Consider the following 69,773-nt stretch of genomic DNA (forward strand, 5'->3'; position numbering starts at 1 on the left):
GTTCTGCAAGATGTTAACACTGGGAGAAACTGAGGAAAGGGTGCCAGGGAGCTCTCTGTATTATTCCTTACAACTGCATAATCTACAATTAAACCAATAAAATTTCCATCCAAATAAAGAGAATTAAAAAGGACATATGTAAAATTATACATGTATCTGTTTGGTGCATAGAGAGATGTATGAAAGGATGGTCACCAAATTGTTAGCAGTTGTTAACCCTCAGGTGGTAAGTCTTGGGATAACTTTTCTGAATCATTGTTATTTCAGGGTCCCATCATTACCATGATCCTCTTCACAATTTTTATGGCTACATCCCAGGACTCAAGATTACAACTCTGGACCCTCAGGAGCACTCAGCTGGGACAGATGAAGGAGAGGAGTAAGTCCACTTCATTGCGGATGATGAGCGGCCCCGGGTGGATTTTGTCTGGCAGGGCCAGGCTGGAGGTCATTTCCCAGGCATCCACAAAGGCCACACGGAGGTCAGCAAAGGCAGCTCTCAGGAGCCGGTTCAACTGGAGGGTGAACCAGTCGCTGCCATACACAGACTTGTAGCCAGTGTTGGCCAGTTTGATGACCACAAGAGTGCTGGGTTCCCGGGCCAGCAGGGCGGTCACACCCGCCCGGATCCCTGCCAGTCGTCGCACAAAGATGGACGGAGGGAAGGTGGTGAAGTGAGCTCCAAGGCCCAGCACCACCACGGTGTGGGGGCCCCCAGCCAGGCCCCCCAGCTCCCGGGCCACAGAGTGCAGGGAGGCCACTGGTGTATGGAGGCAGCGCAGGGGCCAGCCGTGGGCTCGCCAGTGCAGCACTATGCCCCGAGAGGTCTCCACCGCCATCAGGGGCCCCGTCTGGTATGTGACATGTAGATCCACTGGCTTCAGAGCTGTTGAGAGGATAGAAGTCAGGAGGGATCAGGGGTTAACATAGGGCTGTACACCATCCTGTTGGACAAATAAAAGTTTTAGTCCCCACTTTGCTTTCCAGGACACCAGCATTCTGTCCCAACATTGGAGCACATAAGTGTTTAAAGCAAATATTCACAGAACTGAAGTGAGAAAATGACAGCACTACAATAATATTTGGGAACTGCAATACCCCACTTTCAATAATACATGGATTATCCAGAGAGAAAATCAATTTGGAAGCACCAGATTTGAATAGCAGCATAGACAAAAGGCACCTAACAGACATACAGAACATTTCATCCAACAGTAGTAGAGCACATATTCTCCTCAAGCACACAAGAACATTCTCCAGGATAGATCATGTGTTGAGTCACAAAACAAGTCTTAACAAATTTAAGAAGATGGAATTATCTCAAGTATCTTTTCTAACCACCATTGGTAAAAAACTAAAAATCAATAATAGGAGAAATTTTGGAAAATTTATAAATATGTGGAAATTAAACAACACATTCCTGAACAACCAGTGGGTAAAAGAAAAAGTCAAAAGAAAATCAAAAAGCATCTTGAAACAAAGGAAAATGGAAACACAACATACCAAAACTTATATGATTCAGCAAAAGCAGTGCTGAGGGAAATTTATGCAGAAAAACACCTACATTAAGAAAAAAGACACATCTCAAATAAACAATCTAATTTCACACCACAAAGAACTAGAAAAAGAAAAAACTAAACTAAACCCAAAGTCAGCAAAGGAAACAAATAATAAAGATTAGAACAGAGATAAATAAAAGAGAGACTAGAAAGGCTGTGAATGGCTCAATGAAACTGAGTGGTTTTTTGCATGATCAACAAAACCGAAAGATCTTTAGCTAGACTAGCCAAGAAAAAAGAGGACTCAAATAAAAAAGTGTAAATTAGAGAGAAAACATTACAACAGATACCACAAAATGCAAAAAGGATCAAGAGACTACTTTGAACAATTACATGCCAACAACTGGAAAACTTAGAAGAAAAAGATAAATTCCTAGAAACAGAAAACCTACCAAGATTGAATGATGAAGAGATACAAACTCTGAACTGACCAATCATGAGTAAAGAGATTGGATCAGCTATCAAAAATTCCCAACACACAAAATCCCAGGACCAGATGGCTTCATGAATGAATTCTACCACACATTTAAAGAAGAATTAATGCCAATATTTTTGAAACTCTTCCAAAAAAATTTAGAAACTTCCAAACTCCTTTTACAAGGCCAGAATTATCCTCATATGAAGACCAGATAAGGTTGCTACCAGAAAAGAAAATTACAGGTCAATAACCCTGATGAACACAGATGCACATATCCTTAACTAAATACTGGCAAACTAAATTCAACGGCACATTAAAAGGATCATACACCATGATCAAGTGGGATTTATCCCTAGGATGCAAGGATGGTCCAACAGGTGCAAATTGATAATCTATGTATCATATTAACAGAATGAAGGGTAAAAAATCATACAATCATCTCAATAAATGCAAAAAAGCATCTGATAGAATTCAATACCCTTTTATGACAAAAATCTTCCGACAAATTCGGTATAGAAGGAATGAGCCTCAACAGAATAATGGTCATGTATGACAAGCCCACACTAACATAATACTCAACCATGAGAAGCTGTAAGCTTTTCTTTTAACAACAGGAACAAGACAAGTGTGCCCACTCTTGCTACTTCTATTCAACATAGTACTGGAAATCCTAGCAAGAGTGATTAAGCAAGAAACAGAAATAAAGGCACCCAAACTGGAAAGGAAGAAGTTAAACTGTCTCTATTTGAAGATGACATAAAAAAAATATATATATATATATATAATAACTAATAAACAAATTCAGAAAAGTTCCAAGAGAAAAAAATCAACATACAAAAGTCAGTTGCATTTCTGTACACTATCTAGAAAATAAATTAAGAAAATGATCCCAGCACACAGCCACAGCAGATGACGAGGTGGGCCAGGACCCGTGAAGTGCCAGGGCTCAGTCTCAGGCCAAGAGGGAAGCACCTACAGTCACAGCAGCTGATGAGGTGAGCCAAAACCAGATCCATGTGGCACCAGGATCCAGTCTGAGGCCCTGGTGGGGTAGAAGGGAGTATACACAGCCCAACAGGCCCTAAGGTGAGCCAAGGCCTGCACAGCACCAGGGGCTCAGTCTACAGCCATGGAAAGCTGGAATAGGAGCCAAGGTGGGGTAATATAGATATTGCCACACCTTTTGTCAGCACAAGGACAGTTCACCACCACAGTAGCAGCAAGGGCCACTCTACAGGCAACTGGCTACTCACGTGACTACACTGATATAAGAAGAGTCACCAGTAGAGCCCACAGATAGAGAAGGAAATCTTTATTCTCATAGCCAGCCCCAGAGTAACAGAAGGAGCAAGTTCTCTACCAGATGACTAAACATCAATGAAAAAATACCAGAACTACAAACAAGCAAGAAGGTACGACACCACCAAAGGAATACAGTAATGCTCAAATTCCAGACCCCATAGAACAGAGAATCCTCAAAATGTCTGAAATGAAATTCTGAGAAACAATCTTAAGAAAGCTTGAGGAAATAAAAGAAGACTCAATTAAAGAACAAAAGGAAACAAGAAAAAATATCCAGAATATGAAGAGGCAAATTTACAAAGAGATTAATACCTTAAAAAAGAGTGCAGCTGAACTCCTAGACATAAAAGATTCATTCAGTGAAACATAAGACACAAGAGAGAGCTTGAGCAGCAGACTAAAGCAAGCAGAAGAAAGAATTACAGATCCCAAAGATGGTCTTTTCAAAATAACCCAGCAGACAAAAAAAAAAAAAAAAAAAAAAAAGGAAAAAAGAATTTAAAATAATGAAGAAAATCTAAGAGAGAGAGCAGATAACCTCGAGTGCTCTAACATTCGAATTGTGGGTATTCCAGAAGGGGAGGAGAAAGGAAAAGGTATTGAAAACCTACTAAAAGAAATAAAAACAGAAAACTTCCTGGGTGTCAGGAGAGATGCAGACCTTCAGATCCAGGAAGCTCAAAGGTCCCCAAACAGATTCAATCCAATAAGATCCTCTCTAAGACACTTTCTAGTCAGATCTGCAAAGCTCAAAGACAAAGACAGAATTCTAAAAGTAGCAAGAAAAAAGTGTCAAGTCACCTATAAGGGAATCTCTATCAGACTAACAGCAGACTTCTCAACTGAAACCCTACAAGCCAGAAGAAAGTGGAATTATATATTCAAAATACTAAAAGAAAATAATTGCCAGCCAAGAATTCTTTACCCAGCAAGCCTCCCCTTCAGAAATGAGGGAGAAATCGTGTATTTCCCAGAAAAACAAAAATTGTGGGAGTTCACCACCACACGACCAGCCCTGCAAGAAATTCTCAAGGAAGTCGTGCATCTGGAATCTGAATAATGATGATCACTATCACAGGTACACAAGAAAGAGCAAAATGTGCCATTGAAACAAAAATGCCAGTGAGAAAGAGTAGGAGGCTAAATCATGCCACCTCAAATTTCCTACTAACATTGAAGAAGAGAAATAAAAGGGGAAGTAATGATCAAAAGATATTTAAAACATCGAAACAAAAAGCAATTAATGACAGGAATTAAGAAATACCTGCCAATAACTACCCTAAATGTGAATGGATTAACCTCCAAATTCAAAAGGCACACGTTGACTGATTGGATTACAAAGCTAGACCCAAGTATATGCTGTCTTCAAGAGATCCATCTCACCTATAGAGACACACACAGACTAAAAGTGAAGGGATGGACAAAGATATGCCATGGAAAGGGAGACCAAAAATGAGCAGGAGTAGTTATTCTTATATCAGATAAAATAGACTTTAAACCAAAAAACTAAAAGAGACTAAGAAGGCCACTCTATAATGATAAAAGGATCTATCCTGCTAGAAGACATAACAATCATAAACATATATGCACCCAATACTGGAGCACCCAGATACGTAAAGCAAACTCTTAGACCTCAAGAAAGAAATACACCATAATATGTTGATAGTGGGTGATCAGAACACCCCTCTCTCAGTATAGGACAGATCTTCCAGGCAACAAATCAACAAAGAGACACAGGATTTAAACTGTACCTTAGACCAGCTGGACCAGGCAGATTTATACAGAACATTTCACCCAACATCTAAAGAATATACTTTCTTTTCATCAGCACATGGAACATTTTCCATGATAGACCACATATTAGGTCACAAATCTAATCTCAGCAAATTTGTAAAACTTGAAATCATTCCAAGTATCTTTTCAGACCACACTGGACTAAAACTGGAAATCAACAACAAGCAAAACCCTGGAAACTCTACATCTACATGGAAACTAAACAATAGGCTCCCGCATGACCTACAGGCCCAAGAAGAAATTAAACAGGTAATCAAAAAAATTCTTGAAACCAATGAAAATAAAGGAACATAATTCTAAAACTAATGGGATACTACAAAAGCAGTACTAAGAGGCAAATTTATCGCAAGAAATGCTTATATCAAAAGAATGGAAAGACTTCAAATAAATGACCTAACACTAAGCCTCAAAAAACTGGAAAAACAACAGCAATCCAATCCTAAAGGTAGGAGATGGGAAGATATGATTAAGATCAGAGCAGAACTAAATGAAATAGAGACCTGAAAAATGACAGAAAAGATCAACAAAACAAAAAGTTGGTTTTTCAAGAAGATGAATAAAAGAGATAAGCCATTAGCTAGGTTAACAAAAAAAATAAGAGAGAAGACCCAAATAACAGAAATCAGAAATGAAAAGGGACACATTACAACCAATACCACAGAAATACAGAAAATCACTAGAGACTATTATAAACAACTGTATGACAACAAATATGAAAACCTGGAAGACATGGATAAGTTTCTAGAAACATAAACTTCCCAGAATGAACCAAGAAGAGATAGAAAATCTGAACAGAACAATAACAAGCAATGAGATTGAAACAGTAATCAGCAATCTTCCAACAAAGAAAAGCCCAGGACCAGATGGCTTTACAGCTGAATTCTACCAAACCTTTAAAGAGGAATGAATACCATTTCTCCTCAAACTATTCCAAAAAATTGAAGTAGAAGCCATTCTCCCAAACTCATTCCATGAGGCCAACATAACTCTGATACCAAAACCAGATAGAGACACAACAAAAAAAGAAAATTACAGGACAATATCCTTGATAGACATAGATGCAAAAATCCTCAACCAAATATTAGCAATCAGAATACAGCAGCACATCAAAAAAGTTATACACCATGATCAAGTAGGATTCATCCCAGGGATGCAAGGATGGTTCAACATATGAAAGTCAATAAATGTGATACACCATGTCAATAAACTCAAAGACAAAGACCATATGATTGTCTCAATAGACACTGAAAAATATTTGACAAAACTCAACATCCCTTTATGATAAAAACTCTCAACTAATTAGGTATAGAAGGAAAGTATATCAACACAATAAAAGCCATCTATTACAAGCACATTGCCAGTATCATTCTGAATAGGAAAAAAAACTGAAAACTTTTCCCTTAAGACCAGGAACAAGACAAGGATGCCAACTCTCACCACTTCTATTTAACATAGTACTGGAGGTACTAGCCAGAGCAATCAGGCAAGAGAAAGAAATAAAGGGCATCCAGATTGGAAAAGGTGAAGTTAAACTGTCCTTCTTTGCAGATGATATGATACTATATATAGAAAAACCTAAAGACTCTATCAAAAAACACCTAGAGCTGGTTAATGATTTCAGTAACATTGCAGCATACGAAATAAATTGCCCCAAATCAGTTGCATTTACATTCTCCAATAATGAGCTAACAGAAAGAGAAAATCAAGGAAGTAAGCCTGTTTACAACAGTCACACACACAGAGAAAATACCTAGGAATCAATTTAACCGAAGAGGTGAAAGATGTCTACAACGAGAACTAGAAGCCACTATTGAAAGAAACTAAAGAAGACACAAAATGATGGAAAGACATTCCAAGCTCTCGGGTTGAAATTACTAACATTGTGAAAATGTCTATACTACCCAAAGCAATTTGCAAATTCAATGCAATCCCCATCAAAATACCAATGACATTCTTCACAGAAATGGAAAAAACAATCTCAACATTCACGTGGAACAACAAAAGACCCCACGAAGCCAAAGCAATAATGAGCAAAAAAAATAAAGCCAGAGGCATAACATTACCTGACTTGAAATTATACTTCAAAGCTATAGTAACCCAAACAGCATGGTACTGGCATAAAATTAGACACACAGACCACTGGAGCAGAATAGAGAACCCAGAAATTACCTCTCAGGCTTACAGTCATCTGATATTTGACAAAGGCAACAAAAACATACATTGGGCAAAAGACTGCCTCTTCAATAAGCAGAGCTGGGAAAATTGGATACCCATATGCAGAAGAATGTGATTAGACATACACCTCTCACCATATGCTAAAATCAACTCAAAATGGATTAAAGATTTAAGTATAAGATCTGAAACTGTAAATTTACTAAGGGAAATTTCCCTTTCTGTCTTTCATATTTACCTAAAGGAGTTTAAAATTTATGTGTGTAAACCTAGGGCTGGGTCTGGAGCTCACAGATGCCTCAAGCCCATTGTCCAGAGTGGGTCACAAACCTTTCATAGGCTGATCTACCAGCTAGGTAACAGGAAAAAGGTCCTAGGAGACTTATGTAAAGAGATAAGAAGCTTTATTCAGCACACACGTGTTTAAGAGCTGAGCAGTCCAAAGAAAAACTGAGCAGCTGCTAGGAAAGTAAACATGTTCTATTTTTAGACACAAGTTCTGCGGACCAGTAGTTCAGAGACACTGCCTCGCACACTGAAGAACACACAAGAATAGCAACAAGCTAAAAATACAGGGCATATATGCCCACTAACTCCACCCCCACACAACTTGTTTACAAAGAATGTGCTGCACCACACCCAATTGGACCTGATGCGAGGGGGCCTGACCAAGCTACTCTATTTTCCTCCCAATGTGCACACAAAAACCTGCACATGGATGTTTATACCTGCTTTATTCATAATTGCCAAAACTTGCAAACAACCAAGATGTCCTTCAATAGGTGAATGGATAAACAAAATGTGGTACGTCCAGACAACATAATATTATTCAGGGCTAAAAACAAATGAGCCACCAACCCATGAAAAAAACATAGAGGAGCATTCGATATATATTATTATGCAAAACAAGTCAATCTGAAAAGGCTGCATATTGTATGATTCCACCTGTATGACATTCTGGAAAAGGCAAAACTATGGAGACAGTAAAAAGATCAGCAATTCCCAGGGGTTGGGGGATAGGGAAGGGACAAGAAGGGGAGCACAGAGGATTTTTAGAGCAGTGAAAATACTTTGTATGATACTGTAATGGCAGATCCATGTCACTATTCATTTATCCAAACCTATAGAGTGCAAAACCGAGAGTGAACCCTAATGGAAACTATGAATTCTGGATGATTATGAAGGCTGATAACAATGTGGCAATGTAAGTTCATCAGTTGTAACAAATATACCACTCTTATGGGGTACGCTTTTAATGCGGGAGGCTATGCATGTGTGGGGCAGGAGGTGTATGGGAAATCTCTGCACTTTCCTCTCAATTTTGCTGTGAACCTAAAGTTGCTCTTAAAAAAAAACTTTTTAAGAATACAATTCTATAGGTTGTTGAGGGACAACTAAGGACATTTGTTTATGAATTGTATATTAGATTTAAGGAATTATTATTCACTTTCTTAGGTATGATCATCTTATTTTGGTTATATGTAAAAAGATATCATTCTTTGAAAAAAATTTGCACAGGAATATTTAGGGAGAAACATCATGATGTCTGTTATTCACTCTCACACACTTAAGCACATGAAAATGAACTAAGAGGCAACATGCTTATATGCTGATTGGAATGGGATGGAAATAACTGTTGAGAGAGAAGATGATTTAGGAAGGAGAGAGGGAAATTGTTAAAGACACGTGCTTGAATAGGTAATAGGGAGTGAGATCTAGTGTCTAAGTGGGAGGGCTGTTTGTAGATAAGAAAATGGAGAGTTCAGTTCCATAAACAGGTGGGAAAACAGAGTATACAACTGGTGCAGATGTTGGTAGGTGAGAAAATGTGGTGGCGAAAGTCTGTGGAATTTCACCTCCAATTCCTTAGTTTGGTTCAAGAAAATAGAGTGGCAAAGTAGGACTAGGATAGTGGCCCTCAGACTTCAGAAGGCAGCAGCATTCCCTGGAGGAGGGCTTGTCAACACAGGCTGCTGGGGAACAGACGGTCTTTTGAATAAAAGGTGCTGGGAAAACTGGATATCCACACGAAAGAGAGTGAAATCGAACCTTTATCTTAAACCATATACAAAAATCAACTCAAAACGGGTTAAAGGCCTAAATGTAAGATCTGAAACCATAAAACTCCTGGAAGAAAACAGGGAAAAAACTCTTTGACAATGATCTCGCCAATGATTTTTTGGATAGGACACAAAAAGCACAGGCAACAAAAGTAAGCATAAAGTGGGACTACCTCAAATAAAAATGCTTCTGCACAACAAAAGAAATAATCAACAAAACAAGAACGTGATCTACAGAATGAGAGAAAATGTTTGCAAACCATACATCTGTTAAGGGGCTAATATCTAAAATATATAAGACTGTTATACAATGCATAGCCCCAAAAATAAAATAAAATAAACCCATTCAGAGATAGACAAAGGACCTGAATTCATACTTCTCCAAAAAAGACACAAAAATGGCCAAAAGGATGTGAAAAGATGCTCAACATCACCAATCATCAGAGATATGAATATCAAAACCATGGGCAAGGTCAACCTCCACGTAGCCGTAGCCGGCCGGCTTTGGCCGCGGGAGGAATAGTCTGAAGGACCCGTGGCAGCGCGGCGCTCTCGGCCTGCTGCGGCTGCGTTTCGAGGCGGAGCCCACCCTTGGTGGGGTCTCCCCAAGCCGGCGTGCCGGGGGCTCTGAGGACCCGGACCGTGTTGTGGAAGACAGTGTTGTAATTCGGACTACACCGCGAAGGCGCGGAGCGAGGAGACCTGGCCGAGGACGTTGTGCTGCGCTGGAAACGGCTTCGGAGAACTCATGGCAAGTTACTGCGTCGATCATCCAACCGCTGAAGGGCTGCTCTGTGCCGGGCGCTAAGATTGGAGATCTACAGAGAAGTTATGTTGCTGCACAGAAGTCTGAAGCAGCATTTCCAGATCATGTGGATACACAACATTTAATGAAGCAATTAAAGCAGCATTTTGCTATGCTTTGATCGTTCCTTAGACCAAATATGTTCCTATGAAAAGGCATTATAGTGGGGGAAAAAAGTTGTGTGTGTGTGTGTGTGTGTGTGTGTGTGTGTGTGTGTGTGTGTGTGTGTGTGTGTGTGTATGTATATACGCAGGATATATCTATGTTATACAAACCTATGCTCAATATTAGCGAAGGTGATACATAAGGGAGTTTAACCAGAATGTATAATGAAAATTTCATAATAATAGTAACTTTGTAAGATAATATTATATAATAAAGGATTTAAGCATTTCTAAGTAGATCATGAAACTTTCTCCCACATTATATGGTAAATGTTTGTATATAATGTTTATAAAACATTTTAATGAATATCTTCAAATTTTTATATATGTACATTTTTTAAGTTCTTAAGCTGACTGTTAGCCATCATGTAGATTAAGAGATCTAAAATCTGCCTTTAAAACTACACTCTTATGGCTAAAATGTGTATTTATCCTAAGTAGAGACTTTATTTAGGGCTTAAAAAATGCATTTAAAGCTATTTTTTATCAAATACTTAGTGATTATACATTATGCTTTAAAATAAATCAGTGTACAAAGCCATTATTCTGTTACTTTTCGTGAGTTTTTATTTTAGTCATCTCAGATGAAACAAGTTTTTCAGAACTCTAGTAATCCTAGAAATCAAGTCAATCTTTCAACTTTATTTCAAGTGATATATCACCAATTTTGTTTTTTCTGAAAAGCTATTTGTCTTAGTCCCTGTTATGTTGCTATAACAGAGTACCACAGACTGGGTAATTTATAAGGAACAGAAATTTATTTGGCTCAGAGATCTAGAGGCTGGGAAGTCCACAGTTGGGGGGCCTGCATCTGGTGAGGGCTTTCTTGCTGTGTCATCCATGGTGGAGGGCAGAAAGGCAAGAAAGATCAAGAGAGCAAGAGAGGACTGAACTTGCGTTTATAACAAGCCCCATTCTCACAATAATTAACCTACTCCTGTGATAACATTAATCTGTTCTCTGCCCTCATGACCCAGTCACCTCTTAAAAGTCCCCCTCTCAACACTGTTGCATTGAGGATCAAGTTTTCAACACTTTGGGGGACACATTCAAATCATAGCACTATTTATGAGATATCACATTACTAATATAAGAATATCAGTATTAGAAATAGTCACAAGCCAAGAGTCCCAGCTGTGGTCAGTCAGCCCCAAGAAAGTTAAGCTCTATCCCAATGACACGGTATTATAAAGTCCTGGAAAGGCTCTCAGACTTTCTCTGCCTTGCTTAGCGGATCTCTCATTAAAATGTTCACACAAGGAAATGTGTTAAAGCGATAGGGCCACTCAAACTCATACTTTGGACTTTGAGATCGGTCCATGTTATTTTTCATTTCTTTAACTTCATGCAAAGCTATCTGATAGATATTTATGTTTTTTCAGATTTGTATAAATAGTACTACTTAGCTGACAAAAAAAATTCAATTCAAAAAACTGAATAAATCATTAGAGCCTAGAATTCACTTTAGACAATATGTAGTCAAATCTCTTTGTGGTACAGATGAAGAAAGCAAGACCCAGAGTCACACAGCTAGTTGGTGGTACAGTCACGACCAGAACCCAAGATCATGTTCCACCACTTCAGACTTAAATCTTTCTATGTTCTCCATGACCTGATAGTGTTTGTTTAGCATTTCCTCGAGCACTATCAAATTTCTTAAAATTATATTCAATATTGAGATTCATATTATCAAATGTGAATTACTTCCTTAGTTAACTTAAAATAAGAGTTAATAATAATGGCTAACATTTACTGAGGGCGTTGAATGTGCCCAGCACTGTTCTAAGCACTTTATGTGAATTAATTCATTTCATTCCCACTGCAGTCCTAGGCAGTGCTGTTGTTATTCCTGTTTTACTTATGAGAAAACTGAGGTAGAGAAAAAGATTGTAAAACCAGTGTCAGAGCGAGATTCAAATGTAGGCAGCATGACCCCTGAGTATGTGCTCTTAGCCACCAAGTTAAAAATAGCCTCTCAGTGTTTCTCCTATAAATAAAGCTAATATCATTTTTTAAAAAAAAAGAAAAAAGAAAATCAAAACCACAATGAGATGTCACCTCACACCTGTTAGGAAGGCACTTATCAAAAAGACAAGAGATAGCAAGTGTGGGCAAGGCTGTGGAGAAGAGGGAACCCAAGTACACTGTTGGTGGGAGTGTAGATTGGTGCAGACTTTATGGGAAACAGTATGGAGATTCTTAAAGAAATTAAAAATAGATCTACCATATGACCCAGCAATCCCTCTTCTGGGTACATATCAAAGAGAAGTGAAGTGACCACTTCCTAAAGATATCTGCACTCCCATTTTTATTATGGCATTATTCACAATAGCCAAGAAACGGAAACAAGGGGCGTGTCCATCAAAAGATGAATGGATAAAGATATATGATGGAATGTTATCCAGCCTTAAAAAAGAAAGAAATCCTGCCTTTTGAGACAACATAGCTGAACCTAGAGGACATTGTGCTAAGTGAAATAATCCAGACATGGAAAGACCAACATTACATTATCTCACCTATATGTGGACATTTAAGATAAAACAAAAAATGAACACATAGAAACAGAGTAGAATGATGGTTGCCATGCGGTGGAAAATGGGAAGATGTAGGTCAAAGGGGACAAAGTTGCAGTTGGGTAAGATGAATAAGTCTAGAGATCTAATGCACAACATGAGGACTATAGTTAAAAATACTGTTTTCTACTGGAAGTTTGCTAAGACAGTAGACTTTAGGTACCCGTATACACACACACAAAAAAGAAAAGCAACTGTGTGACATAATGGATATAATAATTTTCTTGAATGTAATATAATAATAATCAGTTCACTATGTATACCTATATCAAGTGATGTGCTTTAAATATGTATAATAAAAACAAAACAAAAACACACAGACTGCTGGGCCACGCCACCTCATTTCTGATTCAGTAGGTCTAGGGTGGGGCCTGAGACAAGCAACCAGGTGATGCCGATGCTGGGGTCTGGGGACCGCTTTTGAGACCCACTGTGATTACTGAGCCTCATCAAGGCTCCCTTAAGGTTTGAGGTCACGCAGGAAAAGTGAGAGCAGTCAGCATCGTGGAATGTTATTCTCCAGCTGTGTTCAGCTGCTCAGGTGTAGTTCAAAGGAGGCGGGGCCTGAATGAACCAGAGATTACCCACAAGAGTTTCAAATAGCTGAGTCCTTCTTATCATTCTGGACTCATCTCAAATGAAACTGCCTCACAGCACCTTCCCTGAACATTTGATCTAACCATCTGCCTCCTCCTCACCATCATGCACTTTCATTTTTTTTTCATAGAACATTTCAATATCTGAAATTTTTATGAATATCTATTTTGCTAGTTGTTTCTAAGTCATTCCACTTAGAGGTGACAAACAACAAAATAGAAATCTTGAAAATGTTTTTTTCAGTCACTGCTATATTCCTAGAATCTAGAGCAGTACCTACATAACACATGTGCTCAAAAATACTTGCTGATGAAAAACGTGAGAGAGAAGAGGGAATACAAATTCCTGCACAAAAAAACTAAACCATCGTATTGGTCTTGACTATGAAAAGACAAATATTTACATAATTATAAAAATATAAACATAGTTGACTGATATGTCTAAAATGAATGTAAATACATTGGAAAGAAGGGCAGGAGAGATGGTAGTTGAGACTAGCTAGCTGCTCACCTCTAAATTTTCCCTTTCTGAAGACTGTTTACCAGGCTCCTTTGTCTGGGGGCCATGACTCTGTTCTGCCCATTGGAATTTGGAATTTTGGCAAAAAAGATGTCCATACCACTTCCACACCTAGGCACAAAGACACTCATACAATCCACCATTCTCTCTCCCTTCCTCAATCTCTCTCTCTCTGTTCATCAAGAGGCTAGTGCAGAGGATCCCTGTGGCTTCTGGGGATGCCCTAGAGGACAGTGGAGATGTAGGATAAAAGGAGCCTGGGTTCCTGAATCCCAGTTCAGAAGACAGCAAGGCAGAAGGCTGCCTAATGAACACTGACTGGGCTCTGGGTGAGATCAAAATAAACTTTAATTGGTCAAGCCCCTGAAATTCTAGGGCTATATTTATTGCTGAGTGGGAAGAAAGGTCAAGGATTAATTAAGAATTACTAGTGCCATAAAAAAGAATGAAATCCTGTCATTCACAGCACCATGAATACTTCGGAAGATACTATGTTAAGTGAAATAAGCCAGGCACAGAAGGAGAAATACCACGTCCTCACCCATATGTGGAAACTGAAAAACTTGATCTCATAGAAGTAGAAAGTAGAATAGTGGTTTCTAGCTCGGTCTGGGGAGGATGGTGGGGAGGGGCAAATAGAGAGCGGTTGGTCAGCATACACAAAATTACAGCTAGATACGCAGAATAAGTTCTAGTGTTCTATAACAATGCAGGGTGACTATAATTACAGATAGCTGGAAGAGAAAATTTTGAATGTTCCCAACACAAAGAAACGACAAATGTTTGAAGTGATGGATATGCTAATTACTCTGATTTGATTATTTAGCATCATATACATGTATGGAACTACCACACAGTACCAGTAAATATGGACACTAATTATGCGTCAGTTAAAAATAATAATAAAAGCAAAAATCTGATTGAAAAACAAGAGGAAAAAAGGAATTACGAGTGTATCACTCAGGGTCCAATCAGGAGAAAGTCATCACACCTTAATCTGATCAGAAAACATTAACATAAAGAATGATTGACTACAGCAGATTACCTATAATGGGGGAAAGAGGGTTCTAAAGAGTACTATAGGGCTGAGGGATAGGACTTGAACTCTTAAGAATCCTTTGGCTTACTAATTTGCTCTAAAGTGCTATCCATTTTTGCCACTCGTTCCATCTACTGAATGTTTTCAAAGAATATTTCTCTTTGCAAGATACTAATTGGTTCTTTGTAATCTGTAAGAAATTCAAAGTCACACATACATTGGCTCTGGGAGGGACCTGAGCTTCCACCCCAACCTGGCAGCAGCAAGGCAGAAAGAGGCAGGTGAAAAAAAAATTACTAGTTGGCATTACATGCTCTGCCTCTGGTGTCACAGGGTGAACTTCTTTCCTCACTCTGTGGTGACAAGGCAGTGGGCACTGGCACTCTGCTCTCACCAGGGTGGCATCAGCTGGGCCCAAAAGACAGCTGAATGTTCACTCCATCTGACCTGCATGCCACACCTGAACATGGTGTGCCTGCTACAAAAGGAGGTAAAATAAGACCCAGTCTCACAACAAAACACCCAAAATGTCCAGTATACAATGGAAAATCAATCAGCAAACCAAGAACCATTACAATTACAACTTGAATGAGAAAAGACAACCAATAGGTACCAATGCCAAGATGACTCAGATGTGGGAATTATCTGATAAGAATTGTAAAGCAGCCATCATGAAAATGCTTCACTGAGCCATTATGAATACTACGTACCCATTAGTACAGCTAAAACTTAAAAGGCAGAACTTTTTAAGTGTTGGCAAGGACACAGAGCAACAGGTCGTATACACTGATGGTTAGACTATAAAATGGTACAACTAGTGTGGAGAACACTTTGGCAGCTTTTTCAAAAGTAAAACATACACCAATCATATAATCCAGCCATTCCACTTTAAGGTATTTACATAAGAAAAATGAAATCATATGCACATACAAAGACTTGTACACAAATATTCTTAGCAATTGTATTTGTAATAGCTAAATATTGGAAACAGCCCGAATATCCATCAACTGATGGATGGGTAAACAAGTTATGGTATATCCATATAATGGAATACTATTCAGAAATAAGAAAGGAATAAACTATTGCCACACGCAGAAATGTGAATAAATCTCAAAATAATTATGTTGAGTGAAAGGAGCCATGCATAGAAAAGAGTACAGACTGTATGCCTTCATTTATATAAAGTTATAGCATATGCAAACAAAGCCCCAGAGGAAGAAAGCAGAGGGGAAGTAGGAGAGGGGCGTGGGGAGGGCGAGAGGGAAGGATTACAAAGGGGCATGAAGAACCTCTTCTGGGTGATGGACAGCATCTGTTCGGCAGCAATTGGTTCCCAGGTGAATATATTTGTCATAACTTACCAAAATGTATATTTTAAATATGTGACACTTATCGTTTGCCAACTATACCTCAATAAAGAGTTTAAAATAAAGGGGAATCTCAAATTAGGACTAATGACTGATAGTGACAACATAGTAAATTTCTAAATTTGGTGGGAAGACAGGAAAGTACCTGAGCTTCCCATCTAAGAATGGAGATAATATGCTTAGGAGGACTTTCCTCAAAAACATGGTAAGCAAGTGCTACAATTAGCCCGTTGATACTTTATAATTGAGTTTATAGAGATTTTGGTCACTGAACACTGGGCCCAGTCTGACAGGCATTCTGGCTGGCGTCTCTAGTCCATCTTCCCACTTACTCCCCAGGCATCTCCGAGACGTGTAATATCTTTGTACTGGCTACAGGTAGCTTGAGACATAATTTTTCTTAAAATAACTGCTTTCGTATACTGAGTGTTTTGTTTTCCAAATGGGGGTTACTCACAAGTCTTGTGATGGTTATATGTTTTCCATTAATTTTGACTATTTAGAAAACATGGTGCACATGGAAGATTTGGAGTTGGATTAATTTCACTTTGGTGGGGCTCGCTCAGTCTTTCGGGGCTAAGGGAACCACAATCCCTACCAAGCCACTGGCCAAGACCAAAAAAGCAAAAAAATTGAGTGGGGTGAGGGACAAAAGTTTGAACTTTATGTCCTTCACATTTTAATTTTCCTTAAGAGACTAAATGGGGAATTCATTTAGAACCTAAATGGGGACTTTTTGGTAGAGTCACACATTGTATTCTTTGAAAGTTGTTGATGTCATTTGAGCTCGTTACATAACTTCTGATTAGCTAAACTGGAAAGCTAGGTTGATGGTGATAATCCATCCTCCCAGCTCTCACTCACTCGTCCTTTGGAAAGTGCCAGCATCCTGCCCCACCTCTGCACGAACTACAGGAGTCTTGCTCTTCAACGCCCTCCCTGTTCCCCTTGTCCTTCATAAATCTACAGGCTCCTGCCTTCTCCCCTCTCAGTCTCTCACAGGGCACAGTGTCACGCAGATATTCCCACCACTGCCGGAGTGTGGAATCCCCCATCATGTGGACGATGTGGCCAGCCAGGCAGCCCAGGATGCTGTCAACAGTGGGGAAGGAGCGGCCAGAACAGGACAGTGAGTGCCACACATCTTGGTGGTAGAAGCCAGAGGGTTTTAGCGCTGGAAGCCCAGGGTGGCATGGGGGCCGTGGAGACAGTGCTACAAGAAGGAGAAAAACAGAACGGGCTAAATAACAAACAGGCTAATGTTAATATCTTACAATATTAGACTGCCAGGCACTCTTCTATGTACTTTACATGTATTATTTCATTTACTCTTTTACAAAACCCAGAAAGTACTATTCTTACCTCCATTTCAAAGTGGGGACACTGAGTCACTGAAATGTTAAGTGATTTACCCATGATCAAGAATAGTGCCTGGAAGTTCCTCGAAAACTCAAACATAGATCTCCTGTATAGACCAGACTTCTGGGTATATACCCAGAGGAATTGAGAGCAAGATCTCAAAGAGATCTCTGCACTGCCACGTTCATTACAGCATTATTCACAACAGCCAAGAAATGGAAACATCCTTTGATGGATGAATGGGTTTTTAAAATGTGGTACATCCATACAATGGAATATTAGTCATAAAAAAAGAATTCTGCCATTTGACAGCATGGGTGAAACTGGACTGCATCATGCTAAATAAAATAAGCCAGACAGAAAAAGAAAATACTGTATGATCTCACTGATAAGTGGGATCTAAAAAAATTAAACTCATAGAAGCAGAGACGGGGGTTGGAGGAAATGGAGAGAAGTTGGTCAAAGCATACAAACTTTCAGTCAAACTTTTCAGAATAATTTCTGGTGTTCTAATGTGCAACATGGTTCCTCTAGTCAATACTTCTGTATTATATGTACCAGCCAGCTGCCTCCCCCTAAAAATACTGAAATATATGTTTGAAATTTGCTAAGAAAGTAAATGTTGAGTGCTCTTACCATCAAAAAAAAGTACCTATGGGAGGTAAGGGATGTGCTAACTAGCTTGTTTGTGGTAATTGTTTCACAATGTGTATGTATATTTTATCATCGTATTGTACACCTTAAATATACGCAACCTTATTTATCAATTATGCCTTAATAGGAGGGTACTTCAAAACATTCATGGAAAAAATAGAATTAAAAGATAATACGAATCTTTCCATGAACTTTCTGACATACCCTTGAACTCCATGATACCATTTATATGAGGAATCTAAAATAGTCAAACTCACAGAAGCAGAGAGAGACACGGTGGTTGTCAGGGGCTCGAGGGAAGGCAAGATGGTGATGTATTAGTCAAAGGGTACAAAATTTCAGTTACACAGACGAGTAGGTCCTAGAGGTCTACTGTACAGCATAGAGCCTAGAACTAACAATAGTGTGTTATGTATTATTATTGCATAATACATACTACATTTATTATTTTAAATATATAATATATCTTTATTATATATCATGTATTACTATTACATATAGTAGAAGGTTGAACTTACATTAAGCATTTTTATCACACTCAAAAATAATAATCGATAAAGAGGTTGGGACAAAACTTTTGGAAGTAATGGATATGTATATGGAATTGATTGTGATATTTTCACAAGTGTGCACTTATCTTCCAATTCGTCAGGTTGTATATGTTACATTTGTATGGCTTTTAGTATGTCAATCATACCTCCATTTTTTTTTTTTAAATGAATAGTGACTGGCAGAGTTAGCATTTGAATCCAGGAAGTCTGATGTTACAGCCCATACTACTAACCACTATGCATACTGCCCTGGCTGGGAGAAGCTAAACTCCAGTCAAGGAATAAAACCCCTCCAAGTCGATTACCACCATCATCACCCCCCCCCCAGCATATCCCAGATGCACTCACCCAGGATACTGTTCTCTGTGTCTCCCCGTCTGATCTGAATTGGAGAAATGCCATGAGGGAGTAGCTTGTCAGTCACTTTCCTAGAGAAACACCAAGAATGAGCATTAAGGAATGGCGACCAGATGAAAGCTTAAGTCACTGTGGGCATACAAGGGGTCTTCAGAAAGTTCATGGAACGGTTTGTATTATCTGTTAATTCGATTTTTCCACAAACTTTTTGAAGTACCCTAGTATGCTGATTGACTTGTAATTTCTACTCTGCCTAATTCCAAAAAGGTTGTTATAATACAATTAACACATTTATAATTTGGGGCAATTACAATAAAGAGTTAGAAAAAATAATGGAAGAAAGAGAAAATCTAATCGGGAGCCTTGGAGAACGACTTTCTGCAATTAACCCACCCATTTAGCTCTCAGCTTTCTAACAGTCAAGGTGAGAAAAGAATGACTGAGCCAAATCATGTAGTCCACCTGATAAATGGAAATACCCAAGCATGCCAGAAGACACCAACTTTTCCTGACACGAAATTCTGCAAGGAACATAGAGCAGAATCATTTCTTGTTACACAAACACCCGGACAATGGGGAGCGTATGCTCTACTTTTTAAGTTGTGGATTGTGTATAGTGACTACCAAAGACGTGGCATGAAAGAGCGAGGTGGTGTGGGACAGCCCCGTACAGTGGAGAAAACTGCAAACAGCACTTCAGCCAGGTGATCGAGGTTAACACCAACAGGCACAAACCATGTTGATAGTATATACCCTTGACATGATGTGATGATAGTGTCACTTTACCTCTGTGATCTTTCTCCCCAAAACACACAACCTCAGCTCAGTTACAATAAGAGCAGCATACAAATGTCTATAGAAGAGAATCCTGCAATAAGGTTGACTAATACTTCTCAAAACCGTCGAGACCATCAGAGACAGAGAAAGTCTGAGAAACTTGCACAGCCCAGAAAAGCCTAAGGAGACATGACAGCTGACTGTAATGTGGTGACTCGAATGGGATCCTAGAACATCAACAAAAAAGACCTTAGTTAAAAACTAAGTAAATCTAAATAAACGATGGACTGTAATTAATAATAATGTGCCAACATTTGTTCATGAACTGTAACAGATGTACCACACTCATGGAAGATGTTAATACTCAGAGAATCGGGGCGGGGGGAAGGGAAGGAGGGAACTCTGTTCTGTCTGCTCAGTTTCTCTGTAAATTTAAAAGTGTTCTAGGAATTAAAGTCTACTAAATTAAAAATCCCCAGCATTTCCACGCATGGGTGTTTGCCTAAGAGAAATGAAAATATCTGCCTACAAATCTCTCACATCCCATGTTCACAGCAGTTTTATTCCGAATGGCTTAAACCTGAGAAACAACTGGAACGTTCATCGAGACGTGAGTCAATTAACAATCTATGGTGTCCCGATGCAATAGCATTCAGCAATAAAAAGGAAAAAAACCCTACAGATATCAACACTGATGAATTTCAATACATTTTACTGAGCAAAAGAAAGCAGATACAAGAGTGCATACTGTATGATACCGTTTTTATGCAATTCTAGAAAAGGCAAAATTGAAATATACCGTCAGAAAGCAAGTCAGTGTTTGCCTGGTGCTGGACATGGGTGGGGAAAATCGACTCTCAGGGAGCACAAGAGAATTTCCACGGGTGGTGGAATGTTCTGTATCTTGATGTGGTTGGTGCAGGTACACAGGTGTACACATTTATTAAAACCCATTGACCAGGTTTGAAATGAGTATATTTCATTGTATGTAAATTATACCTTAATAAAGTAAATTTTTATTTTTTTTCTTTTTCTTTTTTTTCTTTAATTTTATTTTGTCGATATACAATGTGGTTGATTATTGTGGCCCATTACCAAAACCTACCTCCCTCCTCCCTCTCCCCCCTCCCTCCTAACAATATCCTTTCTGTTTGCTTGTCGTATCAACTTCAAGGAATTATAGTTGTTATGTCTCTCCGCCCCCCCCTTTGTGTGTGTGTGTGTGTGTGTGTGTGTGTGTGAATTTATTTATTTATTTTTAGCTCCCACCAATAAGTAAGAACATGTGGTATTTCTCTTTCTGTGCCTGACTTGTTTGACTTAATATAATTCTCTCAAGGTCCATCCATGTTGTTGCAAATGGCAGTATTTCATTCGTTTTTATAGCTGAGTAGTATTCCATTGTGTAGATATACCACATTTTCCGTATCCACTTATCTGATGATGGACATTTGGGCTGGTTCCAACTCTTGGCTATTGTAAAGAGTGCTGCAATGAACACTGGGGAACAGGTATACCTTCGACTTGATGGTTTCCATTCCTCTGGGTATATTCCCAGCAGTGGGATAGCTGGGTCATATGGTAGATCTATCTGCAATTGTTTGAGGAACCTCCATACCATTTTCCATAGAGGCTGCACCATTTTGCAGTCCCACCAACAATGTATGAGAGTTCCTTTTTCTCCGCAACCTCGCCAGCATTTATCATTCAGGGTCTTTTGGATTTTAGCCATCCTAACTGGGGTGAGATGGTATCTCAGTGTGGTTTTGATTTGCATTTCCCGGATGCTGAGTGATGTTGAGCATTTTTTCATATGTCTGTTGGCCATTCGTATATCTTCCTTAGAGAAATGCCTACTTAGCTCTTTTGCCCATTTTTTAAATGGGTTGCTTGTTTTTTTCTTGTAAAGTTGTTTCAGTTCCTTGTATGTTCTGGATATTAATCCTTTGTCAGATGTATATTTTGCAAATATTTTCTCCCACTCTGTGGGTTGTCTTTTAACTCTGTTAATTGTTTCTTTTGCTGTGCAGAAGCTCTTTAGTTTGATATAATCCCATTTGTTTATTTTTCCTTTGGTTGCCCGTGCTTTTGGGGTCGTATTCATGAAGTCTGTGTCCAGTCCTATTTCCTGAAGTGTTTCTCCTATGTTTTCTTTAAGAAGTTTTATTGTTTCAGGGTGTATATTTAATTCTTTAATCCATTTTGAGTTGACTTTAGTATATGGTGAAAGGTGTGGGTCTAGTTTCATTCTCCTGCATATTGATATCCAGTTCTCCCAGCACCATTTGCTAAAGAGGCAGTCTCTTCCCCAGTGTATAGGCTTGGTGCTTTTGTCAAAGATCAGATGGCTCTAGGTGTGTGGGTTGATTTCTGGTTTCTCTATTCTACTGCATTGATCAGTGTGTCTGTTTTTATGCCAGTACCATACTGTTTTGGTTATTATAGCTTTGTAGTATAGTTTAAAGTCAGGTAGTGTTATGCCTCCGGCTTTTTTTTTTTTTTTTTTTTTTTTTTGCTCTGCGTTGCTTTGGCTATGCGTGGTCTTTTGTTGTTCCTTATAAATGTCTGGATAGTTCTTTCAATTTCTGAGAAAAATGTCATTGGAATTTTGATGGGGATTGCATTGAATTTGTATATCACTTTGGGTAGTATGGACATTTTCACTATGTTGATTCCTCCAATCCAAGAGCAAGGGATATCTTTCCATCTTCTTCTATCCTCTCTAATTTCTCTCAGCAGTGGTTTGTAGTTCTCATTATAGAGATTTTTCACATCCTTGGTTAACTCAATTCCTAAGTATTTTATTTTTTTGGTGGCTATTGTAAATGGGCAGGCTTTCTTGATTTCTCTTTCTGCATGTTCACTATTGGAGAATAGAAATGCTACTGATTTTTGTGTGTTGATTTTGTATCCTGCTACTGTGCTGAAGTCATTTATCTCCTCCAAGAGTTTTTTTGTAGAGGTTTTAGGCTGTTTGATATATAGGATCATGTCATCTGAAAACAGGGACAGTTTGACTTCATCTTTCCAGTTTGGATGCCCTTTATTTCCTTCTCTTCTCTGATTGCTCTGGCTAGTACTTCCAACACTATGTTGAGTAGGAGTGGTGAGAGTGGGCATCCTTGTCTAGTTCCTGTTCTTAAAGGAAAAGCTCTCAGCTTTTCCCCATTCAGGATGATATTGGCAGTGGGTTTGTCATATATGGCTTTAATTATGTTGAGATACTTTCTGTCTATACCTAACTTATAGAGGGTCTTTGTCATGAATGAGTGTTTTATTTTATTAAATGCTTTTTCAGCATCTATAGAGATGATCATATGGTCCTTGTGTTTGATTTTATTAATACGGTGTATCACATTTATTGATTTGCGTATGTTGAGCCAACCTTGCATCCCTGGGATGAATCCCACTTGATCGTGGTGAATAATTTTACGTATGTGTTGCTGTATTCTGTTTGCTAGTATTTTAGTGAGGATTTTTGCATCTATATTCATCAAGGATATCGGCCTGTAGTTTTCTTTTTTGGTTATATCTTTACCTGGTTTTGGCATCAGGATGATGTTTGCTTCATAGAAAGAGTTCAGAAGATTTGCGTCTGTTTCAATCTTTTGGAATAGTTTGTAAAGAATCGGTGTCAATTCCTCTTTAAATGTTTGGTAAAATTCTGCTGTGAATCCATCTGGTCCTGGGCTTTTCTTTGTTGGGAGCTTTATGATAACAGCTTCAATCTCCTTTATTGTTATTGGTCTGTTCAGATTTTCTATATCTTCATGGCTCAGTTTTGGAGCTTGTGTGTGTCCAGAACTTTATCCATTTCCTCCAGATTTTCAAAATTGTTGGCGTACAGTTGTTTATAGTAGTCTCGAATGATTCCTTTTATTTCAGATGAATCAGTTGTAATATCGCCTTTTTCATTTCTAATTTTTGTTATTTGAATTTTCTCTCTTCTTTTTTTTGTTAGTCATGCTAATGGTTTGTCAATTTTATTTATCTTTTCAAAAAACCAACTTTTTGATTCATTGATCTTTTGTATTATCTTTTGGGTTTCAATTTCATTAAGTTCTGCCCTGATCTTAATGATTTCTTTCTGTCTGCTAACTTTAGGTTTGGATTGTTCTTGTTTTTCTAGATCTTTAAGGTGAAGTGTTAGGTTGTTCACTTGCCATCTTTCCTTTCTTCTGAGGTGAGCATTTAATGCAATAAATTTCCCCCTTAATACTGCTTTTGCAGTATCCCACAGGTTTTGGTATGATGTATCATTATTTTCATTAGTTTCAATAAATTTTTTGATTTCTTGCTTGATTTCTTCTTGGACCCATATGTCATTAAGTAGAATGCTGCTTAATTTCCATGTGTTTGTATAGTTTCCAGAATTTCGTTTGTTATTGATTTCTAGTTTTAATCCATTGTGGTCTGAGAAAATACATGGGATAATTCCAATTATTTTGAAGTTGTTGAGACTTGATTTGTGACCTAATATGTGATCTATCCTGGAGAATGATCCATGTGCTGATGAGAAGAATGAATATTCTGAGGTTGTTGGGTGGAATGTTCTGTAGATATCTGCCAAGTCTAATTGGTCTAGAGTATTGTTTAGATCTTGTGTTTCTCTACTGATTCTTTGCCTAGATGATCTATCCAATATTGACAGTGGGGTGTTCAGGCCCCCTGCTATTATGGTATTAGTGTCTATTTCCTTCTTTAGGTCTAATAGAGTTTGTTCTATAAATCTGGCTGCTCCGACATTGGGTGCATACATATTTATGATTTTTATGTCTTCTTGATGGATCAGTCCTTTTATCATTATGTAGTGTCCCTCATTGTCTCTTTTTATGGTTTTTAGTTTAAAGTCTACTTTGTCAGATATAAGAATAGCTACGCCAGCTCATTTTTCTTTTCTGTTTGCATGGTAAATCTTTTTCCATCCTTTCCCTCTTAGTCTATGTGAGTTTTTATGGATGAGGTGGGTCTCTTGAAGGCAGCATATAGTTGGGTCCTCCTTTTTAATCCAGTCAGCCAGTCTGTGTCTTTTGATTGGGGAATTTAAGCCTTTTACATTAAGAGTTGTTATTGAATAGTGTTGATTTATTCCTGGCATTTTGTTGATTATTGTTTGGTTGTCTTAGGTGTCTTTTGTTCCTTGCTTTCTGATTTACTGTTTGTTTTCTGTGTTTGTTGGTTCCTTAGGTTGTAGATAGCGTTTTTGTTTGTTTGTTTTCTCTTCATGAATGCCATTTTTATTATACTAGTGGGTTTTGATTTTTCTTGGGTTTTTATGGCAGTGGTAGTTATTTTTCAGGAACCAAACCCAGTACTCCCTTGAGAATTTCTTGTAAGGGTGGTCGTGTGGTGGTGTACTCACGCAGTTTTTGTTTGTCTGAGAGATATACTATTTGCCCTTCATTTCGGAACAATAGCCTTGCAGGGTAGAGTATTCTTGGCTGACAATCTCTGTCTTTAAGTATTTTGAACATATCATCCCATTCCTTTCTGGCTTTTAGGGTTTGTGATGAAAAGTCTGATGTTAGCCTGATTGGGGCTCCCTTATAGGTGATTTGATGCTTCTCTCTTGCAACTTTTAAGATTTTCTCTTTGTCTTTGAGTTTTGCCAATTTGACTATAACATGTCTTGGAGAAGACCTTTTTGGGTTGAATACGTTTGGGGATCATTGAGCTTCCTGGATCTGAAGATCTGTGATTTTTCCTATACATGGGAAGTTTTCTGCCACCATTTTGTTGAATATGTTTTCAATGCAATCTCCTTTTTCCTCCCCTTCTGGAATACCCATGACTCAGATATTTGAGCGCTTAAGGTTGTCTGACATCTCTCTCAGATTTTCTTCAATGCCTTTGATTCTTTTTTTTTTTTTTTTTTTTTGTCTGCTTGTGTTATTTCAAACAGCCCATCTTCAAGTTCAGAGGTTCTCTCTTCAACTTCCACAAGCCTGCTGGTTAAGCTCTCCGTTGTGTGTTTTATTTCGCTGAATAACTTCTTTAGTTCAGCAAGTTCTGTTACATTTTTCTTCAGGACATTGATTTCCTTGTACATTTCCTCTTTCAGGTCCTGTATACTTTTCCTCATTTCATCATGATGTCTAGCTGAATTTTTTTGTATCTCATTCAGTTTCCTTAGAATTATCACTCGAAATTCCTTGTCAGTCATTTCACGGGCTTCTTGTTCTATAGGATCTAGAGCTTGAGATTTATTATCTTTTGGTGGTGTACTTTCTTGATTTTTCGTATTTCTGGTATCTTTTCTTTGATGTTTATTCATTGTGGCAGGGGGTTTCACAGTCCACAGGTTTGACACTATTGACCCACTAAGATGTTGCTGTGGTTGCCAATTTGGTATCGCTCCCTCAGTGACTCCCTGTTCCATGCGCTCTGGTCTGGGCTGCTGGGATGCGCAGAGGCACCTCAGAGCGTGTGGTCTCTGCAGAGCTTCCCCTTCCCCTGCAGGATGTCTCTGTGCTCTGTGTGCACTAGGCTGGGTTGGGATGGAGCCGGGTGGTGGTAGTGAAGCCTACCTGCTGCTGGATTGCGCAGCAGCAGCATGGACCCTGTGGAGTTCCTGCCTCCCCTGCTGGACATCTCCCCGCTCTGTGTGCACTGGTCTGGGCTGGGAATGAAGCTGGGTGGCGGCAATGAAGCCTACCTGTTGGATCTCACAGTGGCAGCCCTGCAGGGCGTGTGGTCTCTGTGGAGCTTCTGCCTCTCCCGCTGGAAGTCTCCCTGTCTCGGCTGCCACGGTCACCGCTGCAGCCCGGGGTGACACATGCTGGCTCAGGCCTCCATGTTTCTACGTCTGCGCTGCGGCTGCGATGCTGGCTGCGGCACACTGGCGGGTCGCGCGCACGGGTTGGGGGAAGATTCCTGGTTCTAGGCAGGGTAAAGACACCCTTTTGTAGCCGTTCCTTTGCGCCGATTCTGCTACAGCTGCATCTGGCGCGGGCCTCAGGCTGCTTGTACTCGTGGCGGAAAAGCGGCAGGCAGCTCTCCTCTTCCGCCATCTTGACCTTCCAGGGGCTTCCAGACTCCTCCTCGGTCAGTCATATAACGGAGCTTGCTGTGGATTAAGTTTGATGACCCAGGATACCCCCCGGGCCAAGCCGGAGCAGCTCCGCACTTTCGCGGGCGGAGAAAGACAATAGACGACCGCTCCTCCAGTGGCAGCGGCAGTGGTGGCAGCCGCTGAAGCGGCGGTGAAGAGGGATGGGCTCGGCGGTCTCAGGCGCTTTACAGATGCTGCTGCGGCTCCGCCGTTGGCCCACGCAAGATTTTCTCTGGGGAGCGAGCGCGGCGCCGAGGATCCTGCGGTGGGAGGCAGAAGACGGCTCCGGTCGGCAGTCTGCTGAGTTCTTAAGGATAAGAAGGAGTTTTCCAGGTGGAGAGAAGGGAGAAGACTACTGCAGATGACACCAGCCAAAGGGAGTCCGCCCTTTGTCTCAGACTTTTTAAAAAATGTTTAAATCAAAACAAAAACCTCAGACCATAAGATTATGGACTACTGACGAATGCCAGAATTAAACAAATAGCTATTAAACGACTTAGTAAATATTTCTTGCATGCGTGTATGAACTGCTGTCTCTAGAATTGATGGGCTGTAGTTCCAGTTAGGCTGGAAACGCTGTTGGGAAGTTGTTTCATGTGTTTGCGACTAGATGTCTCTCCCATTCCCCAAAGCTAATGCTGAGAGCTCACCTCCTCTTTCTCCCTACGCTTCCTGGGGCAGGGCAGAGAGGGACAGGGACAGCACCTCTTACTTTACAGAGAAGCTCTCTCACCATTAACCCCCTTACTGGAAAATTCGTCTACTTCACGCATTCCCACTTCCTCCTTGCCCTACTCAAGAGAGGAGGCAAAACTGGATCTATGCCCTTCTCCATGTTTTAGATTGTGCCATGTTCATTTTCTGCACCATCTTTAACTTATTCTTCCTTTCAGTTCTTTCTTTCTAGAATATAAGCATCGTCACATCTGCTCCGTTAGGTAAAGCCATTCTTCCATTCTTACCTCCTCCTGTAACTACAACTATCAGGTGCCTTTCCTTCATAGGACAACTTCTTGAAAGACTCATCTGCCCTTGTTATCTGCTTCTTTTCCCACCCCAATACACATATCTTTAAAAAGATATCGCATTGTGTCCTTGACATCCAGCCCTATTGGGTCTTAACATTTTGCCAGATTTGAATCAGATCTTTCTTTAAAAACAAAATGATCAACAGATAAAATAAAAAATAGTGTTAACACCAAATGCTGAGAAGGATGCAGAGAAACTGTGTCTCTCATACATTGCTGGTGGGAGTGTAAAATGATACAGGCACTCTGGCAAACAGTTTGACAATTTCTTATAAAACTAAACATCCACTAATCACACAAACCAGCAATTGCAGTCAGGCATTTATTCCAGACAACTGAAATCTTACGCTCACATAAAAATCTGTACATGAATATTCATAGAAGCTTTATTCATAATAGTCAAAAACTGGAAATAACCCAAATGTCCTTCCATGGGTGAATGGTTAAACAAATTCATATAATGGAAACCAGGCAGCAATAAAAAGGCATAAATTATTGATATACGCAACAACTTGGACAGATCTCAAGGGCATAGGGAGAAAAAGCCAATATCTGAAATGGTTACATACTGTATGATTCCATTTATATGCTATTCTAGAAATGACAAAACTATAGAGATGGAGAACAGATTAGTAGTTGCCAATGTAGGGACAGGGGATGGAGGGTGGGAAGGCCATAAAAGTATAGCACAAGGATTTCCTTTATGGTGATGGGACATTTCTGTACCTTGATTGTGGTGGTGGTGGTTACACAAATCTACACATGGGCTACATTTGCAAAAACTTACACATGTACCCATGAACACACACACAGGTGGATGTGCAAGCTGGTAGGTGAAGACTTAATGAGGCCTGTAATCTTGTTAACATAGAGTAGCAATGTCTATTTTCTTGTTTTGATTGTGCTACAGATACATGAGATGCTGCCATTGGCAGAAACTGGGTGAAGAGGTCAGAAGACTATGGACTATTTTTGCAGCTTCCTGTAGGTCTGTCATTATTTCACAATAAAAAGTTAAATTTAAAAAAGTAATAAATAGATTATTACAGGTACCACATAGGTAACCTCTATACGCTCACCCTTTCCCATTCTGTTCCTCACAAGGATATAGTCCCTATCTTGAATTCAGTGTTTGTGATTCTCATCTACATTTTGTACATTTGATTTATATTTATATTAAATAGCATTGTTTGCAAGTTTTAGAACTTTGCATAAATGGAATGATATGTGTTTATTACTACTCATTATCTTTTCAAGATTTAGAAAGTTTTGAAAGGGAGCTGTTCTTTATTCATTTTTAAATTATAATTGCATTGTTTGAATATACCATAATTTCTTCATCCATTTCTTATCTGTTGTCATTTAGATAGTTTTCAATATTCTCCTATCACAGACAATGTCTGCAATAAATACTATTATACATGTTCCCTGGCTCTCCTGTAAGAAAGAGAAATCTACAGTTTATAACCAGAAGCAAACCTTTGGACTGTAAGTTATATGCATCTTCAACTTTACTAAGTATTGTTAAATTGCTTTTCAAAGTTCTTATAACAATTTACACTCCCAGCAGTGGTATACGATCCTTTTCATCTCTACACATTCACATCACCTGTGTTTTTGTCAGATTCAAAGATTTGTTCATATAAAAATTATTAAATAACATCATATTTTGTTTCTTCAACTTTTTAAAAAAATGTTGAGACAGCTGGCTGGTTTGGGGATCTGAACCCTTCACCTTGGTGTTACAAGGCCACATTGTAACCAGCTGAGCTAACTGGCCAGCCCTAAATAATATATTTCAGTTTCAATTATATTTCCCTGACTACTCATGAGATTAAGTATATTTTCAGATTTTATTCATCATTCAAAATTTTCCTTCTGTGATCTCCTGGTTGTGTCTCTTGCCCATGTTTTCTGTTGGGCTATATAATTTCTCTTATTATTTTGTATAATTTCTTTTCTTTTTTTCTTGGTGTCTGGCTAGTACAGGTATTGAACCCTGGAACTTTGTGTTGTCAGCACCGTGTTCTAAACAACTGAGCTCACCAGGTAGCTCCCTGTACAACTCCTTTATTTCTTCTGAGTACTAATCTTGTATCACTTTTGTCTGTTACAGATATCATATTCCAGTCTATTATAGCTTGACTTAACCTATGTTTATGGGACTTTTTGTAATGAAGAAGTTTTTTATTTATATATAGCCCATCTTAACCAATATTTTCCTTTATGATGTCTGCCTCGTTATGTCTGAGGCAATATTTTCCCAAGCTCAAAGCTTGGGAAAAAAGACATTTGCTGCTATTGTCTTCTTTGGGTTTTATGGTTTGCTTTTCACAGTTAGCTCTTTAATCCTCCTGGCATTGATGTTTATGTATAGTGTGAGGCTGAAATCTAATTATGCTCTTTTCCATTCGTTGACTATTCAATATTTTCCCTGTAGATGTGAATGCCTATCGTGTTTAGATAACGTTAATTATGTTCATGGTTCTAGTTTCTTCCATGATCCATTTAACGATGCCTAAGCAAATGCTACAATGTCATATTGAGACAGCTGCCTAAAACTATTTCACACAGAAACTTTGAAAGATATACCATGAAAATACTAAGAAAATGAAAGATGTTATAGCAATTTTCATATGATAAAATTTAGAATTTAAGGCAAAAATCAAGAAAGGAAAATGCATAATTTACCAATAACATAAAAGAATCACCAGGTTGGATGAGCTGAACAACATTGCCTTGAAATGTATGAAGTTACAACTGCTGAATTACAGAGAGGAATTGTCAAATCTACAAATACAGTGTATTAGTTCATTTCTGTTGCTCATACAGAATATTTGAAATTAGGTACTTTACAAAGAAAATGAAATTTACTTCTTACTGTTTTGTGGGCTGGGAAGTACAAGGTCCAGGGGACACATCTGGTGAGGGCCTCGTTCTGGGTGGGAACTCTCTATAGGGTCCTGTGGCAACACAGGGTATCACATGGTGAAGATGGTAAGAGCAAGAGAGAGCTTATCCTCTCACTCGCCCTCCTTATAAAGCCATCAGAACCACACCCGTTACCCCACGAATGGACCAATCCATCCACAAGGGTGCAGTCCTCACAATCTAGTCACTTCATTAAGGCCCCACCTTCCAAATACCATAATCAGACTTCCCACCCTCTTAGCACTGTTACAATGGGGCTCAGGCTGCAATGAGTTTCGGGGGGCCATTCAATCCACAGCACACAGTATAATATATTTACATCTGAAATAAATAGATTAAGCAGACATAAAACAATTAATGAAGATATAGATGATTGGAATAAAAATGAAGAAGCTAAAACAAATAGGTTCAGAATTCTATTCTGAAGAAATAGAAAATACATATTATTTTCAAGGAAACCCGGTATACAAACAAAAATTTAGTCATTTGCTGGGTCACAAATGAACTCTAAACAAATTTCAAGGAATTGATATCACAAAGACCACATTTCTAGTCATAATGCAAATAAATAAGGGAAAAGCAAGAAGAAAAAGGTAGCAACTTTTAAAGTTCAAAAACTTCAAAAATAATTCCTAAATAATTCACCAGTTAAAGAAGAAATCACTATGGGAATTATAAAACATGTAAAACAGAATAAAAATGATGCTTCCACATATAAAAATTTGGAGAATACAGTTAAAACTGTGCTCACAGGGAAATTCATACCCTTAACCATTTTTATGTCATATAAGGAAGGTAGAAATAGATGAGTAAATTCTCCTGAATCACAAAAGTATAAAAAAGAAAGAAAATCTATGAGAAAGTAAAGGATCAGGCTGGCTGGTTGGCTCAGTTGTTTCCAGCACGGTGTTATAGCACCAAAGTCAAAGGGTTCAGATCCCTGTACTGGCCAGCCACCAAAAAAAAAAAGAAAAAGGAAAGAAAGAACTTGAGGGTATGAATGTTATAGATAGCAGCAGAAACTAATAAAATACAATGGAAAGTTTCTTTCTTGGTACTAGTTTCACCTAGGTATTTTCACCAACTCTCACTGACATCAGGACAAAATATTTTTAAATCAACTTGAATAACTGAAGATCTAACAAAATAATGAGAAATTGTCAGACGAAAATCTAAATGAAGGCAGGAATCCAGATTTTAAAAATGAAGTGCTCAAGCCACGTTTGCCCTGAGATCATTTGCTCCGCTTGTATACTTAGTCTCTTCTCATGCCAGAATCCCGCTTTTTCCTTTAAGCCTAAAATCACTTGTAACCTTCTCTAGACATATAGCCAGACCAGTTTACTGTGCTACGTGTCTGTCCAGCAATGTCTGCCATAGAGCAGGTGCTCAACAAGCATGTGTTGAATGAGAATAGAAATTGGATCACAGACAAGACTTAGGAGGAAGGATGTGACTTAGGGATGGAAAAAGCTTCCCAGATTCTGAATTTCTTACCATGCCAGCAGGGCCTCATCGTGTGCTGTGGTCACATTCAAGTAACTCCCACTCGAGTGACCAACTAAAGAGTTGCAGGGCAGGGTAGGCGGTTGAGCGCAGAACCAGAGCTCACTGGAAACCACGTCCCTGTACTGGCAGGTAGGTCCTTTTGCTCCAGTCGACTGAGGGTCAACATTGCAAATCACAATCTCTTTAGTTCCATTGGGCCCCTGGAAATATCCCCTAAAATCAACTGTGGCCCTTTTCTCTCTCCAGATTCTCCGCAGAACCCCAACTGCCTCGCTGGAGTGGATCAGCCGCACTTGCACCTGGGCCTCCCCAGCCCAGAGCAGGGGGAAGGACAACAGGTATGTGCCGTTCTCCAGATCCTGCACATCCCCAGGGACCCCTGCCTTCAAGTCTGGACCCAACAGCTGTGCCCGAAATAGATCCCCACCATGGGTCTTGGGTCTGCCCCTGTGGTCCCTGGCCACAAGGACAGCCTCTAGGTAGCCTCCCAGAACATAGCTAGCCTGGACAGGATCCTTCAGGTGGTAGGTGGAGGTCTGGGGACTGGTGGAGGCCAAAAAGTCCCCCCTGTCTCCTGGGGTCGGAGGCCAGTACAGAGTACGGGTCAGGTTGGTGAGCTCCTGGGGGAGAGAGTCCAAGAGTGGGAGAGATTCCGTGGAATTGGAGACAGATTTAGAGACAGGACGGGGTCCTGGAGGACGATAGATGGTGCTTTCAGGCCAGGATGTCTTGAAATAGAATATCTGTGGGTAGAGAAGGAGGAATCTATCAGTGGTTAGTGTTTCTTTCATTTTCTTCTGGGAAGGAGATTTCCAATCACCAAACCTAGTCCCCTCTGCCAGGGGTACCCAGGAGTCTTGCTTGCCTGCATCATGCCATCTGTCACCCTTAAGCCTGGTATCTGAGTCACCACCACCTTTATTTGAAAGGAGCATCTCATGTTGTGAAGATGAAGTTGTGTCTCTGGTTTAGCTCAACAATCCCCTTCTCTCAGCCTTCTTATTCCCTCCACTACCAACCCCCAATGTGGCATTCTAAGTGTCCCCTCTTCTCCTGTTCCCTCTCTCCACAACTCCACCCCCACCGTCTCCACACCAATTTTCCAGTTGAGAGTCAGGGGTGGCTGAGACCTTCCTTCGATGCTCCTGAGGGTCATAGAAGAGTGAGACGAGACCATCCCTCAGTGACCTCCCTCTGTAATTGGGCTGAGCTAGGGGTGAGAAGGGATTCAACCACAGAAAGCATTGGGAAAGCAAGAAAATGTAGAAAGGCACAGAACAGGTATGGGTTGGCAAAAGGAGATACAGCACATTCTTTCCAAGGAAAACATGGTGTTTGCTATGACATGGAGTCCTCTCCAGGGGCCCAGATTTTTCTTTTCTCATAGTCTGAGAAACACAAAATCACAAATACAGACCAGAGAAGTAGAAGAATCCAAAAGAGAAGAACACCAGAGAGAGGCCACGTTTTATGTGATGTGGGTTGTAGTGGATGGGAAAGGGAATCTAGGCACCTGGCCTATGGGATACTCACTTATACCCATCAATGGTCCCTTCTTAATCAGACAAGTGTGATTCAGAAAAAAAGCACCCCACTGACACATGTCAAATTCCAATCTGTAGGAAGATGGCCCAAGATCTACCAAGCAAATTTATACTGGAATTAGAAGTTTGAGCTTCAGAGACATCATCTTCTACTTGGAAGGTTGGTAGTGCAGCTATGTCCAATGTCATGAGGCACAGGGATGACAAACCTGCTTTCCCCCTTTAATTGTCTTCTAAACTGACTATTTACCTCCTCTGTTAAATTGTAAACTCTTGGAGTGTTGCATTTTCTCTGGATCTAGCACAATGGATTGTGGAAAATCCTCAGTGGGTGGCTTAGTTATAAAAATGTGGCCTCTAGGCAAAAGCCAACACAGAAGCCTTTGGCATGAGGGTGAGGAGCATAGATAGAGGGAACACTGTTCTAGGGGCAGAAATAGTAAGAGAGGAGTCCAGATTCACAGGTCATAAGTTAACAGGGATTCTGGCTTTGATCACCATGGTACCCTGAATAATGGCCCTTGAAGATATCCGTGTCCTGATTTCTGTCCACTGCGAATATGTCACCCTATGTGACAAAAGGAACTCTGTATATGTGATTAAGTTAAGGGTCATATTAGGGGAAGATTATCCTAAATTATCCAGCTCAAAATGTAATCACAAGTGTCCTTATAAGAGGTAGGAATTTTACTACAGAGGCAGAGATGATGCTATGATGGGAGCAGAGGGGCAGAGGCAGAGAGACTTGAAGATCTGAAGATGCTCCACTGGAGTTTGGATCCTCATACTGGCCAGCCACCAAAAGAAGAAGCAGCTGCTACACTGCTGGCTTTTGACATGGAGGAAGTGACCATGAGCCAATGGATGCAGGCAGCCTCTAGAAATTGAAAGGGGGGGGCAGCTTCCAGTCAAGATGGTTGGATAGACGGTCCCCAGCATCAGTCTCTCCCACAAAGTGACTAATTTACAACTATTAATAGTAATGACAGCCAAGCTGGGGCCACTAAGCTCAGGGGAAGAGGGGAAGACACCTATGGAGTGGATGATGGTCGGAGAAGCTATGAAGAGCGAAAGAAAAATCCTCCCGGCCACTTCCTGGTTGAGGCTGCTGAGCACACAGAGCAGGAGCTGGAAAAAGCCGCAGCTGTGCCCTTCAGATGAAGTTGTTTGCAGGCACCAGGGGAGAAGAGGGCCTTGGTGCTCCCAGGCCATCAATAATTGGGTTCCTGTGGATCCACATTGGACTGAGGAGCCACAACAACTGAAAAAAAGGAGCCACTCAGAGACTGGCAAGTCATTGCAAGGGACAGGAGCATGGCCCGTCCCATGGGAATTGTCTGGAACATAGGTGCTGGGGGAGATGGGCCCACCGGGAGAACACTGGGGCATAGCAAGGACAGCTGATCTGCCTCCCAATCAGCATGGGACCACTCAGAGGACACCGGTCAGGAATATAGAATTGCATGGGGTGTGGTTTGATGAAAAGACTCAGGCCCAGACCAGTGTTTCTACACAAGTCAGGTGCACTGGATTTCACTAGACCCAGAAGTATCTATAAAGTCAACCATAAAAACTGGAGCTGCACAAAAAGCCTTCTCTAGGGAATCAGCAGCCAAGCAGCAATTTAGCTCAACCACACAGCTCAAGTACTGGTCCGCATGGGAAGTTCCCCCACTTCAGAAGTAAGCAAAGGACAACAAATTAGTTCTAACACAGAGTTAAAGTGGTGGGAACAGGAAATAACCCAACACAGAACTGAGAGAAAGGACAAAGTACCCACGACCAGAGACAAAATTTGATATTAACTAGTAAAGGTCTCATTTCACCAAAGAACACCTATAACATGTAGAAGGTCTGGAAGTCCTCTGGGCTACCAAGCCAGAAAGTGGGGAGGGCTGGGGGCTTCAGCCATGCCCCCAGCACTTGCAACCAGGCCCGAGGGTGGTGGCCTCGGGCTTCGGTCACACTCCGACAACACAGGCAACCAGCCCAGTGATGACCACCAAGCCACCACCGGAAGTGCCCCGGGCTCTCCCAAGCCAGGGTTGTAGGGCGCTGAGGGCCTCAGTCACAGCCCCCCCACACAAGCAACCAGCTCAGGGCCGACCACCCAGATGTCAGAAATGAAAAATGATACAACTACAGCTGATGCAGATATGAAAAAGATGATACACTTGTGGAAATAAGTGAAACAAGTCAGGCACAGAAAGATAAATACCACATGTTCTCACTTATTGGTGGGAGCTAAAAATTAATATATAAATTCACACACACACACACACACACACAAAACCGGGGGGGGGGAAGAAGATATAACAACCACAATTACTTGAAGTTGATACGACAAGCAAACAGAAAGGACATTGTTGGGGGGATGGGGGGAGGGAGAAGGGAGGGAGGTTTTGGTGATGGGGAGCAATAATCAGCCACAATGTATATCGAGAAAATAAAATTTTTTAAAAAAATTTTTAAAAAATAGACACATTTCTAGAAAACTGTGCCAAAGCTGACTCATGAGGAGACAGAAAACATCATTAGCGTACCATTTTTGAAAAGGTTTCCTTTCTCACAAGAAAAACTATAGGCTCAGTTAGCTTCACCAGTGAGTGTTATCTAATATGTAACAAACAAATAATTTCAATCTTGCAAACATCTTTCCGAGACTAGAAAGAAAAGGGGGGGCGGGGCGGAATTCCCAATTCCTTCTGCAAGGCTAGCGTCACCCTACTAAAATCTGACAGGACTACTATGAGAAAGGACAATTACAGGCCAGTTTCACTTATGAATATAGATGTACAAATTCTAAACAAAATGTTAGTAAACCAAATCTAGCAATGTATAAAAAAGGTAGTCCATCACAGCGAGGTTGGGTTTATCTCAGATATGCAAGCTTGCTTTTACAGAAATAATTTGTGTTGTTCATATCTTCTATATTTATATGAATTTGGGGGGTCTACTTAATTAGTAATTAAGAGAAGTGTGTTGAAAACTCCCCACTACGATAGTACACTTGCAGATTTTTTCTTTTAGTTCCAACAATTTTTTGCTTAAGTTTAGAGACTATTTTATTAAATGCATTCTTGTTTAGAATTGTAATATATTCTCAGTGAGTTGAATTTTTAATATTATATGGTGATCCACACTATTTCTAATGATGATCTTTGTCTTAAAGTCTATTTTTTTCCTTTATTATTATAATTAAGCCAGCTTTCTTTGGTTAGAATTTACCTCACATATTTTTCTTCTATTTTTAATTTTCAATGTTCTTCTCCAGTCCTTGACCATGTGAATATATGATTTCCATAGAGGTAAAACAATAGGCCATTTATAGTTTTTTATTCTGCTTAAATTTTTTTTCTTACCATTTTAGACAAAGCTAACCTTTTCCTTAAAATATCCTTCAAGGTTCAGCTCAATAGAGATTAGTTAGAAACAACCTAACTGTCAAAGAAATGATGATTACATCATAAATAATGGTAGTTACAAACCAATATAAATGAAAGCTTTGGGTCATCCTACCAAGTAAGCCACCAAGAATTGCAGAGGCGATAGCTAGAGGTGAGGGGAACGTAGAATAAACAGAGAAAGAGGGAGAGGATGACTACCAGTTGCCGCCCTCAGACCCACTGCAGCAAGAGGGGCTGCGGGTCATCGCACTGACCTCCCTCCTGTGAGTCTCCTCTCATGAAGGAAAGCCCCTGGGAACCACAGAGGAGTTGCTCCCTGACCTTGTATGAAAATGTAGCTCTGTGCAGTACGAAGGGGTAGACTGCGGCAGCCATGAGAGTGCATTTTGCAAACCTCTAACAACAGGGACTGTAACTGACTGAGGCACCCACTGCTAGTCAAATCCTGCACAGTGAAGCCCTTTTCCCATGGGATGCTCCCAACCGATGACAGGGCACAGCAGAAATACTAAAGCTGGCCCATCCCTGGGAGATGCAGGACTGCCCTGATGGTCACCTTTGATTCAAGGACTTCCCAACACTCCTGCCAAACTTTCCTTAGACTGGACAGTGGCCTAGCATGCTCCTTCCCATGCTCCTTTACTCAAGGTCAGCCTTGCATCAAGGCTGACAGCTGTCCCAGCCTCACCTGCTACCTCCACATTATCTCTCACAGGTGTTTCTTCTGCAATAATGTTTGCATTTCTAATCCTGTCTCAGCACCTACTTCTTGGAAGACCTGCACTGAACAACGGGCATAGCAAAATCCTCCTAAATGTCCATTAGGACATTGGAATAATCCCATCACATATATCTGAAGTGAAAAAGAAAAAAGAAAAGGGAAGGGGGATAGAAAAAAATTTTGCTACTGAAAAATTATTGGGAATATATATGCTTAAACCATGATTATCTCCCAGTCATGGGATTCTAGGTGATTTTTATTTTCTTTATTCATGTTTTTTGGTGATTTTTCAAATTTTCTTCAAAAAGCATGCATTACTTTTTCCAATTAGCAGAAACAGTTCATTTCACAAACCACTACATAAGACTCCTTATAAATGTACATTCAGGCTTTCCACGAGGGTAGCCTTGATAAGCTGAATCGGAACCCATCTCATATTTTTGCAAGGCTCACTGACACCTTAAATGGAGAAGAGGGCACATAAAATGACAATCTTCATACGTACTGATCGTGGATGTTGCTGTCTCTGTCCCCTCCCTCATCCCTCAGCACTGCTTTTACATGTGGGAACTAAAACTCTGGAGATGAACTGGGCCACTTCCGTGTTTCCCTCCTTTTTCTTCTCCTGCCATTGCCCAAGTCCCAATTCTTGCTGGTCAATTTTATGAACTGTACAGTTGCTGGAGGTAAGAGAAAAGATACTGACAGCTGAGGGGGGAAGGATTCCTGGCTTGATGGTCACACTAGTTTCCCCATCACCCATCCCAGGACCCTCGGGAGCACTCAGGTGGGGCAGATGAAGGAGAGGAGTAAGTCCACCTCATTGCCGACGATGAGTGGCCCCGGGTGGATATTGTCTGGCGGGGCCAGGCTGGAGGTCATTTCCCAGGCATCCACAAGGGCCACACGGAGGTCAGCGAAGGCAGTTCGCAGGAGCCAATTCAACTGGAGGGTGAACCCGTCACTCCCATACACAGACTTGTAGCCGGTGTAGGCCAGTTTGATGACCACAAGAGTGCTGGGTTCCCGGGCCAGCAGGGCGGCCACGGCCACCCAGATCCCTGTCAATCGTCACACGAAAATGGATGGAGGGAAGGTGGTGAAGTGAGCTCCCAGGCCCAGCACCACCATGGTGTGGGGGCCCCCGGCCAGGCCCCCCAGCTGCCAGGCCACAGAGTGCAGGGAGGCCACTGGTGTGTGGAGCGAGCGCAGGGGCCAGCCGTGGGCTCGCCAGTGCAGCACTATGCCCCGAGAGGTCTCCACCGCCATCAGGGGCCCCGTCTGGTATGTGACATGTAGATCCACTGGCTTCAGGGCTGTGTGGAGTGTGAGGGTGGTCAGGGGTTAGCATAGGGCTGTACTTTTCATTTAAAACTACAAAGGATCTAGGTTCTCTTTTCTCTTAGCACATAGGTATCCTACGACCACCTGGTTTTGCTCTTCCTAATGTGTGATATTACCAGTCACCTCTTAGTTCCCAAATGTGAAGGCTTACTCTCAGTCCCCAGACACTTGAGCAGGAGGGTAGACAACATCACACAGGCCTCCAGGTCTCCAGGTGGGGCAGCTGGTGTTTTCAGATAGCTCGTGTAAACAAACAGCAGCCCACTTCCAGACTATTTCATGCCAAGAGGCCTGATAAGGCAACTTTCATGCTTGTGAGTAAGAAGGTAGAGCAATGGGGGTTCAGGGGGGTTCCCTTCATGAGAACACAGACCCGTGTGGACGCTACACACCTCTCTGTGGGGTGATGGAAGACAGGTGGTGGAGGGGGTGGGTGCTCATGTTCTCTTTTCTTGCTCATCCTTGGCTCTCATGTTACCCTTTTTCCGCAGTAAGGCATATTCCTTCATTCACGTTATGTTACATTGTGGAATTTGTCCCAAACCCTAGTGAAAGGTGAAGACTCAGATAAGACTCAGCTTGCATAACAGTCTGACCTCTTTTAACTTTTATCCCCAAAGAAGTAAATACCAAAACTCTGTCTGAAGCACTGACATCTCACTTCAACTCCTATCTTGTGTCTTCAAATGCCTCATCCACTCGTTTCCCTAGAGGTCCCCTCCCACCTCTTTAACCCAGTGTGAAGGGCTATGAAATAAATACACCATCTCCTCCTACTCCTGCCCCCTGGCTGCCAATCCAGGCACCCCAGTGACCTCCATTTCCAGTTCGTTTTGTGTTTATCTAGAGTTATTCGGTCATTTCCATTCATTCTAGAACCAATCACTCAGCAAGTACTGTCAAGCCCTCCAGCATCCTTCCTTTACTGCTGACACTATACTTCTTTACCAGTTCAGCCTCTCCCTGCCTCACATGTGGACTGTACAGCTGTGTTATGACTGGGCTTTGCCCTCTCTTTTTTCAGTCCCATCAGTCTAACGAACTGAAAACTCTGCTTAAAAACATCCAGTGTATGGCTGGCCCGTGGCTCAGTTGGGAGAGTGTGGTGCTGATAACACCAAGTCAAGGGTTAAGATCCTCTTACCAGTCATCTTTTAAAAACAAACAAACAAACAAACAAAGAAAAACATCCAGTGTCTCCCAATTGTCACAACACAAACCCCTAAATCCTGGTTTCTCGGCAATTCTCTTCTTAAATTCCAACTCTGTTCCTCCAGTACCCCTCAGCAAGTCCTCAGCTCCAGACAAGCTTGTGCATATACCTGCTCTCCTGTAATGTGGAGATTACGCATAATCAAGTCACCTGTTTCTCAGCCCTTCCCCTGCCCCAAAGCAGGCGTCCTGTCCTTTCACATCACTCTACTGAAACCCAGGCATTTTGCACCATTGACATGATGTTTCCTGCCTTCTCACAGCCCTCTTTCTCCTCTTGTTCTTTTCAGTGTCCTACTCCCTCCCCCATGGCTACTCACAGGGCACGGTGTCACACAGATATTCCCAGCACTGCCGGAATGTGGAGCCCCCCCATCATGTGGACGATGTGGCCATCCAGAATGCTGTCAGCAGTGGGAAGGAGTGGCAGGCGCAGGCCAGCGGAAGCCAGAGGGCTTTGGGGCTGGGATCCCAGGGTAGCCTGGCTGTTCAGGGGACAGAACTGTAAGCAAAACGATGAGCAGGTACAGAAGAGGCTAAAGCTGTGAGCGTGAAGTAAGTGCTGCCCTTTCTGCAAGCCCCGGTGCCACTGGCCCAGACTCTCTCTCCTCTCCCTGGCCATGACGATTGGAGAAATACACCGAGGGAGGACGTTGCCTGTCACATTCCTAAAGAAAAACCAACTGGCAGGAAGGGGAGCCCTTAATGGAAGTGTGTGAGGGGAGGAATCCTGAGCTAAGGCAAAGGCGGGAGTGGGGTGGGGGGTGGGGGGGTTCTTGGAGGAGAGAGGTTCTCAGAGTCAAGGGCTTTTGTGCCAGCGTCAGGCTCCTGGGAGGTAGTGAGGGCTTAGAAGGAGGAGACAGGTTGGAAACAAGTTCAGAGATCCAGGTTCTTTGAATTTCCTTGTCGCAGGGATTTCATCTGTGTAGAAAGCAGATTTGTTTTAAAATGTACCCAGGATTTGGTTTTATTTAGGTGTGGTGAGGCCAACATATCAGGAGATAATTCCCATTGAAGAAATAGTTTGTTACTTGAGTTCCCAAGGTGAAGGGGCACAGCATGTCACGCAGGCCACACAGGAAAGCATGGGGGTCAGTCAGCAGGTGGACGGAGTGAGGGAAAAGGATGGGCTGAAGGCTCCATTGCAGTTTTCACGGGAAGGAATGGGCAAGGCGGGTACGTCACTGAGCAGGTTTATGATGGGCTAATTTGAATAATTTGGGTGGGCTCTGGGCTATAGAGATGGTCTTCAGTTGTCTGGCATCTGGCCATGGGGTGATTTAGGGCTGGGAATGGTATACGGGGCTGCAGGAACCTGACAAAAGGAGGCGGTATGGTCTCAGGATTGAGTGGTTTGCATGTCAAAGGCATCCTCACAGGCACGCTGTTTGCTATCTCTAGTGGTTAGCTGACCCTGACAGGGGCAGTCCCTCCCTGGATCCACAAGGCTCTAGGATAATAAAGCATCATAAAATTCAGAAAACAGGCTGGCCAAAGGCTTCGGTGCCCTGCCTGGGGGCCCGGGGCATGGAGCTGGAGACCAGACCACCCCTACAACCAGGCAAACCGCCAGTGCCAAGGAGCATACCAGAAACATCACCTCCGTGTGGATCGCCCACCACAGCCACCACAGTAACCACGGCTGCCACGTAAGTGGCTGGATGACACAACCACCACACAGATGGTCCACCAGCCACTGGAGTGCCCTGACACAAGGAGAGTCACCAGCAGAGACCAAAGAAAAGAAGAGGATGTCTCTCTCCACAAAGCCCATTCCAGAGTGACAGCAGAAGCATCTGCTCTATGATAATATTGGGGGACATGAACGCACCTCTCAGCATTGGACAGATCACCTAGGCAGCAAATCAACAGAGTAACCATTACTCTTTCAGAGGGAGAGAAGAAATCTAGGGTTATCAGTGGGGGGGGGGATGGGGAGAGATTGGACAAGGGGCATAGAGAATAAGTACAACTTGTAACAAAATACATACTAGTAATATTGATTTGATCAATGTATGTCAATTGAATCCCCAGAATATGTATAATCAATTATGATTCAATAAAAACAAAGAAAGAAAACAGGCTGGCCGGTTAGAATACAGTGCTGATAACACCAAGTCAAGAGTTCGGATTCCCGTACTGGCCAGCCGCCAAATAAAATAAAACACAGAAAATACAAAACACAATTAGTGCACGAAGATGTTTGGAGCCTTTTATAAGAAGAATTAACTCTCCTCCTGGTCTCACAAGCCCCACCTGGCAGATCCCGGCTTCCATTCTCCCCGAAATGGCGGAATCTGACGTCAGTTCTCTGCCCCAAGCGTCAGCCTTCGGCCCAGCTGGACGCTCCGCCCTCCCTGAGACTCGCGCTTCCCCTGGCTTCCGGGACGCCTCAGTGTCCTGGTGGCTCCTTTCCTGACTCCTCCCCTTCTCCTCAGCCTCTCTCGGTTGGAGTGTGCGCTTCAGTCCTTGCTCCTCTTTTCTAATTACGCTCTCAGCCTCCTGATTTAGTCTCAGCCTAGACTTCTCAGCCCAGCTCCAGGTTTGTGGACCTAACTGTGCACTCAGCACCTCTGCTCCGTGTCTCATGCACACGAGCGGACCTGGACTCCCAGTCTCCACCCTCGCCTGCCTCACACGTGGCTTTCACCATTTCAGCTGATGGCACCAACTCCTTCCAACGTCCTTCCAGGGGAGCAGGCTCTAACCCATGTGATTTTCTTTTTTTTTTTTTTTTCCAGCACATTCCACATTCTCTATCTGAGGAAATCCTCTGGGCGCTGCCTTCAGAATATGTCCAGAAATGAATCCCTTTACTGCGACCTTTACTACTATAACCTAAGTCCAGGGCCTGATCACCAAGAGCCTCCTACCTTTCAGTCTCCCTGTTCCTCCCTTAGCCTTCTGCAGTCCATCCTCATTTTTTCCCCATTTTAAAAATTGTGGTAAAATACCCATACATAAAATGTATCATCTTAACCGTTTTTAAGGGTACAGTTCCTGGTATTGAGCACATTCGCAGTGCTCAGCAACCATCACCACCACCTGTCTCCAGAATTCTCCTCATCTTGCAAAACTGAAACTGTGCCCATTAAACACTAAATCTTCATCCCTCCCTCGCCCCAGCTCCTGGCAACCACCACTCTACTTTCCGTCTTTGTGATTTTGACTACTCCAGATACCTCATATAAGTACAACCATACAGGACAGTCGAATCTAACTACAGAAGTCTGAGAGGTCCTTTTGAAATGTAACTATGGCTCTCTTCTGCTCAAAACCTGCAATGACTCCCCTGTCACTTAGAGCAAAAACCGACATACAGAGCGCTTGCTGGTCACGCTGTGCCCTCCTCTTAACCTTCCTGGTCTTTTCATCTACGGTTTTCATCTACCATTTGGCTTCCCTGCTGCTCCTCAGATGCACCAGGCCTGCTCCTGCATCCTCTCCACCCGGAATGCTCTTCCCCCAAGTATCTCCTTGGCCAACTCTCTCACCTCCTTGCTCTCATCTCATTCCTCAAATGTTGTCTTCTTAATAATACCTACCCCGATTCCCTATTGAACATTGCAACTTGCCCCCCACCACACTCACTCCTAATCTTCCCTCCTCTATATTTTAAAATTTCCCATGTCACATATTTCCCTCTAACATCCTTCATAATTTACTTATTGTTATGTGCATTGTTTACTGTCCCTTCCTCCTGTCACATGTAACTGAACAAGAGCAGGTTTTTCATCTGTTTGTTCAATGCTCTATAGAGCAGGGACACACAGCAGGTGTTCACTATGCATTTGCTGAATGTCAGAAGGGACTAATTGAAGAGGTTGTGTCTTAGGAGGAGTGGGGAATTTGCTTTCTGGCTGGGAGCAATGTGGGTGGGGTGGGAGTTAGAGAAGATTCTTGAAATTTGGAGAGATCCAAAAGTGTGGTGTGCTCTGAGAGTATCAAGTCACCAGTGCCCCATAGAGGTGACAGAATTCAGGGGGCAGGTGCAGGACGATCCCAGGGACCCTGGACCCAGGTGGAGGCATCTGTCCAGCCAGCAGGGCCCAAGATCACACAGGTTTGAACAATGAGCACTTTGGGGAGACCATTGTGGACAGAGGACTAAGGAAGGATTCCTGATGGTCAAGGTGGGCTCCTTTGCAGGAGCCTAGGTGAGGGGAACCCTCCTTACCTGTCCAGCTTCAGAGGTCCTGGGAATTGGATTAAAGTTGATGTAAAGAAAACACCTGACCTTGGGATCTCAAATCCTGTCCACTACACGTTCACCACACATGCGATTATCTTTAACATCCGTCGCCTATCAGCAGAATGTTACAGCATCTGGCACAGCGTAGGGAGGGGCTCGACAGCAACAGATGCCCGAGGCAGGATCATAAAAGCTAACAGACCCTCTTTCCTGTTCTAAGCCCTTCACAAACATTAACTTAATTGTCCTCACCACAGCACTATGAGGTAGATACTATTATTATCCCCTTTTACAAATGAGAAAACTGAGGTGCAGAGAGGTTAAGTAACTTAAGTAATCAGAGATGACATTAATCGTAATTGGCAAATAGTAACTGGTGGAGCAGGGATTCTAACCCAGGCACTTTCACTCCAGAGACGCTGGCCTTTACTTCCACGTGACATCCCGAGGCGACTCCTGCTTCCAGTCATAGGTTTATTTCCAATTGACTAATGCAAAAGTGACACGTGATTCTTCCTTTCTGACCAAAAAGAGCAATACAAATTGGTCTGGAAAGACCGGGGTTTGCTAGTGTTAAATTCTCTGGCTGGAGAGTGAATGCTACCGGGAATTCCCCAGACACGGAAAAGCTCCAGAGGTGGGCGTCTGGTGCGAGAAGGCACCACGGGCATCTCCAGCTCAGCTCACTTCTGCGCTTCTGAGCTCACCCGGTCACAGCGGCCGCTGCTAACTTTTACGCTCATTAGAGCTCCCCTCTGCGGGGCCTCGGAGCAGCAGCACCTCAATGGCCAAACTCGCACCTGAGCTTCCAGGCTGTAGTGTTCCCTTCTCCCTCCGTGGGGTCACATCCAATTCTCTTCTCCCTGCTGTTGTTTTCTAAATCTACATCCCTCCTTGCAGCGGCCGTCAGAAGGGTGGAGAGGACTGGGACTCTTCCCTTTTTCCATAGGTCTGTGGTTCTCTTTCTAGCATCAGCTAAATTGTCACGTGTCCTGACCATCATAGGCCAGGTTGGGTGCCCTTTCTCTGTGTCCTCAAACCACTCAGGACATACTATGCTTAAGCTCTCATCACACTACATATTTTAAAGTCATGTGCCTCTTCACTGACAACTTGTAGAGAGCAGGGGTGCCAACTGTTTTCCATCAGTAGTCAGTTAGCACTTGGTGTGAGAGCTGGCATATAGTAGGTGCTCAGCAAACGTGTTTAATAGAAGTGAGATGAATGACAAGGGAAGCAGTTTAGGCAGAATAATAACAGTGACCAGGATTCAGGCACCCCAGATGAGGCTGGGTTTCTTACCACGCCATCAGGGCCTCTTTATGGGGTGTAGTCACATGCCAGTAATGTCCAGCTGAATGTCCTAGCAGTGAGTCACAGGGCAAGGTAGAGGGCCGAGCACAGAACCAGAGCTCACCCGAATCTTCCTCCTTGTAGTGACAGGTGAATTCTTCCCCCCCTGTCAACAGGGGGTTCACATGGCAAGTCACATTTTCTTCATATCCTGTGGGTCCCCGGAAATAACCTATGAAATCCACTGTGGCCCAACAGTCTCTCCAGATTTTCTGCAGAACCCCCACTGCCTAGCTGGAGTGGATCAGCCTCACTTGCACCTGGGCCTTGCTCCCCAGCCCAGAGCAGGGGGAAGGACAACAGGTATGTGCCATTCTCCAGATCCTGCACATCCCTAGGGACCACTGCCTTTAAGTCTGGACCCAAGAGCTGTGCCCAAAACAGATCCCCACCATGGGTCTTGTGCCTGCCTCGGTGGGCCCTGGCCACAAGGACAGCCTCCAGGTAGCCTCCCAAGGTATAGCTGCCCTGGGCAGGATCCCCCAGGTGGCAGGTATATTAGGCCTCACGGCTAGTTTAACATCAGCACATGCAGGTTAAGCAACTTTCCCCCTTCTCCCCCTCCCGTTTCTGTTTTCTGCTCTGGGAACTGAGATCCCTCTCCTCAGAAGGGGTAATATCCCTCTCCTGGGAAGGGGTAAACATTACTGTTATCATCCAAGGAATGTCTTGTGGTCTGTGTTTAGCAGGCTTCAGGCTGGAATGCTTCGTACCGAGATAGTGGCTAATCAAGAGACTATGCCTTAAGCAACCAGATGTTATCAGACCACAAGGGCTGTGTCACCTTGCACACCACTGATTTCAAAATTCCCCACTACTCTGTCAGAACCCTCCCTAAGAGTCTTATAAACCTCCTGCTTTCCTTGGTTTGGGAGAACTGATCTGGTTCAGTTTCCCCTCCACGTTAGTGGAATAAACCTTTTGGCTAAAATGGCTCCTGGACTGGGTGTCTCTCTTTTCTCTGTGTCGCCGAACCTCACAATGTGGAAGTCTGGGGACTGGTGGAGGCAAGAACGTTCCCCTCATTTCCCGGGGCTAGAGCCAGTAGAGAAGATGGGTCAGGTTGGGAAGCTCCTGGGGAGGTGAGCCAGAGGACTTGTGTGCAGGGCTGGGCCCTGGAGGCTGAGGGATGGGATTGTCAGGCCAGGAAACCCTGAAGTACCCGACCTTTCGGTAGAGAAAGAGCAACCTGTCAGTGGTTTGTGTTTCTTCATCTTCCAAGAAGGAGATTTGAATTTGTCAAACTGAATCCTCCTGTGCGTGGTGAGTCTCAAGCAGGTGTCCTGCCTGCCACATGCCCCCTCTGACCAAAGCCTGATGCCTGAGCCACCAGCCCGCACATCTGCACATATCATAGCATATTTAAAGCCATATGTCTGTGGGTTTTGCTAAATCCCACAGAGAATAAAGAGCGTCTCTGTCTCCTGGTCCTCATTGGCTTTTACCCTATGACCTGCACACACTCCTACTGCCACCAGAGGGGAGTCTAGGCTCAGCTCAACCCCCGAGTCCCTGGCTGTCCCCACTCCTGATAAGTCCTTCTCCCTCAAGACTCCAACACCTGGAGTAAATCCCCCTTCCTCTCCTATTTCCTCTTTCCCCACCCCTGTCTCCACCATCTCCACCCTAGACTTAAAACAAGGATTTTCTTTACATATAGAAGAAGGAGCCCTTCCTCAGGGAGCAGACAACAAAATTGGACACACGGTGATCCCAGGGATTTGCACAATAGCGGAAAGGAGAGAGATGCAAGAGAAGACGGACAAGCCCTGAAGGGAAAAGCCGCATAAATGCACAGGTAAAAGGGAAAGGTGGGAAACGAGTGAGCGAGCCCCCAACCAAAATCCAAGTCTCAGGAAAGCACAAGCCAAAGTTGGCTTGCCGCATGAGAAACATATCCATATGGTTATGGGTACATCAGCCCATCAGGGTCTCCCTGTATGGGACTTTCTCTGACTGCACCTTAATGTCAAGGATCTTGACCCCCTGTTCGACCTTTCCTCATAGCACAGACATCAGGTAACATGTATGCAGTCCTGGCCATCTGATACTCCCACCAGGGCCAGGGCAAAGAGAGTGCCCAGGTGGCTCTCTCTATATGTATCTCCTGGATGAAATCAACATAAGCAGGAAGAAAGACTTGGTCGGCACAGCAGGAAGGGCGACCTTCACCCTGGCCGCTTGACCTGTCCCAGAGGCACTAAATTAAGTTCTTGGAGGTCTTAATTATCTTCTGTGTTTCATCTCCTATGAGTTGTTGGCATAGTTTGTGAGCAAGATATTTTAGGGATGTGTAAATTTCCCTCTACTTTGAAATCAATAAAAAATGCATCCATTCAATCTCTCCCTCAATAAAGAATGAGCACTTTATTATAGGTGCTGGTGTTAAAATGATAAAGGACAGCCCCTGCACCTTAGTTAGTCCAAGTCACCGAGAACTGTAATAAGTGCTGGGGTACGTAAGGGGCCCCTGCCCATACTGGGACGGGGGAGCCGGCAGCAGGGGAAAAGATATGAGATGCTTGAGCTGAGTCGTGAAGGAAAAGTGCAGGTGAGAAAGGCGGAGCAATTATGAAAGAGAGAGCAGAATGTACGAAGATGGAAAGGAGAGGGGGCATGTCATTCATTCCAATACAACTCTTAGGAGAAAATAAGGCAAACTCTTCACAACCTTGGATTTGGCACTGACTTCTTGGATATGACACCAAAGGCACAGGAAACAAAATAAAAAATAGACAAATTGAACTTCATGAAAAATTTTAAAGTTTGGGTATCAAGAGAGGCTATTAACAGAGTAAAAAGGCAACCCATAGAATGGGAGATAGTGTTTGTAAATAATTTCTCTGATAAGGGATTGAGATCCAGAATATATAGAGAACTCCTGAAACTCAACAAGAAAAAAATGAACAACTGGATTCAAAAATAGGCAAAGGACTTGAATACACTTCAAGGAAGATACAGAACTGGCCAGTAAGCATACAAAAAGATACTAAACATCACTAACCATTAGAGAAACACAAATCAAAATTGCAAGAAATACCACATCACCATCAGAAAATAGCAAGTGTTGCTGAGGATGTGAAGAAATTGGAACACATGTGCACTGTTGGTGAGAATGTAGAATGGCACAGCAGCTGTGAAAAACTAGGGTGGTTCCTCAAAATATTAAAAGTAGAACTACTATATGATAGAGTAATTCTATTTCTGGGTATATACCCCTCAAAATTGAAAACAGCATCTCAACGAGATATTTACACACCTGTGTTCATAGCAGCATTAGTCACAATAGCTAAAACATGGAAGCAACCCAAGTGGCCATTGATGGATGAATGGACAACCAAAATGTGGTACATACATATGATAGAATATTATTTAGCCTTAAAAAGGAAGGCAGTTCTGGCACATTCTACAACATGGACGAACCTTGACGACACTATGCTAAGTGAAATAAACCAGACACAAAAGGACAAATATTGTATGATTCCACTTACAGAGGCAGTTATAGTAGTCAAAATCATAAGAGACAGAAAGAAGAAAGGTGGTTGCCAGAGGCTGAGCGGTGAAGGGAATGAAGAGTTACTTAGCAACTAAAGAGTCTCAGTTGTACACGATGAAAAGAGCTATGGGGGTGGATGGGGGTGATGGCTGCACATTATGGATGTACTTAATGTCACTGAGCTGTGCACTTAAAAATGGTTAAGATGGCAAATTTTATGTTATATGTATTTTATCACAATTAAAAAATATATTTAAAAAAATAAGAAATAAAGAAATAAAAGATTCTCATTTACACCAGAACTAGTCACAGGAACCATAACTCATCCCAGGTTAGACACTGAAACTTTTGACTTAACATCCAAATAAGATGCTGTGGAGGCAACTCAATTTGAAGCCCATTGTTATCTGGTTTAGCACAAGTGATTTGTCCTTTGTAAATACACAGGTTTATGTCTCTGAGTTATCTTTTGCTTTGTTTCCTTATTCATTCCTGGTAAAACTCCTTTTTGAAGTACTACAACTTTTTTTCTCAGCAGAACCAAGGGGAAAAGGAAACGTCTACATGTGCAGCAAGGTAGAGAGGAGGAAAGGGGTGTCCCTGGAGACAAAGTATGGAGGTTACAGTGCCTCTCTCAGTTATGAGAAGTGGAAAGGAGCCAGCTGAGCTGAAGCAGAAATATAACAACTTGGAGGAAGAGAAGGCTTGGAAAGCGTAGATTTCTATCTTCTCCTCAAACTGTTTTGGACACCCTTAAAGCCACCCCTACTTGTTACAATTTGCTCGCTCTCTTTCTATGAACTTGTCCCACCACGACACTTCTGCTCCTGGATTAGAAGCTGGAAAATAGAGTGAGGAAATGGAGGTTTTTTCTTAGCCTCCTTTTCCCAGACGCAGGTAACTGGTTCGAGCTCCATGGGAGGATCGAGATGAGTGGAAAGAGGAATACTCACCCAAACTGCAATGACCGACCCTACAACCACAATCTTGTGCCACGTGAACGGGGTGATGAAGAGTTTTGTGGACGCCTGGGCTTCTGCGTTAGACATCTGGCACGTGACTGAGATCCTAGGCAGAGAGTTTCAAAAATCCAAGAATTAATAAGGAACTATCAACATAAAATTTGTATATTGATAATGACAGTCTCTGAAATTTCCAGATGCATGATTAAATAATTAAAAGCTATACTCAGCAACGTGACCCATGCTCTTACCAAAGAACATCCAGCTCGTGACCCAACCACTCAGAGGCTCTGATGATTGATCCTGCAGATTTCTAAGCCCCTAAAGACTTCTGTCTTGACGTCTAGTCTTTGACATCATCAGCCTTTCCAAAAGAGGTAGGTTCCCTTTCAACAGGACGTGGAGTTTGGCCAAAGACATTAGTTGCTGGGCATTTTTGTCTTCCACCCAACTCCAAAGAGCAAGAGCTTTAACAAGTGAAGAGAAAGGAAGAAAAACCACCAAGTCCTCCAGAGTACTAGGTTCTACTCCCAGATCTATTCCCAAGGACTTTGAGTCTCAGGAAAAACCACTTGCAACAACTCCATGCAACAGCTTGCTTCAGCTTCGACATCTCTCCCTTTACAAGCTCTTCCATGCTCTCTTCTTCTGCCCTTCTAGGTTCTCTTCTTCTCTTCCAACCCCTCCACATTTGTGTGAGCCATCATATCATTTTCCCCAAGACCAGCAATGGGACCATACCTTCTAACTTGTTGCTTCTTTGTGAGTTAATATTCATTGAACATGCTTTGTTGTTGTTGTTGTTCTTATTGCTGTTGTGTTGCTGGCTGGTTCAGGGACCAAACCCCAGACATGTTTCCTATTTATGGTTCAATGTGAATATGCAAGGGGAGTGTTAGAAAGGTAACAATCTAGTGGAGTGGAGTTAGATTACTCCCTCACCTGTGGATGCCACCGCAGAATGTCCTACGGGTGGATGGACACCTAGGCCTCAAAGGACTCCATCAGTCTATTGGAAGCCAAAGGTGTGTCAATTGTCTCTGATTTGAAAATCAATTATGAAGGAGGTGTTCCCAGAAGAAAAACTCAAAATAAATGGAGGAAAAGGTCTCTCGAAAGTTTGGACTAGAAAAACACTTTTTTACAGGGAGAGGGTAAACCAGCACCCAGGTGCCAAAGAAATAAAACCATGACCATCGTAAAGATTCTAGAAGCAGAATGTGACTGTTGATCAGAGGATGGGATGTAGTTATCTTGGAAGGCAGATCTGGGCTCAGAGAAGCTCTTCACTGCCTTTACCAGAATTCTGGTATCAAAGAGCTTAATCTTTAGGAGCCTTTGTGTTTGATCTAGTTCTGGAATCTGTTTATTTTTTTCCGCAATAAGCAATTTCCAACACTGGGATCAGAACTACCAGGATCAAACTACATTTAGAATAAAAAGGAAATGAAGGCAAAAAAAGGAGAAGGAACAAAATAATATAGATAAGAGCAAAAATAATGGAATAGAAAACAAACACACAATAGAGAGAAATGAGTAGGATAAATTTGGTGTTTTGCAAAGACTAATAAAACTATAAACATCAGGTGAGATTAATGAAGGATAACCAATGGCAAGTATGAAAAAGGGTACATGTGACATATCTTACAGATACTAAGACATAGTAAGAGAATGTTATAAATAACTTTATGCCAATTAATTTGAAAATTTAGATAAAATGGACAAATTTCTGGAAGAAGCCTTACCAAAATGAACACAAGGAGAAAGAAAAAAATCTAATAGTTCTGGATCTATTAAATAAATTGAATCTGTAATTAAAAAATTTCTACCAATGAAAACACTAGACACAGATTGCTTACTGTGCAAATATTCCAAACATTTTATGAAAACTTTACACAGAGTACTAAAATCCTGCCACAGAATAGAAAAGAAAGAACTATTCCCAATTGATTTGAAATCTTCATGACCTTCATTCCAAAACCTAAGGAGGACATCACAAGAAAGGAAAATTATAGGTCAACTTCTCTCATACACACTTGCAAACTTACTAAACAAATGAGTGACTAATTTTGAGTGAAAGAAACCAGATATTTAAAAAGTACCTGGTCTAAAGTATTAAAAGTCCAGGACAGGAGACTTACAGTGCTGGGAAGTTGTCACTCTCATCCTCACAACAAGAAAAAAGCTGGACAGACTGAAAATCCACAATTTTCATAGATCCATTAAATAATTGAATTTTAGAGTTATCAGATAAGGAATTTAAAATAATGGTAATTAATATGCTAAGGGCAACAATGGAAAAAAGGGGACAACATGTAAGAACAGATGGGTGATCTAAATATAGAGATGGAAACTCTAAGAAAGAGTCAAAAGGAAGTGTTAGATGTCAAAAACACTGTAATGGAAATGAAGGCTGCATCTGATGGATTCATGATTAGACTGGACACTGCTGAGGAAACAATCCATGAGTTTGAAGAAATGTTAATGGAAACTCCCCAGATGAAAATGCAAAGAGAAAAAATGGTAAATAAAAAATGGAACAGAAAATCTAAGAACTGTATGACAGTTATAAAAGATATAACATACATGTAATTATAATACCAGAAAGAGAAGAACAAGAGAAAGGAGAGGAAATATTTGATGTAATAATGGCTGAGCATTCCCAAAACTAATGACACGCATCAAACAACAGATCCAGAAAGCTCAGAGAACATTAAACCAGATGAATGCCAAAAAATCAGTCTACAACTAGGTATAGTATATCCAAAGTTCAAAAAATCAAAGACAAATAGAAAAATCTTTAAAAAAGCCAGAGAAAGAAAACACTATAGAGGAACAAGAGTCAAGATTACACTATCTTCTCCTCAGAAACCATTGCAAGTAAGAAGAGAGTGCAATGAGATATTTGAAGTATTAAAATAAAATCTCACCCACCCAGAATTTTATATTCAGCAAAATTACCCTTCAAAAGTGAATGAGAAATAGACTTTCTCAGGAAAAAAAAAAATTCAGGCAATTTGGGGCCAGAAAACCTGTGTTGCTGGGAATATTGAAAGAACTTCTTCAGAGAAAAGGAAAATGACACTGATTAGAAACTCTAAGATCTATATAAAGAAATGAACAGCATTAGAGAAGAAATAAATGAAAGTAAAATCAAAGCTTTTATTTTCTGACTTCTAATTGATATAATTGGTAACTGCTCAAAATAATAACAGCATAATTGTATTGGGTAATTATAGCTTGTGGATAAGTAAAATGAATGACAGCAATGTGATAAGGGATGAGAGGGAGGAATTGGGTATACTCTGCTATAAGCTAACTGCACTACCCCAGAAAGTGGAATTAGATTAGTTGTAAATGTATATTGCAAAGTCCAGGGCAACTGCTAAAATTTTTTAAAGAAGCATAAATAATAAGACAGAGATAGGAGAAAATGGAAATATATAAAATATTCAATTAGAACAAGAAGGCAGAAAATGGGGAAGATAAAGAAAAGAACAAAAGAACAAATGCAATGAATAGAAAACAGTTACAAACATAGCAGATGTTAATAACTCTATCAATAATCACTTTAAATGTGAATGGTCTAAATACATCAATTAAAAGACAGAGATTGACCTATGTAATTTCTACAAGAAATTCATGTTAAATATATAGACACAGATAGATTAAAAGTACAGAATGAAGTAAGATATACCATGTGAAATTAACATCCGTCCTTCTTGAACAATTCCAAAAAAGAGAAGGGAGCACTTCTTAATTCATTCTATGAGGTCAGCATTACCCCAATACTGAAACTAGATAATGACATCACACAAAAAAAGAAATTTACAGACCAATATTTCTTATGAATATTGATGCAAAAATCCTCAATGACATACTAGCACACCAAATCCAACAGCATATGAGTAGGATTATGTACCACAACCGAGAGAGATTTATCCCAAGAATGCAAGGGTGATTTAACAAGAATATCAATCAATATAACACACTACATTAATAGAACAGAGGAAGAAAACCATATAATCAACTCAATTGATACAGAAAAAGCATCTGACAAAATCCAACACCCTTTCATGATAAAAAAATAAAACACACACACACATTCAACTTGATAAGGAACATCTATAAGATACCTATAGTTGACATCACACTTAACCATGAATATCAAGATTCTTCCCCCTAAGACCAAGAATAAGGCAAGATGTCCTCTCTCACCTCTCCTACTCAGTCTTCAACTGAATGTCCTAGCCAAGGCAAGAAGATAAGAAAAGGAAATTAAAGATATACAGATTGAGATGAAACAAATGAAACTGTTATAGTTGCCAGATGACATAATTATCTATAAAGAAAATCCCAAGAATCAGAAAACAAAAATAAACACTTCCTGGACCTAATAAGCAAATACAGCAAGGTTGCAGGATATAAGATTAATACACAAAAGTAAATTGCTTTCCTATATACCAGTAATGAATAATTGGAATTTGAAATTAAAAACACAATACCATTTATGTCAGCACCAAAAAAGGGAGAAATACTTAGATATAAATCAAACAAAATAGGTGTAGGACCTACATGAGACAAACTACAAATTGTGATGAAAGAAACTGAAGATCTAAATAAATGAAAAATATTCCATGTTCAGGGATAGCATGACTTAATATTAAGATGTCACTTCTCCCCAATTTGCTCTGTCCATTTGTTGTGATCCCAATGAAATCAGCAAGTTATTTTGTGAACATCAACAAACTGATTCTAAAGTTATATGAAAAGGCAAAACACTCAAAATAGCCAACACAATACTAAAGAAGAACAAAGTCAGAGGACTGACATTACCTGACTTACAACTCACTATAAAGCTGCAGTAATCAAGACAGTGTGGTATTGGTGAAAGGAAAGACAAATAGATCAATGAAACAAAATAGAGAATATGAGAAAAATGGAACAGAAGGGACAGTAAAAGACTCAGAGAAATATAATCAACTAACAGTTGACAAATGAGCAAGGTAATTCAATGGAGAAAAGATACTCTTTTCAATGAATAGTATTGGAACAACTGGACAAACACATGCAAAAAAGAAACCTAGATGCAGGCTTTACTTCTTTCATAATAATTGACTCAAAATAGTTCAGAGACTCAAATGTCAGATGCAAAACTGTAAAACTTTTAGAAGATAACATAGGAGAAAATCTATATGACCTTGGGTTTGGTCATATACCACTGACAAATAAGCATATTTAAAATTGCTCAATGTCATATTTAATAGGGGAATTGCAGATTAAAACAACTATGAGATATCACTACCCACCTGTTGAAATGGCTGAGATCAAAAACACTGACAAAACCAAATGCTGGTGAGGTTGTGGAGCAACAGGGACTCTCATTGTTGGTGGGAATGTGAAATGATACAGCCAGGTTTGGAAGATTGTTTGGCAGTAATTAAGACAGTGTTGTATTGGAGCAAGGGTAGACAGGTTTAGAATGAAATAGAGAATCCAGAAGCAGGCCCACACATATCATACCACTTGACTTATGACAAATGCATCACTGCAGAGAATTAAGGAGATTTTCAATAGAGAGCACCAATATAATTACATATCCATATAAAAGATGATGCTAGGGAAGGCCCATGGCTCACTTGGGAGAGTGCGGTGCTGATAACACCAGGGCCACGGGATCGGATCCCTATATAGGGATGGCCGGTTATTTCACTGGGTGAGCGTGGTGCTGACAACACCAAGTCAAGGGTTGGGATCCCCTTACCAGTCATCTTTTTAGATAAATAAATAAATAAAAGATGATGCTAATGTCTACCCGGAACCATACACAAAAATAATTCCAAATGGATGGTAAAGTGAAAGTTAAAACAAAAAGCTTATAGGGAGTAACCTAGGGAAATATCTTCATGACTGCTGGTCGATGTGAACATATCTTAAGCAGGACACAAATAGCACAAACCATTAAGGAAGAGACTGGTAAACCAAACTGCATTAAAATTTGGAAGAGTGTATGTGGAATCCATACAACCAACAAAAGACTCATATCTAGGATACATACATCATTTCTACAAGTCAATAAGTAAAAAGTCTAATAGAAAAACAGGAAAAAACCTAAGCAGTCATTTTGCAAGAGTGAATAACCAAACATCCAATAAACATATAGACCTATAGACATACTCAAACATACTCAAACTCATTAGTTACTAGGGAAAAGCAAATTAAAACCTCAATGATATATCACCAGAATAATGGATAAAATTTCAGACGGACAGTACCAGGTGTTGGTGAGGATGTGGAACATATGAAACTCTATCATACACTGTTTGTGGGAGTGTAAATTGGTAAACCACTTATGAAACTGATGATATCTTCTGGCACACACAGATACCCTATGACAGAACAATTCCATTCCTAGGCTATCACTCCTTGTTTATGGCTGGACTGTGGAGGAAAGGATACTCTCATATTTCTCTGATGAAACTTTGAAGTGTTCCAGCTTTTTTGGAAAGCAATCTGGCCACATCTATTAATATTTAAAGCACATGTACCCTTTGAACCAGCAATTCTGCTTTTAGATATCTACCCTAAAGAAATTATTGAAATTGTGGGATTTAAAAAGTATACGTTCCTCGAGTCTGGAGCTCAAGGAAGGGCAGAATTAAGTGGGGTAAAGACAACCATAGCCCTAGGTACCACTTTGGAGGCTGGTGACATGTTGAAGCAGGAAAAGACCAGAAAGTTGAGTCAGAGGCTGAAGAAGGACCTGGTGACCCAGGACCAAAGCTGAGAGAGGGCCCAGAGGAATACATACTTGGGGCACATGAGTCTGGGGGCTCTTTCAGTTTGTCTGGAGCAAGAGACAGGTGTGTCCAGTAGAAAGCTGCCCTGGAGCACTAGAACCAGACCTCCCACCATCGAGCAAGAATCCTGGGAGTGGATAAGAGCTAATGCCACCTGGCGCAGTGACAATCTGGCTGTTGGTGAGAATGGGGGACCATCAACCTGAGGATAAAGTGAGACTCCTCTTCACCTTCTGTGTTAATTTCTGTGTGTTCTCTATCCCAGAGCAACAAAGAGCCCCAGGCCAGGAGGCAGTACAGCAGATAAGTGATGTCATCAGTCTCGTGACAGTTTTTCTTCTTTTGTGCATGTTTGTGTTTCTTTTTCTTTTAATTTTCATGAGAGTTTTTCATATTATTGTCTCCTACAGTTCTGAGCATTGAGCAAGTGTATTACATGCAAATAGAATTAAAATGATCAGACCGCATAAAAATGTAAATCAATCACAGCAACAAGAGGACACCTGGACAGAACTTCAGCTTCCATGCATATGACGACAGGATGTTGTGCAGGAGAAAGTGTGTAAGAGGCATTAACTACCCTAACTTCTATTACCACACTGCCATTTCATCTCTTTTCTTAAAACACGTGGACTTTAGCCCCTAATTCCACCCACGCACTCGCCTCTCTTACCTCCATCAAGCACCTAGAAATTCCACCCCCACTTTCCTGTATCTATAATGTTAGGCGGACCTCCTTAAAATCCGAAAGCTTCCAACTACTCTAGTAAACCATTATCCTACGCTGCCAGGCATCTGCCTTCAGCATTATTACATCATGTTTATTCAACATCTGATCAACCTGAGGCAACAAGTTTAACTTGGGACTGAGCCAGAGAGAAGACAGAACAATCTCCTCTCTGGCTTAACCAAACAGCTGCCACCCACTCTCTACTTTCTCCCCCTCCAGCCCCCTTTAATAGGAAGCTCATTTCCCCCTCAGCACTTATTTCTTGGGGCTAATGGAAGACCCAGGAATCCTATCATCCCTTAGATATTCCAGACATCCTCCCACTAAATTGGTCCTTTTCACTGCTGGACTAGGTTACAGGATCCATATTCTCCCAGTTGGGCTGTGTCACAGACCCCCCTACACCGTCCTGTGCAGGTTCTGAGCCAGGTAGCCGGAAAAAGATTCTGGCGGCCGATAACAGGATAGAAACCCTTTATTCCACATGCGAGCTCTACCGGTCAGCGGTTCAGAGCTGCTGCTTTTATACTGAAAGTACACAGCAGTGACACCGAGCCAAGGGGTATACGGGTGGGCAGCATGCACACTAACACTACCCTTACTCTTACTGTAACTTGTTTACAAGGAAGGTGATGCATCATACCCAGCCAGACATGAGGCAAGAGGGCTTAACTAAACTAACTCCATTTCCTCACACTCCCTAACACAGCCCTAGCTGAGACCTGGGGAGATACATTCAGCTACAGAGACCAAGAAGAAGCAATCTATCTAGGCATAAATGATACCAGGGCAGGGTCAAGTGGACATCACAGCTCAGACCCCAAAGGAATTCTCAGAGAAGATTGTTCAGCTGGTGAATGAAAAGTCACTGCCATACATAGATATGAACTTACTCATTGGCTTTTTGGGTGGTAATCAGTGTGAATGGTTCCCTGGCCAGCACTGTGCTGAAGACCACCAGATGATTGCCAGGCATCAGCCAATGGAGGCAAAAGTGAAACGGGAACCACACTGACTGGTTTTACTGCCAACTCCCAATTCCACTGCCCTCTCCCCTCTGGCCCAGCTCATGAACCATAGAATGCAGGGAAACCACTGGTGGGCTACAGAACCATAGGGTCAGCTATGAGCCTACTGGTGTAGCTGGATACTCCAAGATTCCTGAGGCACCCTCTGTGGCTCTGTCTACTTGGACACTGGCTACTGGCTTCTGGGGGTGGCCACCCAGTATCCTGCTATCCCACGGATATTCTGCATCCTCTAGACACAAAAGATCATCCCTCCCACCTCCCAACCATTAATCTACTCCCAGTTCTCTTCAAGCTTTTTCTCAATTATCCTTCTTGAGTTCTCAGCAGTACCCTAAGCTATTGACTACCTTTTCCTCCATGAAGCCCTATGCGGTTTCTGTTTTTTATGCTACTCCAGTCTCCTGTCTTCCTGACCACTCAGTCTCTGCCTCATACCCCCATCTGCGGGCCTTACCCACATTCTCTTTGTTAAGTCCTGTACATATAACTATCTCAGAATCAGGCACCATGTCTTGTACCTTTCTTTGTTTTCCACACAACATTTAAGACAGTCATTTGCCCAGATCGTGATTTTAATCCATACCTGTGGCTTGACAAACAGACTAAATACCTTGTTCCCTAAACCTCAGTCTGCCCACGAGTCCACTCCCCCTGCTCACATATCCTTTATGAAGCCTAAATCCCTTTCCCCGTCACAGGATACCTCTCAATGCTTGTTCTTTCTCCCCTTTAAGTCCCCAAAGTCTTGTTTCCTCTTTTCATACCCACTCACAGGGTAATGTCCTGCCAATGATTCAACTACTGCCAAAGCACAGCATCTCCAAACCTGTGAATGATGTGGTCACTTGGGCACCAAGAATGAAGTTGAATGTGGAGAAAGAGCAGCCGTAGTAAGAAAGAGAGAACCACACTTAGAATAAATTTAGAGGCTGGGAACACAACAACAAAGCAGGAATAAGGCTGCAGGCAAGAGGAGCTTAATCACTGTAGAACACAGTGGTCCAAAACCTCTGACAAAGAATAATGACCTCCTTCTCCCACTCACCAGAAAGCCTTTTCTACTGGAGGCCTTGAGAACAAAGTAGTGCCCCAGGGAGAGGGTCATGTATATTTCCTTTCTTGAGAGAAACTGGATTGAACTTGGCACCTGGGCATATGAGGAAATGTGGTGACTCTGAGACTAGCTTTACCCACCACTGTCACAAACCAAATAGAGCTTGCCAACACCCCAAAACTTAACTAGTGCCAATGAGCTTTCTTCCAAAACAATTCATAACATTTCTCTTTCTAATAAAACTCTGAACCTTCCTTTGTTCTTCAGAAGTATCGAATACCACCCCAGTATGTGTGTATGCCCCAAATTGCAATTCTATGATCCCCAAACAAAACACCCTGTTTAGAAATCTGTTTCTATATTTTAATGGACTTTGACAGAGGAGAAGAGAGGCTCAATTGGGGGGTGAGAGAAGGTTTCCATATGTCATGGCTTTAGAAAATGAGTGAGAGTTTGGGGGAAAAGGGAAACTTTGAAATCCAGAGTTTATTTAGGAAATCATCATTTCTCTTATATTTCCAAAATATATTATACAAATTATTTGATTAGGCAAGATGAGAAAGAATGATTTACAAAAAGGAAAACTCAGAAGGCAGAGAGGGTAGTGTATCAATCAGGGTCTAATAAGTGACATAAATCACACCAGATTTTAATAGCAAGAATTCAATATAAAGAATTGTTAACTGGGTCTAAAGAGCTATTAATAAGTATTTTAAAAAGCAGAAAGAGAACACTAAGGTGTCATGTAGGTAGCAACTACAGAAAGTAGCTAATTCTCCTGCAGCTAAGGAAACAAAATGAAGATGTTAGAATGACTTAAGCTTAATAGCTTAGGGATGGCCGGATGATCAGTGGTTAGAGCACAGCCTTGTATCACCAAGGTCAAGAGTCCGGTCCCTGTACCGGCCAGGTGCCAAGAAAAAAAAACAAAAAACAAATAAACAAAAAGAACCCTAGAAGTTTAGAAGAGGAGTCCCATGGAGATAAAATACAGACCTCTGGGGAAGAGCACTGTGCAGCTAACTGTGCATGTGTTGGAAAAACCACAGAACCACAAACTGAATTCACCTTCTGCTCCTAGAAGGAACAGATCCTGCCGGTGTGAAGAAGGCTGCTGACCTGCATAGGAACTCAACACAAATAAGAACTCCAGAAGAGGCAGACGGGCAAGAGCAAGTCCTTTCTATTTCCTCCAGCCCTAAAGTCCTAAAGCCTCCCTCTAGCATCCCCCTGCTGGAAGATCCTACCAGGAAACCAGCAGGTGGAGCAGAAATGTCACTCACAGAATTTCACCCCAGACTCACAAAGTAGCGTTTGAAGCTGAGAGGCAAGAGCTTAATTATTGACAGAGACAGATATACCAGTAAATAAGCCAGTAGCTTAGAAGTTGCCCCATGTGAGCAATACATTCAGCCTTAAGTTTTGTAGCAGCAAGGCTAACACTAAAGTATATCAACTGTTTTCTTTCCCAGTAAATTACGATACAAATTTGTCTGGAGAAGAACTCCCTGTTAACTAAGCCATAGACAATTCAAGGAAGGGAGTAGCGTTGTTTGGAAAGAACTCAAGACAATAAGGTCCCTGAGGAGAATGGAGTTTAGCTGATAGGGTCGTAGTTTCAAAGACCAAAGGAGGGGAATTGTGCTCAGGGGTTTCAAAGTTTGGGGTCCAGCATGCTGGTTTCTTTCCAGGTCAGTACGTTCCCTCATGGGCTACGGTCACACTAAGCTAGCTGTTGTTTCCTTGACTACTCAGGTGAGGCTGGGAGCTGATCACAACATAAGGCCTCACCTGAAGACATCCAGGTAGTGACAGGCACCTGCCTTTCCCCAGGGTAAACATTGCAAGGTGTGGAGTCTAGCCCTGCTTCTAGTCTAGGAAACAACTTTGGGCAAACTAGAAAAAGCTGTACCTTCCACAAGCACTTTACCCCCATGTGCCAGGAAATCAGCCTTACAAATGTACAAATGTTTATTTTTAGAGAGCAAACTCTGAGCTCCAGGTGAGATGCTTTGGAAGAAATGAGTTGTTCAGTTGCACCTGAAGTAATTTTTAGCACGTATACTTGATAAACCTAAGCATGGCATATAAAGTCTTTGGAGATCTTCTCCTTGCTTAATTCTGCTGTCTCACCTCTTGCCTCACCCCATCCCCGACTCAAAAAAAAATTACCCTGTGATTTATATCTTTCCTGGACATCTCTGTTCCCAGCCTACAATGTCCTTCTGACACTCTGTGCCTGGCTCATCCACAATCCTCTCTTAGAACTTGGCTACGGTGTCTCCTCTTTGTGGAGTTCTTCCCTAGATCCCAAAGCTGAGTCACATGCCTTTCCTGTGTAATCTTCTAGCTGATCTCTGTTATGACATTCACCATATGAAACTGTAAAGGCTAGTTACCAGGGGCAGCATCACCACAGGCTCTGATTAATCAGCATTCTTACTTTCAAGAAATAGAAGTTTAGTCTGGCTGATTACAGATAAAGGATATTAATAAAAGAATCCTGACTAGCCCATATAAGTACTGGGGGACAGGAGAAGTGGCCTGAGTGCTGAGTTTCCAGGAACTATACACTTAGACCATGCTCACCGTCACTGCTGCTGCCCTACTCAATAGAAAAAAAATTGCTGCTGTCATTCATACTGCCCCAACGATGCATTTCTGTGCCAGGAGTCTAACCTTGCTACCACCACCACGACGGAGAGCCAGGTACCTCCGATACCACCCACACCAGCAAAATAGATTGTATGCAGACCTCATATTCAAGTTGCTCACATGAGGACTGAAGGCTCTGATATTATGGAAGCCAAGAGAAGAGAGGATTTCAAAAAAAGGAAGAGTGGTAGGTTCATGCTGTTAAATGATGCAAGAGAAATCAAAAGGTAAGGACTGAAAATTGTTCATTGGACTTATCCTGAATGAATCTCTTAGCTTGGTGAGAAGAGTTTTGATTGGTTAGAGGGGAAGTGGATTGAAAAGTGAAAGACGGGGAATAAATTTGGAAAGACAATTCCTTCAATAGTCTTAGCTTGAAGGATTTCTCATTAGCCAAATGGAGAAACTTGAGAATCAAAATAAATAACAATAGTAATTGATTGTAGACCACAGAATAATGAGTCCATATTGAAATAAATAAATGTGGGCAACAGGAGGAAAAGCTCTTCCTTACAGCAGAGAGCCAGCTAATAAATACACATAGAACAAATGCTAGATTGAGAATAATCACCATTTGCAACTATCAAAGTTATTCCTCTGATACTGATTTTAGGCAATAATCACCAATGGATGCTAAAACTGGTAGATAAAAGCTCTATAAGGAACATGTTGTTTACATACTCTCCAAAATCTCTGCATAAATTACCTACTATTTGCAAAGGGAAGATAGGCACTTCATACTGGATAAACCTAGGAGACACCACTTCAGCCACATAATCAAAGTAACATCACTGATACTGGGGCAAACTGACGTCCTGTGCTTCCTGATGTGACGAAGTGAGAAGCACACTACCTCATTCCTATGGTGCCCTAGCCAAAAGTGCACAACTGGAAATTAATTGTTAGGGACATCAGAAAAACCTGAATTAGAGATTTTCTAAGTAAAAATTGGCATGTACTCTTCAAAAAATTTATAGTCATGAAAGACAAGGAAAGACTGAAGAACAGATTAAAGGAGATTAGAGAGATACGGCAATTAAAGCAAAGCATGATCTTGGTGTGGATCCTAATCCAGGTAAAATATCTATAAAGAACATTACTGGAACAATTTATTAAATTTTAATATGAACTCTAGATAAGTTTAATTTGATATTAATTTTCCTGATCTTTATACTCTGGCTGTAAATCCTTATTCTTAGGAAATTCATCCCAAAGTGTATAGAGAAAAAGAGGCATGATGTATGCAACTTCTTCTAAAATGGTTCGGGAAAAAAAATAAACACTCAAAGGGAGAATGAATGTTCTGGGCATGAGGTCAAGGACTTTGGGTTGGCTTCAGAGTAGGGTGACCAAATAGGAGCCAACCTTGTCATGGGAGAGAATTCCAATATCAGCATTTCACTTGTGTTTCTTAATCTGACAGATTTTATTGTTTTACATGATTCCATAAAAATATTATTATAAATATTTACTACCAAATTGATTTTTTTTATTCATGAACATTAGCTCTTCCAACTGGAGTCACTTTACTTCTGACTGAAGTACATTTAAAAACTTTTCCTTTAATAAGTAAAATAATACAGAACTAAAAGCAAAAGAAAAAAAATTTCCTTAGAAAAGCCCTACTGGTAAAACCTCTATCAGTTTATGTTTATCTGAAATGTTTTAATTTTACCTTTTGTTGTAGAGTGATTTGTATCCTCTCAAAATTCGTATGTTGAAGCCTTGTAAGGAAACCAGAAAAAAGTATAGTCAGGACCTCTCACCTTGCATCTGTTACAAATGGGCAAGTTTCAGCACATTCACTAGAAACAAGTTATAAAAGTAGTGTAACTGTGCATGTGTGCCCGTTTACTGATTCAGCATGATTGTTGTAATTCCGTAGTGCTTGTCTCGTGGCCGCTATTGTGTACTAAGAGCATAAAGGTAACTACTCTGAACTGCTGGTCAGCAGAGCCTGGAAGGTCGGTGGAGCACGGAAGGAGGGCAGAGCTTGGACGGTCAGTGGAGTAGAGCCTGAGCTTGTGTCTGAGAATAAACGATGTCTGTGAAACTCACAACTAAAGAATAAAATACATCTACCTTGCATAAAGCTGCCAGGATCTCCTTTCACTTACCTGACTCAGGACCTGCACAAGAATGGGCAGAAGGATCTGAGATTCCTGCCCAACAGTTGGCGTAGTCTGGCAGGATGAGCAGGTCAGGGAGGCATGAGCCCCTCAGGAGGGGGAGGAGATGTGGCTGCCCTTGAGCATGTGGTACCTGGGGCAGTGTTCTTTTGCACTTGGGCTCCACTGGAAACATGGGACCAAGTGGACGGGTCCCCAAGAGCATGGAGAAAGCTCGCAAGGTGCTGGGCTCTGTGGTGAAAGAGGAGGAGTCCCGGTGCACATCTGGCTGGATGGACTGGCTGCTGCTCACTGCACTGTGAGCCCATATGGACCAGGCACACCATGATGCAGCACGGCTTCAAGAGGCAATGCAAAAGGCAGACAGACCTGCTGGACACTGAAGTACAGCAATAGGTCACACCCGTTCCTGAAGCCAAAAATGATGACGAACCTGAGTGTGAGTTGGGAGAACCTGTGCATCTCCTTGCATGGCCTGTTGTGCATCAGAAAATGAACCTCTAGTTGCTTGGCTCCTACTGTTGTGGGACCTAGAGGTGGATGACAAATGTGCAGTGTGTGTTAGCATTGGTGGACGCTGGCACAGAATGTAGCCTGATACACAGCAACCCTGATAAGTCTCCGGGGTCCATGGTGAATACTGATGGCTACGGAGGACAGAGTATCAAAATCAAACAGAGTCTTTGCCACTGGTCATTGGAAGATTGCCTCCTTTTGTATATACTGTGTATGTGTCCCCAGTGGCTGAGTGTATCTTGGGTGTAGATGTCCTTTATGGTGTGCACCTGCAAACAACGGTTGGAGAATTCTGGCTGCAAATATGAACAGTAAAGTGTTGTGGGGACATGTGAAAGAGTATTGCTTGCTGAGGGGACATGTGGAGATAAGTGCCACTATCTTGGAGTTAGAAAAGATTTGCATCATTTGTCCTACACATAGTCCTTTTACTTTTATTTTATCTATCTATCTATCTATCTATCTATCTATCTATCTATCTATCTATCTATCTATCTATCTATCTATCTATTTAATATATTTAGAAGATGACTGGTAAGGGGATCTGAACCCTTGACCTGGTGGTGTCAGCACCATGCTCTCACAAATGAGCTAACCGGGCATCCCTATATAGGGATCTGAACCCATGGCCTTGGTGTTATCAGCACCACACTCTGCCAAGTGAGCCACGGGCCAGCCCTCTGCATATAGTCCTTTTAATGCTCCAGTGTGGCCAGTGAAAAAACCTGGCCGTCCTTGGAGAATGACTGCAGACTATCGGGAACTGAACAGTGTAGTGCCTCCTTTGCACATGGCTGGGCCTTCGGTTCACAGCCTGATGGATCAGCTAAAAACCCAGGTGGGAACTTGTCATTGTGTACTGGACCTTGCAAATGTTTTTGTTCCTCTCAGCTTACAGCCAACAACAGAATGACTTTGCCTGGGAAGGAAGACAATAAACTTTTCAAGTGTTGCTCCAAGGTTATCTGCATAGCCCAACTGTCTGTCATGGTCTGGTGGCTGGGGACCTAGCCAAGTGGACTACGTCCAGCATGGTCACAATGTTTCATTACATTGATGATGTTACTAACTCTGATTCTCTTGCAAGCTTAAGCCAAGCTGCTCCAACACTGTTGAGCCATTTGGAACAATGTAGGTGGGCCGTGAACAAAACCAAGTGCAAGGACCTAGGCTGTCCATCAAATTCTTGGGAGTTGTTTGGTCGGGTAAGACACCTGAGTCGTCCCAGAAACCATTATAGATAAGATACAGGCATACCCCCAGCCCACAACAGGAGCTCAGCTACAAACTTATTTTGGACTTTTGGGGTATTGGAGGGATTTTGTACCCCATATGGCCCAAGTGGCATGCCCACTATATGCATTAATAAAGAAAGGAGCTCCTTGGGATTGGACTGAAGAGGTAGAACAAGCTTACCATGCTACTCAGAGGGCAATACAGCAAGTGTGGGCTTTGTAAGTGACTGATCCCCTAAGCCTTTTGAATTAGATGTGCATATAACCCAAGAAGGGTTACAGTGGGGTTTGTGCCAGAGACAGGACCAATTCTGAACACCTATAGGATTTTGGTCTAAGCTCTGGAAGGGTGCTGAAGTGCGTTACTCTCCGAAAGAGAAACAGTTAGCAGCTGTGTATTCTGCCCTGATGGCCACTGAAGCTATTACAGGAACTGCCAAGGTCCTAGTAAGGACAACATACCCCATTCTAGGTTGGCTACTGAAATGGACACCCACTTCTAAAACTGGGAACTCTGTCTAAGTAGGGAGCATATATAAAACAGAGAAGTACTGTTTCTAGAAGTCCTTTGTCTAATGAATTGCAAACTGTGTTAGGACCAGTACAGGTTGTGGAAGAAACTTTGACACGACCTACACCCATGGAGGTGGAGACCACACCTTTCCATGAGGGGAAGGTGTAGCAGAGAATCCTGAACAATACCAATGCCATCTTAGATCTTAGGTAGGCACAGACTAAAACCTCCAAGTGAGAAATCATTGAAAACAGAAACCATTGCATAGAAACAGAAATCATACACAATGAAAATTGTTATGCTTGATTGCTTTAATTGCTCATTTCAGCTTCTGTGACCTAGCTTGCTTTCTGTACCTGTAACCTAGCAACCTAGCTTGTTTTTTGTACCTGTACAAATCCATGTGCAAAAGCGATATGGTTTTTCCCTTTACAAACTCCACAAAACCAAGGCTTGGGACTGTTCTCCCAAAATACATAGGGGAGGCATTCCCTGGCCGGCTAATAAAGACTCTGTTAAAATTCTTAGTTAAGTGTTTGGCTCCTTTCCTCAGTGACAACCTCACAACAAAGGGACCTATTCTGGGGCAGGATTGGTATACAGATGGCTCTAGCATGGGACCCTCAGCATCATGGACAGCGGTTGTCATCCAGCCCTTAACCAATACCTTGTGGTATAAGAATGGAATAAGGCAAAGCAGCCAGTGGAGCACTATGGATGGTAATAAAAAATGAGCAAGGGGCTTTAACCATCTGTACTGACAGCTGAGCTGTATTCTGGGGTTTGACCCTTTCAATCTCTACTTGGAAGTTATCAGTGGTGGCCTGTAGGTCACCGGCCCTTGTGGGGGCAAGCCATGTGGCACGAGTTATGGGAATTGGGACAGGAAAAGGAAGTAACTCTTTTCCATGTCACAGGACATTCCCCCTTAGCCAGTCTGGGCAATGATGAAGCTGATGCACTGGCTAAGGTAAGGTAGCTGGAGAGAGCTTGTATTTTAGTAGCATGTTGCTGCAGCCTATATTGCTGCTGTGGCCTATGGATGCAAGTGTCATCTACCCTCACTAAGGGAATATGCAGAAGATCAAATGTGTTGATTGTATGGCTAGTGACCCTGAAGGGGTGGACTGTAAGGAAAATAGAAAAAAGTATAGTAAGGATCTCTCACCTTGCATCTGTTACAAATGGGCAAGATCCAGCACATTCACTAGAAACAGTTAGAAGAGCAGTATAACTGCGCCTGTGTGCCCATTTACTGACTCAGCATGATTGTTGTAATTATGTAATGCTTGGCTTTTGGCTGCAATTGTGTACTAAAAGTCTAACGATAACTGCTCTGAACTGCTGGTCGGCAGAGCCTGGGAGGTCAGCGGAGCATGGAAGGAGGGCAGAACATGGAGGGTCAGTGCAGCAGAGCCTGAGCTTCTGAGAATAAAGTAGGACTTTGAAGCTCACATCAGAAGAATAAAGTATGTCTACCTTGCATAAAGCTGCCAGGGTCTTCTTTCAAGTACGTGACTCAGGACCTGCACAGGAAGTGGCAGAAGGATCTGAGATTCCTGCCCAACATGCCTTAACCCCCAACTTGACAATGTTTGGAGGTAGGGCCTTTAAGGAGATAGTAAAGATAAAATAAAGTGCTGTATTATTTTTTCTAATTTGATCTTCTGTACATCACTCTCCTTTCTCTGTCTATAAATATTAGCTGAACACACTGCAGCTCCAGAGTCACTCTGAACCTTTTCTGCTCTGCTGGCTGCCTGATTAGTGAATTGTTCGTTGTGCAAATACTTTAAATTTAAATGATCTAAAGTTTTTCTTTTATCAAGATAAATGTAGGTTTCTCTAGAAATCCTATGTATTTGATTTTGTCAGATGTCTGGAGGCAACATGAGTCTAGGACCACTTAACTTTGAACTAGAGACTTTTTGAGCTACACGGGTAGTATCAATTCAGGCTGAAAACCAGCATGAGAACCGGCTTATGGCCAGTTCTTAGTGGACACTTCCCCACGTCTTCTGCACACCAAATTTCCCAAAGGTAGTTTTCTTTGTGCTCTCCTGGGTCTGAGAATATACTTCTGGATCACCCTTAGCCAGATGACATAGTCCTTTTGCAGGAGCCCACCACAGCAAATAGTCATTAACACTTAGCCATAGAAGAGCCATTTTGTAGAATACAGCTTTAAGCAGAAGTCTTAAAACAGAAGAAGCCTTTTTAAAAGTTTAGCTCACGGCAGAGATCATGAAATAATGCTATGGACCTTGGTGCTCAGGAAGAGCAAAGATAATA

At 41.6% G+C, this 69,773-nt stretch overlaps 1 protein-coding gene and 1 pseudogene across 1 annotated transcript; both read right to left on the minus strand.

The window, feature by feature from the left end:
- Window positions 1–353: 353 nt before the first annotated feature.
- Window positions 354–37,782, minus strand: LOC134372484 (NXPE family member 3-like). The gene is made up of 6 exons (XM_063089972.1): window positions 37,736–37,782; window positions 33,671–33,731; window positions 32,575–33,329; window positions 27,164–27,378; window positions 17,370–17,582; window positions 354–886 (listed from the first exon to the last, which is right to left on the minus strand). Exons 1-6 carry the CDS (start codon window positions 37,780–37,782, stop codon window positions 354–356), a joined length of 1,824 nt encoding a protein of 607 aa, XP_062946042.1.
- A 1,259-nt stretch (window positions 37,783–39,041) lies between these two features.
- On the minus strand, window positions 39,042–50,904 carry LOC134372486 (NXPE family member 3-like; annotated as a pseudogene).
- Window positions 50,905–69,773: the final 18,869 nt, after the last annotated feature.

Source organism: Cynocephalus volans, chromosome 3 (genome assembly GCF_027409185.1).
Source record: "Cynocephalus volans isolate mCynVol1 chromosome 3, mCynVol1.pri, whole genome shotgun sequence".
NCBI lineage: Eukaryota > Metazoa > Chordata > Mammalia > Dermoptera > Cynocephalidae > Cynocephalus > Cynocephalus volans.

Excerpts from the sequence above, each read along its gene's own strand:
- LOC134372484 (XM_063089972.1), bottom strand. The coding sequence starts at position 37,782 with ATGACCCGCAGCCCCTCTTGCTGCAGTGGGTCTGAGGGCGGCAACTG. Across the intron at positions 33,732-37,735 it reads GGGTCTGAGGGCGGCAACTG|GAGCATCGAAGGAAGGTCTC; the intron begins GTAGTCATCCTC and ends TATGACCCTCAG. Across the intron at positions 887-17,369 it reads TCTGCGTGACACTGTGCCCT|CTCTGAAGCCAGTGGATCTA; the intron begins GTGAGAGACTGA and ends TCCTCTCAACAG.